Raw genomic sequence first — 72,089 nt, forward strand, 5'->3', positions numbered from 1 at the left:
TTCTGGGAGTACAAGGACATGTGAGCTCTTTCTCTGTTAGTCCTGGGCCTGGGGAAAATGGGTCCAGGAAGCCAGAGAGAGGCCAGGCTTCCATCTGAAGACAGGTCTGAGGCTGCCTCTGCTCTGGCTATGTCTCGCTGAGCCACACTGGTGAGAGCCCACCAAGAATTGATGTCAACAGCTCCCCAGCTGCCTCATGTTAATGTAATCAGCAAGAAGCCTGCACACCTGATGGTAGTTCAGAATATGAGGTGAATGATTAAAGTTTAAAAGGTCATATACCATTGCAATACTGAAAAGAAACTTCATGATTCATCATTCCTGATGTAACGTCATCTGTTTAATAAAGCCGTATTTCACTCACAGCTCATTTTTAATGGGCCTATTTAAGTAATGGCATTGGGGTTGGGTTTTTTTTGCCCTTCCCTTCCAAGCTAAGAGTGGTTTGTATGGAGTATACTTGAAAAAAAACCACAGTAGTTTAGGAGTTGGATATTTACAATATCTTTCAGCCTTCAGCTGACTGGGTGTTATTTATGACAAACCAATATACCTGAACTGAAATATCAAGCAAAGGCAAACAAACAGCTGGATATGCTAATACACAGATAAACCATGTCTCCCTTAATTGTAGAGATGTGAATTTATATCACGGACAGATATTATTACCTGTAAACAACGTTGATGAGCAGTGGTCAGAGGGCATGGCATCTAAGATGGCACCTCATTCAAGGAAGAAAATGGAGCCTATTGGACCCGCTTGTCCAATTTGTACCCCAGGAAACATTTTTCAATGTTTGGAGGTGTTTTTGGTAGTAACAATTGATGTAGAGGTTTGTTGCTACTGGAGTCTGGTGTGTATACCTGAAATCTGTTGCCGTCGAGTTGATTCCGACTCGACACATGCACAAACAAAACAAAGAATTACCCAGGCTAAAACATCAATACTGACAAGGCTGAGAAACCCTGACTTTGTCTTTGAAGGTCAGATGCAGGGGCAGGGAGGCTCAGATCCTGCAGCATAAGGCTGAGGTCTCTATTCAAGGGAAATGCATGCAGGAAGAGGGGTATATAAGGTTTCAGCTCTAAGGGTAAGAGGACTCTGGGATTGAGGGGAAAGAGGTTTTGTAATCTGTCCTGGTAGTAAGGGTAGATATGACCTCATTTTTTTGGTTCTAATTTTTGTTAATGTCATTACTATCTTTCTAATTGAAAAATTTTAAACAGTCCTTAATATATTAAAGAATTAATATATTAAGGTACACCTCTTGTAATGAGGTGAGGTTGACAAAGTGAGAATGGCTGTAATCTAGAATTTATAAAAATGTTGATGGTGGCAATGCTGTAATAAGTTACCCAAAAGAAACTGAAGCTCTCCAAAAGGAAATGACTTTCTGATACTATTTATTTTGCTATCTTTGCTCTGAATTTAAGAACAATCGATTGTAACCCATACACTCTGTTCTTTAAATGCAAATTAACTTTCTCCTTCATCTTCTTTGTGCTTTTCTTCCCCTGCCCTTAAATTTGCCCACACCAATATAGCTTCGCCAAAAACAAATTGCTCTGCTCTTTCTTACAAATTTTCTCAACAAATTTAACTTTTGGCTTTTTATTAGTAGAAGCAACGGAGTTTTTGCTCTATTGCTTGCTATTTTTTCTTTGTATTCTTAAATGTGGCATAATTTTCAATTCATGATGCCTTTTAGCATCATAAGATGGAAAACTCTGGAAGTTCTCAGAAAAATCAGGTATAAGGAAAGCTAATATGTGCATTCTTGTGGCTTATTGAATTGGTGTAAACTGAAGTCTCGATTTCTACACCCTCAACTGTCTCTTTTCCCAGTTTTCCCCATTTGAGTAAAATGGCACCTCCATCCATCTAGATGTTCAGGCCAAAAACCCTGAAGACATTGGTGACTCTTTTTTCTTACCTTCCTTATTCAAACCAACAGCAAACTCTGATGAATCTACCTTAAAAATACATCTATAATCCAACAATTGTTAGCACCTCTACTGCTTTCATTCACCCATGTCCAGGCTACCATCACCTCTCCTTTGAAATATTGTAATAACCTTTTAGCTGGTCTTTCTCCTTCTGCCTGGCCTCCTTGTAGGTTATTCTCCATAGAGCTGCCAGAGTGATTTTTTTTAAAGGTCTTAGTTCCTGTCTTAACATGGCTCCTCATCTTAATAAAAATAAAATACAAATTCTTAACAAAATCTACAAAGCAATATTAACCTTTGTACCTGGCTTCCGCTTCATTCTCAGCTTCCAGCACTTTCCTTTTTGTCTCCCCACTCCTACCATTCCTCCTTTCTTTTCCCCAAATGTCAAGTGTGCTCACATTTAAGAACATTTGCACTTGCTGTTCCCTCTGCCTGGAACACAATTCCTGTACTCAATTACTAACTCATTAAGAGACATCCCTCATTATTCCATGTGAAGTAGCATTTCCTTGTCCACCACTCCTCCATTACTCTATCAGTGCTCTAGCACTTATCATCTCCTGATGAATTAATTTTGTGTGGGTGTATATAGTGTGTGTGTGTGTGTGCGTGTGTGAATTGCCTCTCTCCCCGCATTAGAGGGTAAATATATGAGGAGGACAGGATCTGTGTCTGTTTTGTTTACTGCTGTAATCTTAGTACTTAGTGATAGGCATATGGGTGGCACCCAGAAAATAGTTTTTGAATGAATGAATACTTAAACACACGATTGACTGAATGATTCAGTGATTCTCTTTTATCGTTTAACTGCCCATCTGCTATGCTACTCACAATTCTTCAGCTTGGCAATTGGGATAGGAATGAATTAACCAAAACGTTTCATATCCAGTAGGGGTAACTCTAAATTTCAATACAATACTTTGAGTGTTCTGGGTCTCTGAAATTTGGAAGAGGTGCTTCAGTGATATGCCTTTGGCTTACTTGTTTATTTCCATGGATTGTCATTTGTGTCCTTGTCTATGTATCTACTTCCATTTAAATCTCTTTTCTTATTTGGCTGACTTTCCTTGAGATTTTATTATCTATCGGAGTATCACCCATATATTTGATGATCATGACCTTTGTTGTTGTTGTTAGTGCTGTCAAGTTGGTTCTGACTAATGATGACCCTATGTAAAACAAAATGAAACACTGCCTAGTCCTGTGCCATCTTCACAATTGTTGCTGTGTTTGAGCCCATTGTTGTAACCACTGTGTCAGTCCATCTCATTGAGGATCTTCCTTTTTTCCACCAACCACCTGCTTTACCTAGCATATTGTCCTTCTCCGGAGACTGGTTCCTCCTGATAATATGTCCAAAGTACCTGAGACAAAGTTTCACCATCCTTGCTTCTAAGAAGCATTCTGGCTGTACTTCTTCCAAAACAGGTTTGTTTGTTCGTTCTTCTGGCAGTCCACGGTATATTCAGTATTCTTCATCGACACCATAATTCAAAGGCTTCAATTCTTCTTCAGTCTTCCTTATTCATTGACCAGCTTTCACATGCATATGAGGTGATTGAAAAGACCATGGCTTGAGTCAGGTGCACCTTAATCTTCAAGGTGACATCTTTGCTTTTTAACACTTTAAAGAGGTCTTTTGCACCTGATTTGCCCATGACCTTAGTGTGCCCTATACAAGTCAATGACGATATTACTTAATAACCTTACAGGTGCCACATTCATGCACAAACTCCATGCTTTGCTATTTATCATCACTCTTTCTTCAGTCTAGATGGCAGCATTAAAGTCTGTTTGAATTGGCGAAGGCTGATATGAAATATCTTTGCCACTAACATTTTGTGAGAGATCCTGTCGCAAGTGTTTTACTAAAAGGCAGAGATATAAGATCCCTTGCCTTCCTTTCATCTGCTAATTTCAAATTACGTTGTAAAAGGCTATGAAGTTTGTCGGGTGTGATTTGTTCTTTAAATGCCCTTGCTGCTTAATCTTCATGAAATCCTTATTAGGATGCTGAATGATCCTTACACAGGACTTTTTTTTTTAAAGGCACAGAAAGAGGTTGTATAACAACAGCATATCTGATGAGCTGGTTGAGAAGTATCTGGGATAAGTGGGAGGAATGGGCCACAGAGGATTCCAATGAACTAACACAGTTCATCTCCAGTTTTTGACCTTAGTTAGTGTCCAGTTTAGGACTGGTAGACTTAGAAAAGTCTCCCGATATTGATTATGATAGCCATAGAAATAATAGAAATATCTCCAGTTCAGTCATTCCTCTTATTTGGAGGACGCTTTTTTACATAAGAAGCCTGGGTGGCACAGTGGTTAAAGTGATCAATTGCTAACTGAAAGGTCAGAGGTTTAAAACTACCCATAGCTCTGTGGGAGAAAGATGTGGCAGTCTGCTTCCATAGACATTTACAGCTTTGGAAACATTATGGGGTCACTATGAGTCAGAATTAACTTGATGGCAGTGGGTTTTGAGTTTTAAGTATTTACATGGAGTTCCAGGATTGGGCAAATGGCTAATACTCTTGGTTGCTTACTGAAAGGTTGGAGGTTCAAGTCCATCCAGAGGTGCCTCAGAAGAATGGGTTTGTGATCTACTCCTGAAAAATCAGTCATTGAAAACCTTATGGTTTTATGGTTCTACCCTGACACACATGGGGTTGTCATGAGTCAGAATCAACTCCATGACAACTGGTTTAAGCATTTACATGCATTATGTCTTTAATCCTAGCAATATTTCCTGGTACAAGAGACAGGTCACTGTACCAAGATTCAGAAGATCTTATTTCTAATCCCTGGCTTTGCTGCTAATTGGTTTTGTAGCTTGAGGTCAGGGGTCAGCAAACTTTTTCTATATAGGGCAGAACGGTAAATATTTTAGGCTTTGTGGGTCATAAAATCCCTGTCACAGCTACTTCATTCTGCTGTTGTAGCATGAAAACAACCAGAGACAATATGTAAATAAATGAGTGTGGCTGTGTTCCAATAAAACTTTATCTACAAAAGCAGGTGGTGGGCCAGATTTGGCCCATGCACTGTAGTTTGCCAGCTCCTACTTTAGATAATCCATCAATTTCTCTGGACCTTATTTTATTCATCAAATATGACAATTGAACTAGAAAATCTTCAAGCTATAAAATTACTTAATCCTACATCCAGAGTCTCTTCTACCAGAAGCTGTTCTATTGCTTGAAATTATGGTGTGCTGTGAATCCTGATAGCCTTGTCAGGGCTTACATTTCTCATTTTGGTTCAAACTGCAATCAAGGAACAAACCTTGAGCAAAGAACTTCCTTTAAAATCCAAAGACACAATGGACTCAGTCCCCTGACTAGTGTGCCAAAAGTTTTAAGAGACCAAACATGCTACTTCCACTATAATGTGAAAAATATCAAGAATCCTCAGGAATTGGGACAAAGGGATAATGCAGAAAGAACCCTGTACCCTTTCTCCCACCTCGCATCCCTTCCTTACTTGATCCTGTCCCAGCCCCCACATCGTCACTTGGCTAAGCCTCATCAATCTCCATTTAAAACAATCAACTTGAACCATGTCTCCTCATCCTCAAAGAAGAAACCCTTTGGAGGCTTCTCTAAAGTTTGGATTATGAGCACGAAACTAAAGCTCAGAATTTTCCCTTTAAGGAAAAAATGGGAGAGTATGGCAGGTGGTTTTCTCACTTGTCATTCATTTGGAACATAAATATCTTTGAAAATCAGTAGCACATAATGAGTTCAGAACTCTTAAAAACTGCACACTATTTTTCTAATATGTTGTTTTAGTTAGGGGACTGTCTTGGGTATCCAGTGCTGCTATTACAGAAATACCACAAGTGGATGGCTTTAACAAACAGAAGTTTATTCTCTCACAGTCTAGTAGGCTTGAAGTCCGAATTCAGGGTGCCAGCTTCAGGAGAAGGCTTTCTCTTTCTATCAGCTCTGGAGGAAAGTCCTTGTCATCAATCTTCCCTTGGTCTAGGAGTCTTCTGTGCGGGGACCCTGTGTCCAAATGACACACTTTGCTCCTGGCACTACTTTCTTGGTGGTATGAGGTCCCTCTGTCTCTCTGCTAGCCTCTCTCTTTCTTATATCTCAAAAGAGATTGACTCAAAACACAACCTAATTTTAAAGACTTGAGTCATGCCTCATTAACATAACTTCCTCTAATCCAGCCTCATTAACATCATAGAGGTAGGATTTACAACACATAGGAAAATCACATCAGATGACAAAATGGTGGACAATCACACGATACTGGGAATCAGGGCCCCGCCAAATCGACAAGCATATTTTTGGGGGACACAATTCAATCCACAGCAGGGACTGTCAGGAGGAAACATCTCACTGGGAACTTTGAGGAAATGAATTTCTCACAGTCCAACTCATGTTAAGCAGACAAATGCTATTATCATTCAAATTATATCACACTTTCCAGTTTTCCAGACTCTTTCAACTAGAAAAAAGTGTTAAAACCCTTTCTGTGAAGAAAGAAGCTAGCACCAATAGAATAAACATGTCTTTCAGTCATGTAAGAATTTAGTAAGGAAGGAAGAGTGTTAATGTAGATATCTAAATGTATAATATAAATTGCTACTACTCTAGCATTTTCTATGAGCCAAGTACATGATACGATGCTCATTTAATCTTATGTTTATCTTAGCTAATATTATCCCATTTTACAGATCAAGAAACTGAGCTTTAGTGGTTATCCAGGGTCGCCAAGATTTTCAATGGCAGAGTAAATCTTTAATCCTAGTTTGTCTAAACCCAACACTAATTAAACAAAAACTTATACTGCTAATGTTTCTAAAACCATTTTAACGGAGCTAAATCGGAATCTGATTTTCCAGTGGATACCTATCCCGTAGTGGACAACACTTTTTGGTGAGAGAGGTTTCGATTGCAGAAGACTTTCATCAGTTTAATAAGTGTAGGCAGTGACTTTGATCTTCAAATAAATAAAACTTTAGAGTGTGTCCACTGCACAAGCATTTGGACAGAAAACTTTTTTTCTTTTTTAATTCGATCTTGAATGGTATTAAATTTTTAAACTGAATGTGTTAGGTGAACAATCTCTAATTTGTTATGGCACCCACAAATGAAGAAACTAATAAAAGTTAAGAAGCTAGTCCAGGTTGATCTGCCAGCGTATGTTAGAGCCAGAACTGGATTCATATCTTTTGATTCAAAGTCCCAGTTATGCAGTAGCACCATAAATGCATACCTCCAGCATAAGATATGGTGGAAAAGAATGTTAGGAAAGCAAGCAAACAATGATAGGGTAATGCAACCTTCCAAAGACTGGAAGAGAGGGCAGTCTGGAATGCAAAAACAACCTTAGAGTGCAGCCAGATCATGATGCAGATTTGCCCTCAGCTGGCTCTCTATATATTATACTTCTCTATGTCTCAGTTAGTATAATTTTTTAACTTGTAAGATTCAAGGGTTAGACTATTAAGGATTATAAATGGTGAACAACAAGTGAAAATTAGGCTCCCATAGGAGTTTTGTTTAGACTATACAATGTTTTATTTCTTACTTTTTGAATGTGGAGATGTTAAGATGGGGAATGCACTCCCCTGTCCTCATCACTCCCAATTGTCCTACACCCCACTGGACACTTCACACATCTCTGTTACCTGCCTGGCCACCAGCAAGCCTTTGCATGTGAAGTCTCTACAAAAAATCAAGTTCCCAAACAACTATTATGGCCTATCATTCCCTAATTTACCTGGTTACGAAAAGAAAGATCTGGGAGCTAAACTCTGAGAATAAGCTACTAGACAGTTGGTCTAACAAAAAAATGTCCCTATTACAAAGCAAAGAAAAATCCCTTAAGGGTGTATAAAAATATAGTCAGATACTCTCCTAGCAATGGCGATTTCCAAGTATAGGACAGGAAGGGAGGGACAATGTCTCCAGTTGAAGCTAATGCTAAGATGGTGAGCTGAACGGAATTACCCAAACTGGAATTTGGCCAATACTTACGGCCACCGCCTGTGTAAGTTGGGGTCACTTGGCTGGGGAACTGGTTGTAGCTTCCCTCTGGCCTCATGACAGCTCAGCAATCTGGAGCTCACACTGGGCAGATCTGACAGAATATTTTGCTTTTTGAACAGTGCCATTTTGCAAATATTCTCTTCCAAGAAATTTCATTCTCACGAGCCAGGCCTGCTAACTTCAAGGCTGTGGATGATTCTAATTTGTACCAGATTCTGTCAGTGACCCCAAGTCTAGTTCAAAGGCCCTATATAATTCTCCGGTTAGCAGAACTTTTGGATCAGTCATGTCTTGTTTCTCATGCTTCTGTAGTTTTCAAATGCATGATCTTATTAAGCTCTCACAACAAACTCATGAGGAACATACTAGAGGGCCTTTCATCTCCAGTGTAGAGCTGTGTAAATTGGAACTCAAAGAGTTTCAGACCCAAAGTTCAAATTCAAGTTTCCAAACTTCAGCCTATGATTCTTCCATTGCACTATGGCATAGGTGAATGGACTTGTTCCAAGGTTCATGGCAACAAGGCAACCTTATCTGCTTGAAGCCAAGGCAACTTGGAAAATCTGAGCAAACAAGCACAGTTAAATTGGTATTGGGACTGGGTAAACATCGTCATGATATTATGGCCTCTAAGTGACAAATGGAGATTCGGAAGAGGATGTGGAACAAGGAATAGCATTGCTGATGCCAAATGGATCTTGGCTGAAAGCAGAGAATACCAGAAAGATGTTGGTCTGTGTTTTATTGACTATGAAAAGGGATTTAACTGTGTAGATCATAGTAAATTATGGATAGCATTGCAAAGAATGGGAATTTCAGAACACTTAATTGTGCTCCTGCAGAACATGTACATAGACCAAGAGGCAGTTATTTAAACAGAACAAGGGGATACTGCGTGGTTTAAAATCTGAAAAGATGTGCATCAGGATTGTATCTTTTCATGATACTTATTCAATCTGTATGCTGAGCAAATAATCTGAGACGCTGGACTATATGAAGAAGAATGGGGTATCAGGATTGGAGGAAGACTCATTAACAACTTGCGATATGCAGATGATACAACTTTGCTTGCTGAAAGTGAAGAGGACTCGAAGCACTTACTGATGAAGATCAAAGACTACAGCCTTCAGTATGGATTACACCTCAACATGAAGAAAACAAAAATCATCACAACTGGACCAATAAACCACATTGTGATAAACGGAGAAAATATTGAAGTTGTCAAGGATTTCATTTTACTTGTATTCACAGTGAAAGCCCATGGAAACAGCAGTCAAGAAATCAAACAATGAATTGCAATGGGCAAATATGCTGTAAGAGACCTCTTTATCTCAGGACCTCCTATACAGTTACAGTAGTCAAAACAGCCGGGTACTGGTACAATGACAGACACATAGACCAATGGAACAGAATTGAGAACCCAGATGTAAATCCATCCATTTGTGGTCAGCTGATCTTTGACAAAAGACCAAAGTCCACTAAGTGAGGAAAAGACAGTCATTTTAACAAATGGAGCTGGAAAAACTGGATGTCCATCTGTAGAAATAATGAAACAGGACCTATACCTCACACCATACACAAAAACTTACTCGAAATGGATTGAAGACCTAAATGTGAAAGCTAAAACAATAAAAGTCATAGAAGAGAAAATAGGGTCAATGCTAGGAGCTCTAATACACGGCATAAATATAATACAAACCATAACTAACAATGCACAAACACCAGAAGATAAACTAGATTACTGGGAGCCCCTGAAAATTTAATACTTAAACACTCATCAAAAGAGTAAAAAAAAAAAAATCTACAAACTGGGATAAAATTTGTTACTACAGCATATCTGACAAGGGCCTGATCTCTAAAATCTGTAGAACGCTGCAACATCTCAGTAACAAAAAGACAAATAATCCAGTTAAAAAACGGGAAAGGATATAAACAGACACTTCACCAACACAGTCATTTAGGCAGCTAACAGACACATGAGGAAGTGCAAATCAAAACTACAGTGAGATACCATTTCACTGCAACAATACTGGCATGAATTAATATAAAAAAAAAGAAAATAACAAATGTTGAAGAGGTTGTAGGGAGATTGGAACTCTTACGCACTCCTAGTGGGAATGTAAAATGGTACAACTACTATGGAAAATAATATGACTCCTTAAAAAGTTAGAAATAGAAATACCATACCCAGTAATCCCCCTCCTAGGAATATATCCTAGAGAGACAAGAGCCATCACAAGAATAGACATATGCACACCCATGTTGATAGCAGCACTATTCACAGTAGCAAAAAGATGGAAATGACCGAAGTGCCCATTAACAGATGAATAGATAAAGAAACTATGGTACATACACACAACGGAATACTATGCAGCAATAAAGAACAAAGGTGAATCTATGAAACATCTCACAACATGGATGAATCTGGAGGGCATTATGCCAAGTGAAATAAGTCAATCACAAAAGGACAAATATTGTATGAGGCCATTATTATAAAAATCCAAGAAAAGGTTTACACAGAGGGAAAAAACAATCTTTGATGATTACAAGGGAGAAGAGGAATGGGGAGAGGAAATCACCAACTAGATAGTAGACAAGTACTAACTTTGGTGAAGGGAAAGACAACACACAATACAGAGGAAGTCAGCACAACTTGACCAAAGTCATAGAAGCTTCCTAGACACATCCAAACACCTTGAGGTTACTGGGGCTGAGGACTGGGCACCGTGGTCTTGGAGGACGTCTAGGTCAATAGTTATAGCATAGTTCATAAAGAAAATGTTCTATGTCCTACTTTGGTGAGTAGAATCTGGGACCTTACAAGTTTGGCTTTACCATCTAAAATACATCTACTGCTCCCATCATGTTCAGAGCAAAGGAGAATGAAGAAAACCAAAGACACAAGGAAAATATTAACCCGAAGGGCTAACGGACCACATGAACCACAGCCTCCACTAGCCTGAGCCCAGAAGAACTAGATGGTGCCCAGATACCACCATCGACTGTTCTAACAAGGATCATAATAGAGGGTCCCAGACAGATTGGCAGAAAAATGTGGAACAAAATTCACATTCACAAAAAAAGGCTAGACTTACTAGTCCAACAGAGACTGTCAGAACCCCTGAGACTACGGACCCCAGACACGCTGCTAACCCAGAACGAAGCCACTCCCAAAGTCTACCTTTCAGCCAAAGGTTAAACAGGCGTATAAAACAAACAACAACACAGGTGAGGAATGCGCTTTTTAGTTCAATCAGGTATATGAGACTAAATGGGCAACACTTGCCCAAATCAAAGACGAGAAGGCAGGAAGGGACAGAAAACCTAGAGGAATGGACATGAGGAACCTGGATTGTAAATGGAAAGGAGAGAGTGCCGATACATTGCAGGGATTGTAACCAACGTCACAAAACAATTTGAGCATAAATTTTTGAATAAGAAACTAATCCATGCTGTAAACTATCACCTAAAACACAATAATTTTTTTTTTTTTAAAGGAAAAATACCTCTTTAAAGTGTTCAAAAACAAAGACTCATCTTAAGGACTAAGACACCTCTGACCTAAGCCATGCCATTTCTGTTTGCCTCATGTACACGCAAAAGCTGAACAATGAATAAGGAAGATGGAAGAAGAATTGATGCCTCTGAATTATATGGTATTGGTGAAGAATACTGAATAAACCATAGACTTCCAGAAGAATGAACAAATCTGTCTTGGAAGAAGTACAGCCAGAATGCTCCTTGGAAGTAAGGATGGTGAGACTTCGTCTCATGTACTTTGGACATGCTATCAGGAAGGACCAGTCCCTGGAGAAGTACATCATGCCTGATAAAGGAGAAGGTCAGCGAGAAAGAGGAAAACCCTCAATGAGATCGATTGACACAGTGGCTGCAACAATGTAAGGATGGCATGGGACTGGGCAGTGTTCCCTTCTGTTATACAGAGTCTCTGCGAGTTGGAACCAGGTTGACAGCACCTAACAACAGCAATGCGCCTGGGGATATCATCATCTTTCTTTCTTTCTGTCTTGGTAAACCATGTTATCAGTGACCCAGTCACCAATGCCAGAAACCTGGAGGTTGTCTTTGACTTCTCATTTGCCTTCCTGCCCTACATCCTGCACTCGCTGAGTTCTACGGAACCCATCTTCCTTAGCTCTCTTGACACTGTCCCCTCTACTCTGCCCTCACTGATTGTCTCCTTATTTCAGACCCTGGTCTTTCTCCAATCAACTATTGAGATAGTCCTTCAACTAGCCTGTGTGCCTCCTGGCTTGTACCTCTGCATGTTAGCTCATTTGTGATGTCTTTCTCAATCTTTTCTTTCCCTCATGTACATGCAAAAGCTGGACAATGAATAAGGAAGACTGAAGAAGAATTGATACCTCTGAATTATATGGTGTTGGTGAAGAATATTGAATAAACCATGGACCCCTGTTCATTATTTACCCATAGAGCCCTGCACATCCAGAGTAGCACCTGTAACATTTTATTGCACTTGTTACCTTTGTATGTCTATATCCCCTACCAGGCTGGGAACAAGTTGTGAAAAGAGACCCTAACCTAATCCTCAATGTATCCTCATTGGCTAGCTCTATATCTGGCAATAGTAGGTGCTTGGGCCCGTGTTTGAGAAATAAAAAAGCAAACATTTAAGATGTTCCACTGTATTCCAGGCAGCTGAGAGGTGCGATGGATAAAGTCCCCTGAGGGGTTTATATTCTAGTGCTGACATTAAGCAGATAACCTTGATAAAGTTTGGTAAGTGCTTTAACAGAAGTAGGAAGAGAGTGTTGTGGGAGCAACGGCTGGGAGTTAGAGCCTGGCTCTTTTTCCAACATTTGTCCAGTGGAAAGAAACGTAAGAGAGCATCTTTCTTGGCTGCCTTTTCTCCCCTTACTCGCCATATTTATCAAGCATGACCTGAGACATATCTCCAACAAGTTAAGCAGAAGCATTTCTCTGGAATGTCAGCATTCACTTTGCTGAAATCCATTAATTCTGAGCTTTAACACTCTTGGTCAGAAATAGCTCAAAACCTTATGGGGAAATAAGAAAAGCAGTCTGTCTGGCCACAGTCACAGGGAAGATACTAATATTTCCCTTTATGGAGAGCTCCCTTTCCCTACGTTCTTTCTCCCAACCCCCACCACCAAAATAAATGTTTTCCAAGAAAATACAAGAGGTTTGAAAGTAAATCAAAACCTGGACAGAGGGTCAACGAAAAAGGATAAAGCTACCACTTATATGGGTCCACGGCAGTAAAGGGGCAACTTGTATTATTTACGGTCTCCATAAAGATGAAACCCTTGTTGCTCAGACAAAGCCCTGAGCTTATTAATTGCCAGTGTGGTCTGCTGTTAATAGGGAAGGGAGGAAAAGGGTTAACTCTCTCTTTCCCTCTTTCTCTTTTTTCCAAGAGTACTTTTGGGGCAAGGGGAAGGTTTTGTTAAGCCTCCAGATTTCTCTGCATTATGTCCAGGTGGCATGACGTGTGAACGGACGAAAGATTAAAATCACCGAGGAAATCGCTCTGTCTGGGCCAGATCACGACGCCTTTCAGTGACCCAGCGACCCAAATGCTATCTGTCAACTTGTCCTTCCAGCGACTTTTCACCCCATGCTCCAAGGCTGCTACTCCAGGAAAAAAAAAAAAAAGAATTAGGAATTAGAAGGAGGGGGAAGGAGAGAGGGAGGGGGCTAGGATAAAATACTGCCTTATTACGAGGGATTCTGCAAAGCAGGTCAAATGCAGGGCGCGGGAGCCTTTTAACAAACCAAATACTTTTTCCAGACCCCCTTTCCCTAATATTTCCTCACTGTCCTCTGAAACTCCCAGCTCCCTCAGGAAATTCCATGTCAAGTAATAGGCCTCTGTCCTCTCAAGCAAAACCTGAGTCCTAGAGAGACCCCGGAGGATGGAGATTTTTCCAAGTTTTGAAAAACTTTCCACAAAATCTGCTTTTCCTTTGTGCGGGCCAGTAAACAAGCTCTCTTTGGCCCCCTTAGGCATTGCCAGTTTGGTTGGCTATTTGAGGGTGGGAGGTGGGGTTGGGTGAGGTGAGATTAGGGGGTCAAAATACACAATATGTGGATGTTTTTACAATGGTGACCACTCAAATGTTGAATAAAATGCAGCTTGTTAACAGCCTGCAATAAAACTGGGTTGACAGCAGGGTCCTATCAAGACTTCAGATGCCCCTAACAAAAAAGAGATGAGGCTGCCCAACCTTCAGATATATTAGACTGAACGACAGGAAATCACCTTTTTCTTTTTTAGCCAAAAAGAGTCACATTTGGGCAATTTCATACGGTTCAAACAAATTCCAAGATAAATAGTACCTAAGGATAATATGGAGCCTGGTGGTGCAATGGTTAAACATTTGGCTGCTACCTGAATGGTTGGCAGTTTGAACCCACTAGCGGCTCTGCAGGAGAAAAGACCTGGCAACCTGCTTCTGTAAAGATGATAGGCTCGGCAGCCCTCTGGGGCAGTTTTGCTCTGTGCTATAGGGTCTCGCCATGCGTTGGAATTGACTTAGTGGCAACAACAGTATCAACATAGTTAAAGAGATATCAGATATCAAATGAGTTTGGTGCCCAGCTTTCCTGGTATGCTGCATCTGCCTATGGGGTAACTCAGCCCTGGGTGATGTATTTTTACATTAAAACATAAAATAGAAACTACTTAAAGAATTGCCTTCCTTTTTTTTTTTTAAACAGATTCCCCCTTTTTTTCTGAAAGAATACGACATGTGATACTTCAAAAAATATATATTATTTTAAGTAGTGATCAGATGAAAATTCAGGCCTTTGAAAAAAAAAAAAAAGTCCCTAATTAGTTGTTTAGGAATTTGCATAGAAGTAAATGTTTCTATTCTCTTTTCTTTGGTACCTGCATCTTAAAGCCTGTTTTAAATGCTAGCGTGTGGAAAATAGGGATATTTTTTCTTCTTCAGTTAATAAAAAGTTACATATTTAGCTATTTAGTAAATACTGTTTGGGCATTGATCCAGTTGTAAAATTTCCAACAACATGACCCATGTATTTTTTTTTTCAAGCCAAAATATTCGACGCACTTAACAAATACTTTCGTCTCTCTCCACAGGTTTTGACTAAAAGATTTTGTGTTGTTTTTTTAAATTTTTTAAATACATTAGTAATACTATTTGCTATGGAAAATGTATTCAGAAACCCAGACATCCATTTTTAATTGCTATTGAAGATTTGAGTGTATCTTTTCAGATAAAGAATATTTAAAAGTCAATACTTTCCTGTTATAAGAGTGACATGATACAGTATGGAATACCTGGAGAACACTTTAAAAAAAATCTGTAAATGTCCCAGCATCCATCCAAAGATAACCACTAGCTTTAAATTTCAGGAGAACATTAGGATCTTTTGCTCACCACCACATGCCCAGCTGTTTGCACAGTGCTTGGCACATAGTAGGTGCTCGTTAAATACCCGTGCAAGGAATGATTCACTTTGGGTGTTTCTACTTTTATTTCAATGCTTGTTATTTATTTTAACAAAGCTTTTGTTATCATACATATCCTTTTTTAAATGAGTTTATTTCAGAATAGTTTTAGATTTAAAGAAAAGTTGTAAAGATAATAGGGTCCCCATATGCCCCACACCCAGTTTCTCCTGTCGTTAACGTATTGCATTAATACTGTGTATTTGTCACAATTAATGAACCAATATTGATAGATTATTACTAACTAAAGTTCATGGCTTTCCAGATAGTTCAGTTTTTACTTAATATCTTTTTCTGCTCTAGGATTCCATCCTAACCACCACATTACATTTAGTCACCCTGTCTCCTTCTTGGCTACGACTGTTTCTCCTACCTCCCTAGTTTATGATGACCTGGATAGTTTTGAGGACTACCGGTCAGGTATTTTGTAGAATCTACACGCCATTTGTACCTTTTGAATTTATTTAATGTAACAAATACTTATTTAATTCACTATTTCATTTAGACCTACTATTTTTAATGACTGCATAAAATGCCACCAATAGTTTCCCCACGGTGGGGCATTTTGACTTTTTTCTAAAGAAAAGAAAAGTTGTTTCTCACTGTGTTTCTTTATCACTGACTTGAGATGGAAGGGCGAGAACTCACTGGGAGAAAGATGCACATAATAAATATATTTGTGGGGTAATAATTTTGAAACTCCTGTTTGACTTCTGGAGACCCTGGTGGAGTAGCGGTTAAGCACTATGGCTGCTAACCAAAAGTTGGCAGTTCGAATCCACCAGTCACTCCTTGGAAACTCTACAGGGCACTATGGTGGCTATGAGTTGGAATTGACTCAACGGCAACGGGTTTGGGTTTTTTTTTTTTTGACTTGACTTCTGTTCCACTTAGTGTATACACATGAGCATACATGAACTCACAAAAAGACACACAAAAAAATGTGGACATACGTGTACACACAAAAAATAATCCCGGGACACATTATTCTTAACACAGACTCCATATACCTACTCATGACCACTGTGCTCCTTCCCTGGCCCACGTTAAGGTCTGAGTGCCAGGGCTGCAGACATCGATCCTTAGTGTTTCAGTGGAAGAAAGCTTACCGATCCTTTCCTGTGGGATTGGCATAGTCCTTTAGTCTGTACAAAAAAAAAATCACTTAGTTATTTTTGTAAAAATCATGCCTAGACCTTGGGGTGACTCTGTTGTAGGTAGGCTGCTTCACATTCATTTTCAAGGTTTGGGAACAAATGTTTGAAGAAACCCCTACCCTACTGGATTTATTTGTATTTATGTATTGTATTTATTATTTATTATTTATATTTATGATTATTTACATCATCACCACCCGCACAGTCTTCCCCCTCACTTGATGGCCGCCTTTCTCACTTCACATTATCAAGTCTGTCAAGTTTATCTCCTAAGTATATCTTCTACCACTCACCTCATCGTTTTCACCTCTGTTACATTCATTCTAACTGCCATCATCTCTTATCTGATTATAGTAGACTTCTAACTGGTTCTTCCTCCTCTCCCTAGGTCCAGACTTTCTTTTCCAAGCCCATACCTTCCCCACAGGTATAAAAACCAGTTGCCATGCCGTCAACTCTGACTCATGGCAACACCATGTATGACAGAGTAGGACTGTGCTCCATGGGGTTTTGAATGGCTGATTTTTGAGAAGTAGATCACCTGGCCTTTCTTTGGGGAGGCTCTGTGTGGACTCCGGTCCTTGGTACTTAGTGGGTGCTCAACAACAACAAAAATATGTGTGTGTGTGTGTGTGTGTGTGTGTGTGTGTGTCCCTGGGTGGTGCAAATAGTTTGCACTAGGCTACTAACCAAAAGATTGGTGGTTCAAATCCCCATTAAGGAGTGTCATGGAAGAGAGGACTGGTGATGTCTTTCTGTAAAGATTACAGCCATGAAAACCGTATGGAGCAGTTCTACTCTGTAACACATGTGGTCGCCATGATTGGAATTGACTAAACAGCAACAGAGTATTAGTGGGTACTCAACAAATTTTATATGTATATCTTACACACACACCATGTACATATACACATACAGTTCTGGCTCTTCTACTACTTTTCTTTAAGAAAGTTTTGTCAGCCTCCCATTGCCTACTACAGCTTGGATTCTCAACTTCCTATCTATGCGACTTTGGACAAATAATCTAAGCTCTCTACGTCTCAGTTTTCTCACCTATAAAATGAGAATAAGAGCACCTGCCTGATAATGTTATTGTAAAGATTAAATGTGGTAGTAAATGAAAAATCCTTACAGCAATGCCTGGTCCCTGGTAGGCACTCAATTAATGTTACATATTACGCCTACTCCGCCTACTGCCAGATAAAGCCTGAATTTCCTATCACTGCACTCAACACTCAACTACAGGGGACTACTATCCCCCTAGAGCTAGTATTTTCTCTTAGTCATGATTTTACTTCTGAATTTCCCTCTGTCTACAATGTCCACTGTCTATCTCACTCCCTTCCCAATTCCTCAACTGGTCTTTGATGACCAACTTAAAATACTCTTTTTCTGTGATCCTCCCCAGGTAGAGGGATTGTCATGTTTAATTCTTACTCTCAGCTTTTCCACAAGGTAAGGATTATTACCTAGACTTTATAGACGAGAAGACTGAAGCTCAATGTAGGCAAGGGACTTTTTCCCACAATCGTACAGCTCAAAATAGCTAATGAAAGTGGGTTTCAAACACAGGTCTTTCTGTACTCTGTGCTCTTTCCTATCCGCCCTGTGCTTCCCTCTTCAGGGTAACCCACAAAGAGCTGCAGCGGAAAGAAGAAATGGCCTCCAGGTAGGTTAAGAGTCTAGTTTCAATTCTATCATGGCTCAAAGGTCTTATCTTTTTAGGGGTAAGAGTGGCAGGCATTGAGAAGGGCAAATTTTCAGTTTTCTCCTCTTTAAAATGAAAATGCAAGAATCCTTTTTCTCTGAGGCCTTCCTGCTCTAATCTATGATATTGCCATGCACCTAGATGCAAAGTTGGGAGATTATTGAGATTTCCTTGGACTTCAAGCTGAACATCTTTGTTGTTGTTGTTCCTTGGTTCTCCTTTCTTATTCTCAATTGTAAATTAGCAGTTTAACTCAGGAATATCATCTCTGGAGAGTTGAAGAGACACTTCTGAAGCCAGGTCCTGTCAGTAATCTCACCTAATTCCGTCAGAACCACTTCCCCTCCCCTGCTGCTCTGGTATTTATAAACCTCTGCTGTTCTCATAACAGATTTGTCCCTAGGTCACTTCATGACCACTTCACACCCTGCTGGGGTTTACCTGGCACTGAGAATCAGCACAGACCTTCTTTGTTCCTAGGTGAATTCAAACTCCAGCCCTCATGATCAGATAACAGGCAATCTGTAACTTGTCACTCTCTATTCCTGCCCTCTTAATCAAGCTCCCCTCTCAGGGCCCAGTGATAATATTAACTACAATCTCTAATTTAAAAGGCGCTCCTGCTGAAGGTCTCTGTACAAAGAAAAGTTTTCTTTTTTTTAGAGGAGGAACCACTCCAGATTACGTCACAGAGCAAAGGCGTGAGAAGCTAAGCATCCTCTTCTACAACTGGTACAGCTGGGCGACAAGTGGGGTACATAGGCATTCAGGATGCAGACTGAACCCTACACTGGAGGGGAATCTGTCAAATCCAACGTTTTCTGAAAAGTTTTCTCCGATCATTCTACCATAAGCACCATCTCCTTCATCGAAGCATCAAGAACGTGTCTGTCACTCTTAATGATTATAATAGAGAATGGGTGAGATTTAAGCAAAGGAACCTTTGAGTCAAATCTTCACAGCCCAGTCCCTTTCAGTTGTATGACTTACAACCACTCACTCAACCTCTCCAAATCTTAGTTTTTTTTCTTATGTTTCAAAAGACGATGATAAAAATTAAAAGTCTGTGCTGTTGTGAACATAAAGACAATCACGTATCTTTGTTTCTCAGAGTCCAAGTGCAGTGCCTTCTTCATGTTGTTGTGTGCCGTCAAGTCAATTCCAACTCATAGCAACCCTATAGGACAGAGTAGAACTGCCCCATAGGGTTTCCAAGGAGCACCTGGTGGATTCGAACTGCCAAACTTTTGGTTAGCAGCTGTAGCATTTAACCACTAAGCCACCAGGGTTTCTGCCTTCTTCATAGCAGATACGATGTTAAATAAATATAACGATTGTGCAGTAGGATCTCCAGAGTTTTCATTTATTACCTAAGCTGATTGGTGTGTTGAAAATCATAGGAATATTCAGCCTCCTCTCCAGCCTGGGACAAACCTAAGTAGAAAAATACAGGAGAACTAAGGACTTGTCTCCTTCCTATTTTCCTTTCACCAGTCCCTCCTCTCCTTTGGTGCCTTCTTCAGCCCCTCCATTTCATCCTGCTTTCCGGGGAAACCCACTGAGATGTCACCCTCCTTCCAGCTTCCCAGGCCTTTCTACTTATCAAAACAGGAGGTTGTTGAGACTTGTCACTTAGAGCCTGTTAGGAAGCTGAAGGGGACAAAATACTTCACACAAAAGGATTAATGGACAGTAGTTAGAAAAATGTGTTATTCCTAAATACAAGAAAACAAATTACTAGAGTCTTTCCACCAAAGAGTAACCAGCAATCTTTATTTTCACATAGATTAGCTCATTTAATTCTCATAAAAAGCTATGAGAAGCTTCCAGGTCCACAGGATAATGGCAGCAGCTTAAATTAGAATTTCCCCATGCAGCCTCAAAAAAAAAAAAAAAAAAAAAAAAACAACAAGCAGAGCAAATAAAACCACCTATATCTTGCCTTACCACATAACACAGAGAAAAATAACTCTACAAATGCAAATTTAAATTTAATTGGGAAAATAAGCAACCTATACCATCAGAGTTGGCTCTTAAACCTACTCCAGAGCAGAGGGTTAGGTGGGGAGTGCAGGGATGAGAGGAGAATGAGGCAGAGTACAGTCAGAGAATATCTGTTAAAGCTGATGAGCAGAGTAGTTAGAACTAAGTAAGGAAAAAAGGAGACTGGCCATTATATAAAGGCATAAGTATGAGGTAACAGCGTGGCCACAAATACCAAGCCTGTTGTTGTGGAGTATATTCTGATTCATGAGAACACCATGTGTTAAAGAATAAAATTTCTCCATTGGGTTTTCTTGGCAATAATCTTTATGGAAGCAGATCACCAGGCCCTTCTTCCGTGGTACTGCTAGGAAGGTTTTGAACGCCAACCTTTCGAACAGTAGTCAAGGGCAAATTGTTTGCACCACCACCCAGGGACCTAGGCCACATGTACAAACCTTCCCAAAGAACACAAAATAAAATAAACAAAAAAAAGATCACAGAGCCAAACTACGTAGTTACATATGGATCATATAGTGAGACTTTATAATGCACACCATGAAATAGCTAACTGCTGAAATGAAATACGGTCATCCTTTGGTATCCATAGGGGATTGCTTCCAAGGCCCCCAGGGATACTGAAACTTGTGGATGCTCAAGTCCCTTATATTAAATGGCGTGAAGTATTTGCATATAACCTAGGCACATCCTTCCACATACTTTAAATCATCTCTAGATTACTTATAATACTTAATACTATCTAAATGCTATGTAAACAGTTGTAAGGTGCTATGTAATTAGCACTCTGCTCTCCTTTTTTAGTCTTTGCTTTTTAGGAGCCATTTTTTTCACAGAAACAAAAGGTACACACAACACAAATACCAAAGGAGTGCTAGAGAGACTGAGGGTCTGTGCAATGGCAGGAGGCTACAGCATGCCAAAATATCATTTCATTCCCATGGATTAGCACGCAGTGAATATTTCAAGTTTTGCCTTTTGGAATTTTTTTGTTCCCCAAGTATTTTCGATCTATGGGTGGTTGAATCCACAGATGCGTAAACTGTGGATACAGAGGGCTAAGAGTATATCAGTCATATTGATAACCGAAACTAAGCTTAACACACGTTAAAATAATTTTTTTTTTTTTTTTTAGATTGCTCACCAAGCAAAACTATGCCATGTAAAACAAAAAGCACATCTAAAACAAGGTAGTGCAGAAAGCCTGGAAAAAAGAGATGAGCAAAATATATCAGGGAAATACAAAGAAAATGAAAGTAGGGCTTCTGATCGGACAGGGTAGGATTCAAGACAAAAGGAGATAAACAAGACAATGAAAAAAACTTTGTAAAGGCAGAGCCCACAATTCACAACAAAGATAAGCTAGAAACTTTTTGCACATCAACCATATTTCTAAAGCAGAAAGTACAGGAAGTATGAAAAGACAGAAACATACAACATTAGGAGACCTTGACACGACGTGCTCACTCAGACTGAGGAAAGTGCAGTGGACAGAACAGTAAGTAAGGATACAGACGACACAAACAATATAACAAATAAGGTGGACCTATTTGCTCCTTGGCCATAGAGAATAAATCTTTCCTAATCTACATTGAACATTTATGAAAATTCACCATGTAATAGATCACACACATATAAAAAACAGAAACAAAAAACTCAATAAATTACAAAATGTAGTAATAATACAAAAAATTATCTCATTTTATGCAACATAACCAAACCCATTGCTGTCGAATTTGTTCCAACTCATGGCAACCCTGTAGTCACAGTTCAAATGAGGAAATACCACCCAATATCACAGACATTGTAAAAAATTAAGACAGTAACAGTGCTGTGTATCAGAGATTACCAGATACAGTTAAAGCATTGATCAGAGGAAAGTTTATAGTCTTAAATAGATATGTCAATAAAAATGAAAATAAGTGAATTAAACATCCAATCCCAACATTTGGAAAGAAGAACGAAGCAGTTATAAAGACAGCAAAAGAGAGGAAATGATAAAAGACAGACAGTAATGGATTAGAAAAGAGAACAATAGCCATACCAATAAAAATAGTCGTTTTTACCTATTATACCACCACAGTAGTCAAAAGAGACTGGTACTGGTACAACACCAGATATATAGTCCAGTGGAACAGCATTGAGAATCCAGACATAAATCCAAACACATATGAGCAGCTGATATTTGACAAAGGCCCAAAGTCAGTTAAATGGGGAAAAGACAGTCTTTTTAACAAATGGTGATGGCATAACTGGATATCCATCTGCAAAAAAATGAAACAAGACCCATACCTCACTCCATGCACAAAAACCAACTCAAAATGGATCAAAGGCCTAAATATAAAATCTAAAATGATAAAGATCATGGAAGAAAAAATAAGGACAATATTAGGAGCCATAATACATGGCATAAACAGTATACAAAACATTATTAAGAATGCAGAAGAAAAATTAGATAACTGGGAGCTCCTAAAAATCAAACACCTATGCTCATCCAAAGACTTCACCAAAAGAGTAAAAAGATTACCTACAGACTGGGAAAGTTTTTAGCTATGACATTTCCGATCAGCACCTGATCTGTAAAATCTACATCATACTGCAAAAACTCAACTACAAAAAGACAAACAACCCAATTGAAAAATGGGTAAAGGATATGAACAGACACTTTATTAAAGAAGACATTCAGGTAGCTAACATATACATGAGGAAATGCTCACGATTATTAGCCATTAGAGAAATGCAAATGAAAACTACAATGAGATTCCATCTCACTCCAACAAGGCTGGCATTAAGTCAAAAAACACAAAATAATAAATGTTGGAGAGGATGTGGAGAGACTGGAACACTTACATATTGCTGGTGGGAATGTTAAATGGTAAAACCACTTTGGAAATTGTTTTGGTGCTTCCTTAAAAAGCTAGAAATAGAACTAGCATATGATCCAGCAATCCCACTCCTTGGAATATATCCTAGAGAGACCAGGGCCTTCACGCGAACAGATATATGCACACCCATGTTCATTGCAGCACTGTTTACAATAGCAAAAAGATGGAAGCTACCAAGATGCCCATCAACAGATAAATGAATAAATGATGCTATATTCACACATTGGAATACTATGCATCGATAAAGAACAGTGATGAATCTGGAGGAATCTGGAAGGCATTATGATGAGTGAAATTAGTCAGTTGCAAAAGGACAAATATTGTATAAGACCACTATTATAAGAACTCAAGAAATAGTTTAAACAGAGAAGAAAATATTCTTGATGGTTACGAGAGGGGAGAGGGAGGGAGAGGGTCATTCACTAATTAGATAGCAGGTAAGAACTACTTTAGGTGACGAGAAAGACAACACACAATAGTCGAGGTCAGCACAACTGGACTAAACCAAAAGCAAAGAAGTTTCCTGAATAAATTGCTTCAAAGCCCAGAGTAGCAGGGGCAGGGGTTTGGGGACCATGGTTTCAGGGGACATCTAAGTCAACTGGCATAATAAAATCTATTAAGAAAACAGTCTGCATCCCACTTTGGAGAGTGGAGTCTGGGGTCTTAAATGCTAGCAAGCAGCCATGTAAGATGCATCAATTTGTCTCAAACCACGTGGAGCAAAGGAGAATGAAGAACACCAAGGACACAAGGTAATTATGAACCCAAGAGACAGAAAAGGCCACATAAACCAGAGACTACATCAGGCTGAGACCAGAAGAACTAGATGGTGCTCAGCTACAAATGATGACTGCCCTGACAGGGAACACAACAGAGAACCTCCAAGGGAGCAGGAGAGCAGTGGGATGCAGACCCCAAATTCTGGTAAAAAGGCCAGACTTAATGGTTTGACTGAGACTAGAGAGACCCTGGTGGTCATGGCCCCCAGACCTTCTGTTAGCTCAAGACAGGAACCATTCCCAAAGCCAACTCTTCCGACATGGATTTGACTGGACAATGGGATAGAAAAAGATGCTGGTGACGAATGAGCTTCTTGGATCAAGGAGACACTTGACAGTACGTTGGCATCTCCTATCTGGAGGAGAGATGAGAGGGCAGATGGGGTCAGAAGCTGGCAGAATGGACAGGAAAAGAGAGAGCGGAGGGAAGGAGGGTGCTGTTTCATTGGGGGAGAGCAATTAGGAGTATATAGGAAGGTGTATATAAAATTTTGTATGAGAGACTGACTTGATTTGTAAACTTTCACTTAGAGCACAATAAAAATTTTTTTTTTAAATATTTGTTTTTTAAAAATCTATAAAACAGGTAATTTCTAACTAATCTAATCAAGGGGAAAAATTATAAGGTTGTATATGGGAATGGGCAGTAGAAGAGGGAAGAAAGCAAATAAGAAAGAAGATAAGAAATGACTGAGGAAAATAATCAGAGAGAGGAGAGTGAACTCATGCAAAAATGGATAATTTTCTAGGAAAACATAATTTACCAAAACTGACTTCATAAAGAAAACGGAGAAAATTACACAAGAGTTACTTCCTGCCCCATGTCTCAATAATCAGTAGTCAAGATGATTTCATAGGGAACTTCCTCAGAAATTCCAAAGTCCATGTAATCCTATTTGTACAAGAACACAGAAAAAGAAAAAAAAAATTTCAAAATCCTTCCGACAAAAAGAACATAACATCGATAACAAATCTTGATTTAAAAAAAAAAATGCCCTCCTCATATTCATAGACAATCTCACTTATATTGATGCAGTAGTCCAAAATGAATGTTAACAGGCAGAACCCAACAACACATTAGGAACATAACACATCAGGGCCAGGTAGAGTTTATACCGGAAACACAAAGTGGATCAGTATGAGGAAGTCCATTAAGATAGCTCACCATATTCATAGGTCTATGGAGGAAAGTCACGTGTTCATCTTCATACATGCTAAAAAAGCATTTGCCAAAATTTAACTCATATCCCCAATAAAAACACATAAAAAAAGTAATCACTGGATATATTCTTACCATGGTAAACTATATATATATAATCTCATCCAAAAGCTGACAGCTATTTAATAGGGAAATAGTGAACCCACTCTTTCTAAAGCCTGGCACAAGGCAAGGATTACCACTTCTCTGCTATCACAAAATATTGTGTTGGTGCTTTCAGTCCACAATTCTGACAATAGTACAAAATTAGAGGCATAATAAGTGGAAAGTAAGAATTAAAATTACCTCTCTTTGCAGAGGCTGTATATTTTAAAAACCCAAGATAATTCATACAAATAAAATATAAATAATAATTTAGTATTTTTGGTGGATATTAAATTAACATATAAAACCCAACAGTCTTCATATATAAGCATATTAACTAATTAGAAGATATAATGGAGGAACAAGAAAAATAGATAAAATACCCAGGACTAAATGTAATAAGAATTATTCAAAATCTATAAAAGGAGAAGTTTAAAACACTCCTGATGGACACAAACCAGAACTGAACACATGGAGTTATCCAATGTTTTTTGATAGGAAAATTCAACTTCACAAAGGTGATACTCCCTCCAACTTATACATGAAAGTGAGCTCACAAAAATAGTTACAAGCTTTTTTTTTTCTGAAGTGAAACAAGTTGACTTTACATTTAATATGGAAAAATAAATAAGCAATAACAAAAAGACAGCGTTAAAAGGTAAAGACTGGGGGCTGATCCTATAATATACTATAAAGTATTCTGTATTTTATGAAGTATATTGAATATAGCATAAAGTATTTACTCTAAAAAAAAACAGCAGGGCAAATGGATTGACAGAGCAAAGGAACAATAAAGTTCAGAAATAGATCCTGGAAATTCTGGCAAAATGCAAAGGTAGTGTATCAAATCATTGGGGAAAAAGGAACTATTAATAAATGTTGAGATGACTGTATAGTTATTTACAAAAAGGTGAAGTTGGCGAACCTCACGTTATTCATCGGAATCAGTTCAAAATCAATCAGAGATCTAAACTGAAAAAAAAAAAAATAAAAGTATTAGAAAGCAGGTAAATTTCTTTATAAACTAGGAATAGAAGGAGCCTTTCTCAAGATGACTAAAATTTCAGTTAAAATAAAAATGGAGAAATCATAGCCCACACCAATGAAGCAATAAGAGCACTCAGTGTCCAGATATTAGTTTATAGATATCATTCCCACTCAATGGAACAGGGCTTCTTGGAGAAAAGGATTGATTTCAGGGGTCTAGATCAGGAAAAGGAGCCCTGGTGGTGCAGTGGTTAAGCATTCAGCTGCTAACTGAAAGGTCAGCAGTTCGAATCTACCAGCCACTCCGAGGGAGAAAGGTATGGCAGTAGGCTTCAGTAAAAATTACAGCCTGGGAAGCCCTACAGGGCAGTTCTAGTCTGTCCTACGGGGTCACTGTGAGTCAGAATCGACTCGATGGCAGCGGGTTTGGTTTTTTTGCTTTGGGTCAGGGACAAAGTGGACTTTTTTAAAAAAAAAAAAAAAAGCAAAGAAGTTATGCCCAAAGTCACAGCAGCCACCTTGAAGCCACTGCCAACCCTAAGTCAAATTTGGGAAAGCTTGATATAATTGGAAACCCTGGTGGCATAGTTGTTAAGTGCTAGGGCTGCTAACCAAAGGGTCGGCACTTCGAATCTGCCAGGCACTCCTTGGAAACTCTATGGGGCAGTTCTACTTTGTCCTATAGGGACACTTTGAGTCGGAATCGACTCGACGGCACTGGGTGATATAACTGCAAATAGTCATAAAATATTTAATAAATAAAAATCTGCAAGTCCATAGCAATTCTTTCTGCTCTGTCCACCATTCCTTTTCTTTCTCTATACAAAGCCAGAAGATTGATTTAAAATGTGTAGAAGATGCCAGTTGCCTCCTTAAAACCTTCAGCAATTTTCCTTTGCACTGAAAATAATACCTAAAATCCTTACTGTGCCCTCCAAGGCTTGGGGTGAGCTGCCTCTTGTTTAATTACAACTTTATCTGATCTTTTCTCCCTCCTGCTCAGAGCTGCTTTTCTAAAACTCAAACATACCACCCCCTTTGCTACTTGGAATTCTGGGCCTTATTTATGTCCTCTGTGACATTTATGACAATCTTCAATTATCTTGTTTATTTATTTGTTTATTTGTTACCTGTCTCTCCTAAAACCTAGTGCCGTTGGAGAATATAAATTCGAAAATGGCAGGAAAGTCTATCGTTTTCACTGTAGTGATCCAGCCCCTAATATGGTGGCTGGCAAATGTTTGGTTCTTAATGACCCTTTCTTGAATAAATGGAGTATGAATGAATGAACTGGTTCTTCTGACTCCCAGTTCCAGCTGGATGACAGTTCTGTATTTTTCCTTTTTCCTGTTTAGCTCATCTTTATATGCACATGGGCTGTAGTGCATAAATTATGTAGCCTATGGTCTTACACATTAAAGTCTTCCATGTAACTATCAATGAAATCATCACATATTGTTACTGTCTTTCTTTGTAGAAGGCTAACACTGAGTCTTGGTCATTTAGTGCTGCTGTAACAGAAATACCACAAGTGGATGGCTTTAACAAAGAGAAGTTTATTTTCTCAGGGTAAAGTTTTTTTTTAAAGTAGGCTAAAAGTCCAAATTCAGGGTATCAGCTCCAGGGGAAGGCTTTCTCTCTCTGCCAGCTCTGGAGGAAGGTCTTTCTTGTCAATCTTCCCCTGGACTAGGAGGTTCTCTGCACAGGAACCCCAGGGTTTAAAGGATGTGCTCTGCTCCCAGTGCTTCTTTCTGGGTGGTATGAGATCCCCAACTCTCTGCTTGCTTCCCTTATTTTTATCTCTTGAGAGATAAAAGGCAGTGAAGGCCACACCCCAGGGAAACTCCCTTTGTATTGGATCAGGGAGATGACCTGAACAAGGGTGGTGTTACAATCCTACCCTAATCCTCTTAACATAAAATTATAATCACAAAATGGAGGACAGCACAGAATACTGGGAACCATAGCCCAGCCAAGTTAATACACATTTTTGGGGGGTCATAATTTAATCTATGACATACTGGAAAGGCCTTAGGAATCCCGTCTAATCCTCTCATTTCACAGGTAAGGAAACAAGGGCTACAATGCTGTGTAACTTGCCTAAGGTCACTGCTAATTAGTCTTATATCTGAAATTAGAACCCAGCTAGATCTCCAAATTTTCTAGCTCAATGGTCTTTTCAGTACCCTTTCCTTCCTTTTATTGCTATACTCCTTAACCCTCAGCTCCCTAGTTCTCCCTAACACACACTCCGGAATAGGAGGAAATTATATGAGTTTGGAATGAAATCCTGGTGGTGTCTTAGTAACATTAGATGTCCCCAGGAGAGAGAGTTTCATTGAGCTTCTAAGCATCCCTGTGCTCCTTGGCAGCATTTTTCAAATCACCAGTGTGCCCTCCAAGTAAGATCTGCCTCAAATGACATTACGTCTTAGGGGGCTAGGAGCCAAGACATCCCCGGTGTCTGCATTTATGGAGCCTTCTGTTCCCTAAGAACCACTTTGCCAACTGTGGGGATGGAAAATTATTCCCGGATTTCCATAGCAATTATTTCTGAATTTCCCATATTTGTTCAAATGATAAATGGAAGACCATCATCTATTTTTAAGCTCTTTGAGCCTTACTGACTCAACACAACAGGAAAGCCCTGTCAGGACAATTCTGTTTTATGAAAAAGTAAGGGTGGGGACTTTGGCTTTTCTTTAAATAGTCTAAAAGTTTAAGGTTGTTTTTTATACATCACTGTGCAGTTAATTGGAATTGAATGGCCCTGCCTTCCGAGTAAATGAAGCCCATTCCCAAGATTGAGATGCTAAATCTTCATCATGGCAAGTCCCCGAGGCAAGGATGTGCCTTGAAGTATAAGTAAAGGCTTAGCAAAAGCTACCATCCCAATGGGCGTGAGGCCCACAGAGGAGCAAGGCCCTCTCTCCGGAAGGACATTCACTATGATATTCATAAAGGCTCTATCTTCCATTTTTTCAATCCTCCCTCTACCCTACACCGAAGCTCAGCATTTCATTTACCCAACTGCTTTGTCTGTCGTATCAGTTATCCATATGGCACAGTGCTGTGGGTTATGAAAAACACAAAGGTGGGTAAAACTCTGTTCCTGCCCCAGGAAGCAATTTAATAAAAGTATGTTGTTCTTTGCTATTGAGTTGGCTCTGACTCATGGAATAAAATTTTAACCACCTTATATTATGTAAAATTTGTTTGCATCTTTATTCAAGCCATGTGGTGGTGAGAAACTGATTTCAATCACTTCAGAGTGCCAGGGTTAGAAAGAAGTTCAGGACTCACCTTGTCCACTGATTATCACTGATAATCAGTCGATCAGTAGCATAGCATCACCTGGAAGTTCGTAGGCGTGTAGACTCCTTGGCACTACCCCAGATCCGCTGAATCAGAATCTCATAATGAGACTTGCAGGTGACACTAAACGTGAAAGCTGCTGACGCAGTCCACTGATATACTGACTTTCTGCATTTGTTGTATGTTTATAGACACACAAAAAGTTGCTGTCGTGTCAACTCCGATTCATGGCAACTATATGTGTGTCAGAGTAGAACTGTGCTCCACAGAGTTTTCAATGGCTGGTTTTTCCAAAATAGATCAACAGGACTTTTTTCCAAGTCACCTCTGAGTGAACACAGTTAGCAACAGAGTGCCTTATATTTGTACCACCCAGGGACTCCTGTGTAAATAAAAGATATATTCAAACCCGTGACCTGTCCCTGACTCCCAGTCTATATTCACTGCTTTATTCAAGTCCGGCTAGTCTGAAACAAACCAAAATACCAAAACCAAACCCACTGCCATCAAGTCGACTCCAACTCATAATGACCCTATAAGAGAGAGTAGAACTCCCCCACAGGGTTTCTAAGGAGCGGCTGGCGAATTCCAACTGCCAAAATTTTGTTAGTAGCCGAGCTCTTAACCACTGCACCACCAGGGCTCCCACTCTGAAACAAGCACAGCTTAATCTGGATTTTCCAACAAATGTTTGGGGGCAATACCTAGGTACTGGGTCATTGAGAAAGAGAGGAAGAAAAAAAAAAGAAGAGTAAAAGAGGCAGGATCCCAGGAAAAAGAAAACTGCCATGTTTCACAGCCCACAATTCCACAGATTTGGTAATGCACAGCCAATTATGGTCTCTCCCATACCAAGGGATACATATCTTTCTAAAAATAAATAAATAAATAATGAGAAGTGGTGTGGAGGGCTGCATTATTGTTTCCACTTATTCCCTCCCCTACGGAAGGCGTATGGATTCTCATCTTTTACATTGTAATTTAGCGCCTTTCTGGAGGCTTTTACTCCTCACTGACATCAGGTTTGTCCAAATGGTCTGTTTTGGCCAATTAAATGTGAATTCCAAATGGTCCTTAAAGCTTTTGATCAGCCTTCTTGCTCGTTTCCATCGTCTTGAATAGAAAAGGGTTCCCTATGTTTTCTAGGCTGTAATCTTTACAGAAGCAGATCGATCGCCTGGTCTTTCTCCTTCGGAGCCAGCACGTGGGTTTGAGCTGCCAACCTTTCAGTTAGCAGTCAAGCACTCAACCGAGATCCTGTAATAAAGAAGACACATGGAGCAGGAGCAAAGCCGTCACGAACATGTAATGTCAATGAGAAATAAACCTTTGCTGTAAGCCACTGAAATTTGGGGGATGTTTGTTACTGTAGCTTAACTTAAGGAAAGCTGACTTAACACACGCGGAAATCTGTGTCTTCTAGCATCAAGAGTCATCCTAAAACATATAATTGAGAAGAAATGATGTTAAATGTAAAAAAGTCTCCACACTATCAACATTTATCATATAGATAAATTATAAGAAAAACAGAATACAAGTAATTTTATCTTGAGGGCCCGTAGAGACTAATGAAGGACCAATGCATCCACCCAAACCCGGGCATCTAGGAGACGTGTATTAAATTCAGAATGCAGGTGCTTGCTTGCCTGCAATATACGTGGGTATCTGAAATGTTGTTCATATTTTAGCCTCTTGTATGCATCAGTCATTTCAGTGCTTTTTTCACTCCCCAAATTAAATGGTTTTATTTTTAACACATTTCTTCCCAATTAAATATGTTAGGATTACACTGGAAATAAAGTTGAAAATGTTTACTCATTTAGTGTGGGGGCATAAGCAGAATATTAGCATAAAAGGACATTTTTTAAGTAAAATTGAATAAATCATTTGTAAATGCCTTTAACAAAAATTAAATGCATTGTATCTGCTTTATATTAAGCTGGAATTTCTGAGGGTAAGCTTATAAACAAATGGATTCTTTAATGGGATTCCAAATTCCAGGATCAACTTCCAGTGCTGATAGTGATAATTGCTCATATTTTACATCCTTTTTATTGAATTAACATACTTACACATAAATAATACATGATTTATTTTATTTATCCTGGGATAGGACTTTTTATTAGCCTTCTTATCCAGAGGAGAGTTCGGACACTTGATACAGAAAAATAACATAACCACAGCCACACAGCTAATGGAGGAGAACAATTTATGAGTTCATTCTGGCAGCCTTTCCATACACAAGAGATTTGCCAAAGCTACCTACTAGTTTGCTTCATGTGTTGAAACAAACTAGTAAGATTGAAGACATTTTGTACAGCTTGGAATTTGTTGCTTTGTTTTTGGTTTTTCTCTACTCATCCCTCTCTCTCCTATGCCTGTATGTCATAGCTCACAAATATCTAAAGCCTTTGATATATTAAACATTCTTATAAAATGAAATCCCTGTACAATGTAACCAACCAATAATGGAAAAGATCCTTGGCACTAGTTTGTCTTAGCTGTACTGTTCTCTCAGGTCTTGTCTCAACTTCCAGAATCCTTCCTCACCCAAAGACATTACAAGGAAATGCGTAGACATCTGGAATCCATTGACTGAGGCTCACCCCATGACCTCACAAAGCCTCATTTGTAGACTCCGGCAGTTTTCATTTTTCACATGCACACACCCCGCTTCCATACAAAGAGCCCTGAATTTTGTCCTTTGTAACTAGAGAAGTATGAATGAATGAATGAACGAGTGAATCAGTTGACTGATTGAATATAATTACTGGCTGCCCAGGACTGGTGCAGTACAAGTAGGCTCTATTTAAGTCTCTGTTTTCAGTCTACAATGTTGCTTCCAACCTTTTATTCTCTACCAGCCTCTGTTAAGGACAAGGTATGCTGCCTGATTAAAGCATTTTGCTAATTCAGTGATGGTTGAATTATTTGGAGTCCTAACACCTGCAAAGTAATAGTCCTTGAATACATTAAGCACAAGCATTAATCTAATTTTTGCGTTCTTCCAAGTTGGGGATGAGATGATAAGGACATATAATTTTTAGATGATAGAGGTGATTTTTCCTTTCCCCAAATTCCAGCGATTTCATAGCCATAGATTGGCCTTTATGCCAGATATTTTACAAATAAGAAACTGAAGCTTAGAAAGTAAGTTAGTCTCAGAATAATAACGAGGATGCAAATATCCTGATTCTTCATCTGCTCCATCTTGTTCTGATTAAAGTAATAGTCCTGATTCTAAGGTATTAAATTTTGGCTAGTTAAAAAAAATGCTGAGTTTCTACTACGTGTAAAACACTTTATGAGGTGTTATGGATGCTTCAAGGGTGTTCAACACTGAGTCCTTCTTTGAAGAATCTTACCAGCTAATTAGAGAGACCATACCAGGCATGGAAAATACAGTAATAACGGAAGTCAGTACTAGATGAGAGCTAATTAGTACACAGATAAGGTGAACCAGAGGTGCTCAGATGGGGGAAGACTCTCGAGCTCTGAGATTGCCATGGTAAGCTTCAGAGAAAAAATGGCCTTGGTCTCACTGGGATTCGTCAAGGCCAGAGGGACTGGGTAGAGAAGTCCAGGCAATGGAAGCAGCAGAACACAAAAATCCAGGGGGAAGAGTGTATCCACAATGGGCCAGGGAGCAGTAAGCACCGCAGATTGTTTAGTCTGCTATTCCCTGCCCCTGCCAGCTCTGGGTCAAAAGCCTCAGTTTTGGCATCAAAAGAACTGCATTTGAATCCTGGCACTGCTGCTTAAGGGCTATATGAGCTTTGTTAAATCCCTTAAGCTTTCTAAACTTCAGCTTCATCATCTGCAACGTGGGAAAATAATACATACAGGACTGCAGAAAGCAGGGCTTCCAATCTGTTCGGAATGGTTCAGTAATTGCCGATGTAAAGGAGAGTAAGGTACACATTGCATATCAATCCAATCTGTTGCTCATGCGATTTTGGCCCAAGTAGGTGTGCCGCTCAAGGCTGGCCGCCCACCGTGCTGCTTTGAATGTGTGTCACTGTTCACAGTCCTGCCAGTAATCCAATCTCCTGCATTAGGCTCCTGAAACTTTCGGGATCCATGTGAGAGACTGGATCATTGGCAGGGCTGTGGATAGCTACACATACTCAAAGCTGTCTGATCAGCCGCCATCTTTGAGTAGGTCACTATTGTCTGTTTCCTACTCAGGTCAAAATCCCACGGGCAACAGATCTGGTTGCTATGCAACTCGTATGCTTCCTTCATTTACACTGGCAGTTACTGAACCATTCCCAACAGGTTCAAAGCCCTGGCAGAAAGGCTCAAATGAGACAAGACAATGTATGTGAAATTTCTTTGTGAATTCTGAACAGATACATTAGGGGAGACCTGGTTGGGGAGACCTGGTGGTGCAGACCTGGCAATCTGCGCACATAAAGATTGTTGTTGTTAAATTCCGTCCAGTCTGTTCCAACTCAGAGGAAACCATTGTATATCGGAATGAAATATTGTCCAGCCCTGCACCAGCCTCACAATAGCAGGTATATTTGAACCCATTGTTGCAGCCACGGTGACAATCCATCTTGTAGAGGGTCTTCTGCTTTTTCGTTGACCCTCTACTTTACCAAGAATGACGTCCTCCAGGGATTAGTTTCTCCTGATGACATGTCTGAAGTAAGTGAGATGAAATCTCGTTATCCTTGTTTCTAAGGAGCATTCTGGCAGTACCTCCTCCAAGACAGATTTGTCCATTCTTCTAGCAGTCCATGGGATATTCAATATTCTTTGCCAACACTATAATTCATAAATATGCCAGCCTAGAAAACCCTATGGCGCAGTTCTACTCTGTCACATGGGGTTGCTATGAGTCAAAATCAACTCGACAGCACCTAACAACAACAAAACATTAGTTGTTACAGGCAGTCCCTGGATTACGAATGTCCATCTTATGCACAACCCGTAGTTAGGAATCAACCACCGTAAAGCCTACTATATTAAAAACTTGAGGTATATACAGTGGCTCGAAATAACAAACTGGTGCTACTTTACAATGCACATCGACACATTATTATTATTACTACTGTATTTTTGTTAAAGACTTAAGTACAAATTCGACTTAAAGACAGATTTAGGAATGGAACTCGTTCGTAATACTGTATTGTCGTAAAGAAGAAACTTCCCTTCTGTGGTTATGGTGACCCTCTCTTGACAACTAGTTGTCACGTAGCAGAGCAGATCCTTCTCTTTGGAATGGAGTTGCCTAAGTCTACATCTATTTTATCTGTCTTAACCTGAGGTTTCTCCTAACCACTTCTTTACTAACTCACTGCCATCAAATTAATTCCAACTCATTGTGACCCTATAGGACAGAGTAGAGCTGCCCCATAAGTTTTCTAGGGAGCGGCTGGTAGCTTTGAACTGCCGACCTTTTGAGTAGCAGCCAAATGCTTAACCACTGCACCGCCAGAGCTCCAGACTTCTTTACCAGCCTCTTGCTGAAACACCACATTCTGGATGGTACCAGACATTTCAAGAACAAATTTTGTGTTATCAAATGCTGGAAATTTGGGATGCCTGAATAGTATCTGGAGGAAATCAGGTCTGGCACTACCGTCTGAGAACGTGATAATTTTCCTCAGTTTACCTCACAGTTCCTTCACTAGTACTCTTCACCCCAATCTCCCCACCATAGTTATTTCCTGATGTCTTCTGCTGAAAATCTCTATTGAAGAGAGAATTGGGTTACAAGGCAGCTAGAGATGGCTCAGGGACAGTTTTTACAGGTCATCTACTCTTGTGATTGAGGGGTATTGCATCAGGCAAAAGAGTTAAATTAATCCACAATCTACTGCAAAAAATGTAGCATACCCATTATGTGAAAAACTAGGTAATGTGTAGCCATTCCAAAGGGGGAAATAAAGTTGTAGAGCTGCTTTTCACCTATTATCTCATTTAATCTTCACAAATCTTCTGTGAAGTGTGCTTTATTGCAAATCATATTTTATAGATATTGAGACAGGTTCAGAGATTTTAAGTGATTTGTCCCAAGCCTAGATTCATTCCTGAGGCAAAACCCTTAGCTGACGCTATGCCCAATAGCTCTTCTGCTCTAGTTATTCTTTGCCATTTCCCTCCCAATTTGTAGGCGTTGTGATGTTATGGTTGTGACAGTCACTTAAGAATAAAAATCCACCCAATCAAATGTCAAGTTTGTGCCCATGGAGTCAGAAGTCCATGGGTATTTTCATTCAACAATACAATAGTCCTTCAATAAGATCTAGTGAGTACCCAGAGTCCCTGGGTGGTGAAGATGATTAGTGTACTCCACTGCTAACCAAAAGGTTGGAGGTTTGAGCCCACACAGAAGCACCTTGGAGAAAAGCCTGGTGATCTACTTCCACAAAATCAGTCACTGAAAACCCTATGGAGCACAGTTCTACTCTGACACACGTGAACTTGCCATGAGTTGGAATCGACTTGGTGGTAACTAGTAGTGTGTACCAAGCCCATGGCAGGCATTTGCATTTTAATGATAAATAAAGCATCTTCCATGCTATCAAGATAGTTTTGATCTCATGAGAGAGACAAACGTGTCTCTCAGAAGGTCACTAAAGAGTCCCAGGCTTTGTGATGGAGGTATCCAAAGACTACAGAGGAACAAGGATAAATTGGAAATGGATAGAAATGCTTATCTACAGAATGTAGGGGGAATGGAGTTGAGAGGGCGAGGATAGATAGTCTGAGTATATGTTTATGTAGGTGTGACTTTTAAACTGTGTAGGCGTTTTAGATATTAAAAACTTAAAGCTAATTAAGAAAAGACTATATTGGAGGCATATAGGAGTGAGAGACTTGTTTCTCCTCGGTGATAGTGCTGGAGGTCATAAAAGACATCATACAGAAGTAAGCTTTTAAAAAAAATTTTATTGTGTTTTAGGTGAAATGAGTTTGGGAGTATTCTCTCTTTTTCTATGCTTTGAAATACCTTTAGTTATAGTGGAGTTAACTCTTCTCTGAAAGTTTGGTAGAACTCTGCAGTGAAGCTGTCCAGGAAAAAGTTTTTTTGTCATTGGGAGTTTTACATATATATATATAGTTTTTATTCAACTTTAAGTGAAAGTTTATAAATCAAGTCAGTCTCTCATACACTCTCAATTACTCTCCCCCTAATGAGACAGCCCGCTCTCTCCCTCCACTCTCTCTTTTCGTGTCCATTCTGCCAGCTTCTAACCCCCTCCACCCTCTCATCTCCCCTCCAGGCAGGAGATGCCAACATAGCCTCAAGTGTCCACCTGATCCAAGAAGCTCACTCCTCACCAGCATCCCTCTCCAACCCATTGTCCAGTCCAATCCATGTGTGAAGAGTTGGCTTCGGGAATGGTTCCCGTCCTGGGCCAACAGAAGGTCTGGGGGCCATGACCACTGGGGTCCTTCTAGTCTCAATCAGACCATTAAGTCTGGTCTTAGGAGAATTTGGTGTCTGCATCCCACTGCTCTCCTGCTCCCTCAGGGGTTCTCTGTTGTGTTCTTGTTGGGAGTTTTTTGATTAGCATTTCAATCTCTTCTTTTGTAATGGGTCTACTTAGTTGTTCTAGCTCTGTTTGTGTTAGTTTAGGTAGGCAGTGTTTTTCTAAGAATTCATCCATTTCTTCTAGGTTTTTGAATTTGGTAGAATACAGCTTTTCGCAGTAATCATAAGATTCTTTTAATTTCAGTTGGGTCTGTTGTAATATCATCCATCTCATTTCTTATTTGGGTTATTTACTTCCTCTCCTGTTTTTCTTTTGTCAGTTTTGGCCAATGGTTTATCAATTTTTGTTAATTTTTCAAAGAACCAGCTTTTGGTCTTGTTAACTCTTTCAATTGTTTTTCTGTTTTCTACTTAATTCTGCTCTAATTTTTATTATTTCCTTTCTTCTAGTGCCTGAAGGTTTCTTTTGTTGCTCTCTTTCTATGTGCTCAAGTCGTAGGGGTAATTCTTGGATTTTTGCTCTTTCTTTTTTTTGTATGTGTGCATTTATTGATATAAATTGACCTCTGGGCACTGCTTTTGCTGTGTCCCAAAGGTTCTGATAGGAAGTGTTTTCATTCTCATCGCATTCTATGAATTTCTTTATTCCATCCTTAATGTCTTCTATAAGCTAGTCTTTTTTGAGCAGGGTATTGTTCAGTTTCCAAGCGTTTGATTTCTTTTCCCTACTTTTTCTGTTATTGATTTCCACTTTCATGGCCTCATGGTCAAAGAAGATGTTTTGTATTATTTCAATGTTTTGGATTCAGCTAAGGTTTGCCTTAGGACCTAATATGTGATCTATTCTAGAGAATGTTCCATGTGCACTAGAAAAGAAAGTATACTTGGTTGCTGTTGAGTGGAGTGTTATGTACATGTCTATGAGGTCAAGTTGGTTGATTGTGGCATTTAGATCTTTGGTGTCTTTATTGAGCTTCTTTCTGGATGTCCTGCCCTTCACCGAAAATGGTGTGTTAAAGTCTCCTGCTATTATTGTGGAGCTGTCTATCTCACTTTTCAATGCTGTTAGAGTTTGTTTTGTGTATCTTGAAGCCCTGTCATTGGGTGTATAAATATTTAATATGGTTATATCCTCCTGGTATAACCCACCCAGTCCAGTGGTATATTGTCCCTTTAATCATTATATAGTGTCCTCCTTTATCCTTTGTGATGGATTTAACTTTAAAGTCTATATTGTTGGTAATTAATATTGCCACGCCTGCTCTTTTTTGATTGTTGTTTGCTTGATATATTTTTTCCATCCTTTGTATTTTAGTTTGTTTGTGTCTCTAAGTCTAAGGTGTGTCTATTGTAGGCAGCAAGCGTATAGATGGATCATGTTTTTTTTTTTTTCATCCATTCTGTCACTCTCTGTCTCTTTATTGGTGCATTTAGGTGACTTACATTCAGTGTAATTATGGGTAGGTATGAACTTTTTTTTTTTTATGAACTTTTAGTGCTGTCATTTTGATGTCTTTTTTTGTGTGTTCTTGACAGTTTCTTTTTTCCACTTAATTTTTTTTGTGCTGAGTTGTTTATCTTTATATATTGTCTTTTACTGTTATTCATTGTTGTTGATTTTGTTTCTGCTGAGTCTCTATTTTTTTCTTGTATTTTATTTTGATGTGTGGGATAGTTTGTCTCCTTTGTGGTTACCTTAATTTTTACCCCTATTTTTCTAGATTTAAACCTAGCTTTTATTTCTTTATATTGTCTTGTCTTCCTCTCCATATGAAAGGTCTATGACTACATTTCTTAGTCGCTTGTTATTGTTTTAATGTTGTCTTCTTTTATATAATAACATCACTGTTATTTTACCTTGATTTATTTTTGTGATTTCCCTGTCTGGGTTGACATCTGATTGCTCTGTCCAGTGTTCTAGTCTTGGGTTGATACCTGATATTATTGATTTTCTAACCAAAGAAGTCCCTTTAGTATTTCTTGTAGTTTTGGTCTGATTTTTACAAATTCCCTAAACTTCTGTTTATCTGGAAATGTCCTAATTTCACCTTCATATTTGAGAGATGGTTTTCCTGGATATGATTCTTGGCTGGCAACTTTTTTACCTTCAATGTTTTATATAAGTCATCCCATTGCCTTCTTGCCTGCATGGTTTCTGCTGAGTAATCTGAGCTTATTCTTATTGACTGTCCTTTGTATATGACTTTTCATTTATCCCTCGCTGCTCTTAAAATTCTCTCTTTATCTTTGGTTTTGGCAAGTTTGATTATAATATGTCTTGGTGACTTTCTTTTAAAATCTACCTTATGTGGAGTTCAATGAGCATCTTAGATAGATATCTTCTCATCTTTCATGATATCAATGAAGTTTTCTGCCAACAAATCTTCAACAATTCTCTCTGTATTTTCTGTTATCTCTCCCTGTTCTGCACTCCAGTCACTCATAGATTATTACTCTTGATAGAGTCTCACGTGATTCTTAAGGTTTCTTCATTTTTTTAAATTCTTTTATCTGATTTTTCTTCAAATATGTTGGTGCCAAGTGCTTTATCTTCAGTTTCACCAATCCTGCCTTCCACTTGCTCAATCCTGCCTCCCTGACTTTCTACTGAGTTGTCTACTCCTGTAGTTTTATAGTTAATCTTCTGAATTTCTGATTGGTGTCTCTCTATGGTTTCTTGCAGCTTATTAAATTTTTCATTATGTTCCTGAATGATATATTTAATTTCTTCAACTGCTTTATCTGTGTGTTCCTTGGCTTGTTCTACATATTGCCTCATTTCCTCCTGATGTCTTGAAGGTTTCTGTATATTAATCTTTTGTATTCTGTATCCAGTAATTCCAGGAAGGCACTTTCATCTACAGGATCCCTTGATTCTTTGTTTTGAAAGTCTGTTGAAGCAATCATGGTCTGTTTGTTTTCGTGGTTTGATATTGACTGTTTTCTCTGAGCCATCTATAAGTTATTGTATTAGTTTATTTTATGTTTGCTTACTGTACCCTAGCTTCTTGCTTTGTTTTGTTTTGATATGTCCACATGGGTTGCTTGAGTGAGCTAGCTTAATTATTTTCACTTTCGAAGCTCTGTTGCCCTGTCACCAGATGGCTAGAGCTGTTATCAGGTATATCAGCCTAGGAGTCCTTTGAATTTTCTGGTATGGATTCAGCTCAGGTGTCCAGGTAGCTGGTCATTGAGTGTGTGGTACAGGCTCCGTCCTAGAGTCTTAGAGGGGCAGGGGTGGTTGGTGTAGGTACTGGTATCTGATTGCAGCAGGGAGTCACACTCTGAACAAGGCAGGGGGCTGAGAATCGTCTCCCAAGTGACTCTGATGAAAGCACGTCCCTCTTCCCTAGAGCATGCAGCTGGGTGGGTTCTGCAGAGGTACCATGGGCACCCAAAGCTTTTGGTTATAAGGACTAGGAGGTACCAGTTATCCTTGGAACACTGTCATGGGTGGCTGGGTGACCTGAGAGGAGCCACCAGTCCTTAGGCTCCTGATGTGGGTGAGTGAGGACCCTGTTTAATAGGCAAAGTGGTGTCAAACATCAAACACCCATCTCTTCACCACACAGCTGAAACAGTTGTAGTCTGCCAACAAGGGCCTATTCTCCTGAAATAGGCCCACACAGGTCCATGCAGGGGGAAAAGGTACTCAACTTCCACAGACCGTTTATTCTTGGACAGGAGCTGCTTCTGTCCTGAGCTCCCCAGGTTATTGGAGCTGGCAAATTATCTTTTCCCCGAATTGTGAATTTATTCCTTCTCCAAGGCCAGGGGGATGGCTTGTGACACTCAAAGGGGCCTAGCTTAGGCCCAGGTAAATCAGTGGTTGCTGAAGTCGGCTTGGGGGCGGGAGGTATGGTAAAATATATGCAAGTTTGCTTTTGCCAAGAGCACTGTTCTTCTCTGGTTCCAGAGATGTGAGTAGGCTGTGTGGCTGGTTGCTTCTCCCTGAGGAAACTGTGACTGAATGGTACCAGCCCACTGCAGCCACTCCAGGAATGGTGCCTGAGGGCTCCTGACAATTCAGGTCCTGTAACTCTTCTCTGCTTCTGAACTGTCTCTTCCTCCCCCTGGCACTCAGTCCATTTTCTAATTTTGCCTTTCATGTCCAGGGCTCCTAGGTTGTCATAAATGTAATCGTTTCACTTGTTTTTTCAGTCTTTGTTGTTAAGAGGGCTCGCCAGAAGTGTCTGCTTATTCTGCCATCTTGGCCCCACCTCCCCGTAAATTAGTTTTTCATTCAAAATTTATACACAAACTGTTTTGTGACAAGGAAGTAGATTTGAAGTGATTGTTTTTGTTGTTTGTGTGTGTATTTTAGCTTAGTTTGAAAAGATGAGTGATTAGATGAATGCTTAAACTACGAACATCATGAACCTATCTCCCTAGTCATAATGCCATGAACTGTCTGTACAACCCATCAAAATAGAGACTGCAGGAGAAGGGGCAGAAATGGGAGTAAGGAAGATGGGGAGGGCAAGTTGCTTTGGCAGTGATTAATAGTGTAACCACTGACAAAACACTGTGCCTCTCTAAGCATCATTCATTAATTGAGAAAAACTTCCTGGGTGTACTTCAAAGTCATTTCCCACTCTAGTATTCTACACAGAATTGCCAATAGCCTATTTCCCATGCAGTGACTGAATTTTCTTGTGCTATCATTTTAAAGAGTCTCTCTTAAGCCAACAAGTGATTATCCTTCACAATTTGAATGTAAACTTAGATTTTGGAATTTACTAATTGTTCTTCACTGTTGTGGTCACTTAACCATAAAATATTCACAACCTAAGTCTTGTAACCCCTGGCCTTTCTTTCTCACGGGAAAGTGAGAGAATTGCTGAGAAAGATGACCTTCTCACTTGGGTCAACAAGAGCTAAAACTGGTTCTGAGGAGGATGTCTTATTGCTGTCAAATTGACCGGGGTTGTCGCACATGAAGCCTGCTGTCACTGCATCTTGCTCACAACCAGCCCCTTAGCTTGCTGAGTCAAGCTGTGCTGACTCCTGGTGATAGAATTTTAATGCGAGGGATGACAGAGGCCTTGGAGTTAATATGTGCATGGAGGTGACAGTTTTGAATGTCAGCCAAAGCATAAAGGTCTGCCTGAAATTAATTTTGGGTGGTGGCAGAAAGTCGGGAGAAGATGGAGAGAAATGGTCTGATAGAGAATTGAGATTGGCTGAGTCAAATCCACTACCTTCTGCTGCAAAGGAAAGCATTGCTCTGAGAACATACATGGACTATTTGAGGAGGTAAAAAAGATATTTGGCCTTATCAAGTAATTCTATTGGTTTAGTTTTTAATCAAATAGGTGCAATTTTAAGTAACTCTGATGGCACAATAGTAAAGCAGTTAGCTGCTAATCAGAAGGTCTGTCATTCAAACCCAATGACCCAGGAGAAAAGACTTGGAAATTTGCTCCCCTAAGGATTAAAAAAAAAAAAAAATTACAGCTTAGGAATTCCAATGGGGCAATTCTACTCTGTCATATTGGGTTGCTATTTGTCAGAATCAACCCAATGAAACACAACAGGTGCAGTTTACCACTTTTACACCTCTATGATCCCATTTCACTTTGTTAAAATAGAGTTGGAAAATGTGCCACATATCTCCTAGTGATATGATTTAGAACTTTATCATTTAAGAAGGGGAGTGCTCTATTTTCTAATGATAAATGAGTCAAAGTCTATGGCACTTACCTGTGGGGAGTCCCTAGGTGGCACTAACAGTTAAACGCTCAACTACTAACCAAGAGGTTGGTGGTTCGAACCCATCCAGAGATGTCTTGGAAGGTCACAGCCTTGAAAACCCTGTGGAGCAGTTCTACTCAGCACACATTGAGTCACCATGAATTGGAATCTTGATGGCAACTAACAACAGCAACTTTCCTTTTACATCAAATCGCTTATTAAATACTTTAAGAAGTTCCATATTATGTAGACAACAACATTAAAATCTTTAGTCTGAATATGGTAGGCAGAATTAGGACACTCGCCAAGATGTCCACATCCTAGTCCCTATAGTATATAAATATGGTATATTACATCACAAAGAAAAAAATAAGGTATCAGATGGAATTAAGGTTTCTAATAAGTTCACCTTAAATAGGGAGATTATCCTGGATTATACAGGTGGGCCCAATGTAATCACAAAACAAAAAAAAAGTCAGAGCCAACATGGTACTATAGACAGAAGCACCAAGCCATCCCTCTTCAGCCAAGCCAAGCCAAGCCATTGCCGTAGAGTAGATTCCAACTCATAGTAACCATATAGGACAGAGTAGAACTGCCCTGTAGAGTATCCAAGGAGCAGCTGGTGGATTTGAACTGCCAATCTTTTGGTTTGAAGCCATGATTCTTAACCACAGTGCCACCAGGGCTCCCCCTCCTCTACAGCAAAGACCCAAAATATTAAGTAAAACATTCAGTCATTAATCCTGGAACCCTAAGTGTCAAATTAATGAATAAAGAGCTCAGCCTAGCACCAAACAGAATAATAAACTTACAGAGAACAGAGAATGAAGAGAGCTATGGAGTGGAGGCCCCCGACCAGCAAATGTGGCATGGACACACCATCCTGGACCCCTTAGCCACCAAGAACAGTGGACAGGGAGTTTGGGAAGGCAATATCATGAAATTTCCAGCAGGAGACAGAGCAACTGGTATCCAGGGATACACGCTTTCCCACTCCACCCCCCAACCCTTCTTCCCCCTGCATGGCCTCTGCCACTTTCTGGCAGGCTGAAATCACTTGGCTGGAGACACACTGGCTCTTTGCCACTGGAATTACCCCAACCCCACCAGCTAGTTCCTTCAGTGCCTTTTTTTTTTTTGCTGTTTTTTTTTTTTTTGGCTTCTTTTTGTTTCTTCTCTCTCTTTCACCTCCTTCCTTTCCTTTCTCCCACCTAGCTGGTGCCATTTTCCATCTCCATTCCTTCTTGATGAGCTTGGCTGTGCTGCTTGGCTAGGGAGCCACTTCCCTGGTCCATGCCACCATACCAGTGGGCTCCCTCAGGGCATTTTTTTTCTCAGTTTCATCACACTCTCTACTTTCCTTCCCTTCCTTTCTCCCGGTGCTATCTCTGCCACTTTCTGATGGGCTGTGCCACTTCACTCGCTGGGGAACTGCCAGCACGCAGCTTCCCCAGCCTGTGTCACTACATCAGTGGGCATCCTTGGGGCATTTTTTCTTGTGGTTTCTTGTCTCTCTCTACCTTCCTTCCTTTCCTTTTTCCTGACCACCTGGCTACATGGACCATCCCTGCCACCTTTTGATGGGCTGTGCCACACTGCTCAGTTGGGGAGCTGCCAGCACACAGCTTCCCCGGTCCACGCTGCCACATCAGTAGGTTTCCTTGGGGCATTTTTTTTTTTCTTTTTTTGGTTGCTTTACTCTGTCTAGATTCCTTCCTTTTCTTTCTTCAGGTGCTATCTCCACTGCTTTCTGTCAGGCTGTGCCACATCATTTGGCTAGGGAACTGCTGGCAAATGGCTTCCCCAGCTTGCACCACCAGCCAGTGGGCACCCCCAGGTCAATTGTTTTTCTTGGTTTCTTGCCTCTCTCTACCTTTCTTCCTTTCCTTTCTCCTGCACACCTAGCCTCATGTGCCATCTCCACCCCTTCTTGATGGTCTGTGTTACACCACCCAGCTAGAAAGCCACTGGCATACAGCTTCCCTGGTCCCATGCCACCCCACCGGCAGTCTCCCCCAACACTTAGTTTTCTTTTGTTTTTGGCTTCTGCTTCTCTCCCTTTTTTCCCAGATTCACTTACCTTCACATATCAGATCACATATCACATATCCCCCTTTCCTCCTACCTACCTGAATGCTGCACCCCTGAGTGGCACAGGTGTGGATCACTGGACCCTGCCCTGCACTGGCTCTTGCACCACGCTGTTGTCCTCAGGACATGCTACAGACAACCCATACCCATCTCTCCTCTTCAACTGAACCTGCTCTGCTGCACCATAGCTGAGCAACTGGCCCTGCCCACCTGGAAAATGTAGTGAGAAGTATCGAGTGCACAGATGAGCAAATAACAAAGAATGCCCAGCCCACATGCGTAGACATAAACAAATAAAACAAAAACAAACAAAAAACGAGGACAAAACAAATAAGCCTACAATCAGTAAACGAAGAAAATAATTCCTGAATGTCCCAAAAACAGCAGATGATATAAAAAGATTAAAAAAAAAAAAAGGGACAGGATGGCTCCAGAAAGCATCCCAAATAAAACACCAGATAACCTTCAAGTAGAAGAAAAGGCACTACCTGTTAGGGAATTAAAAACTCTACCATTCATGGCTCTCCAAGAGATGCAGGAAAATGCAGACAAAAATAATGAAAAAGGAAGTGGGGCCAAGACGGCAGAATAGCCAAATGCTTCTGGCGATCCCTCTCACAACAAAGACCCCCCAAAATCAAGTGAAACAATTATATTTGTGACATGCTAGGAGCTCTGAACATCAAAGGCAAAGTTAGAAAACAGACTAAGTGACAGCGGGAGAGTGAGACTGTTACAGAAGCAGAGAAGAATTGCCGGACCTGAATTACTGAGATCCCTCAGGCACCGTTCCCGGGAGCAGCTTCTGGCGGGCTGGTGGTAGCATTTGGCTGCAGTTTTCTCAGGGAGAGGCAGCCAGCTGCACAGCCTACTTACACCTATGGAACCAGAGATGAATGGAGCTCTCAGCAAAAGTAAGGACTTGCATGTGTTTTACTCCACCCCCTGTCCCCAAGCTGGCTGCAGTGGCTGTTGATCTCCCTGAGCCTGGGATAGGCTTCTTGAGCACCTGAGCCATGCTCCCAGACTTTGAGAAGGAATAAATTGACAACAGGGGAAAAGATTATTTGCCAGTTCCACTAAACTGGGGAGCTCAGGACAAAACCACTCCCGTCCAGGCATAAACGGTCCATGGACTTTGAATACCTTTCCCCACTGCCTGGACCTGTGTTGGCCTATTCCAGGAGAATAGGCCTTTGCTGGCAAACTGCAACTGTTTAAGCTGTGAGGTGGAGAGGTGTGTGTTTGATATATGACATGGCTTTGCCTATTAAACAGGGTCCTCACCTACCCACATCAGGGGCCTAAGGACTCCTCTTGGGTCACCCAGCCACTGCTACGGGGGTCTAAGGATAACTGGTACCTCCCAGTCCTTACAATCAAAAACTTTGGGTGCCCATGATCATCTACAGAACCTACTGACCTACATGCTCTAGGGAAGAGGGACATACTTTCCTCAGAGATGCTTGAGGGATGGTTCTCAGGACCCTGCCTTGTTCAGAGCATGACACCCTGCTGTAACCAGATACCAGTACCTATACCAGACACCCCTCCCCTCTAAGACTGTAGGGCAGAGCCTGTACCACACACTTGATGACCAGCTACCTAGACACCTGAGCTGAATCCACACAAGAATAGTAAATGGACTCAAAAGCTCATATACCTGATAAAAGCTCTAGCCATCTGGTGACAGGACGTCAGAGCCCCAAAGGTGAAAATAATCAAGCTAGCTCACTCAAGCAACCCATTTGGGCATATCGAAACAAAACAAAGCAAGAAGCTCTGACATAGTAAACAAACATAAAATAAACTAATACAATAACTTATAGATGGTTCAGAGATAACAGTCAATATCAAACCACATAAAGAAACAGACCATGGTCACCTCAACAAACTCTCAAAACTGAGAATCAAAGAATCTTCTGGATGAAGGTGACTTCCTGGAATTGCCAGATGCAGAATTCAAAAATTAATACGCAGAACTGTTCAAGACATAAGGAAGGAGATCAGGCAATACACAGAACAAGCCAAGGAACACACAGATAAAGCAGTTGAAGACATTAAAAAGGTTCTTGAAGAACATGATGAAAAATTTAATAAGCTGCAAGAAACCATAGAGAGACACCAATCAGAAATTCAGAAGATTAACTATAAAACTACAGAAGTGGACAACTCAATAGAAAGTCAGAGGAGCAGAATTGAGCAAGTGGAAGGCAGAACTGGAGACCTTGAAGTTAAAGTACTTGGCACCAACATATTTGAAGAAAAATCAGATAAAATAATTTAAAAAATGAAGAAACCTTAAGAATCATGTAGCACCCTATCAAGAGAAATAACCTACAAGTGATTGGAGTACCAGAACAGGGAGGGATAACAGAAAATACAGAGGGAATCGTTGAAGATTCATTGACAGAAAACTTCCCTGATATCATGAAAGATGAGAAGATATCAATCCAACATGCTCATTGAACTCCACATAAGGTAGATTTTAAAAGAAAGTCACCAAGACATATAATCAAACTTGCCAAAACCAAAGATGAAGACCGAATTTTAAGAGCAGCGAGGGATAAATGAAAAGACACCTACAAAGGACAGTCAATAAGAATAAGTTCGGACTACTCGGCAGAAACCACGCAGACAAGAACGCAGTGGGATGGCTTATATAAAGTTTTTTTTTTTATTAATTTTTTTTGAGCTTCAAGTGAACGTTTACAAATCAAGTCAAACTGTCACATATAAGTTTATATACACCTTACTCCATACTCCCACTTGCTCTCCCCCAATGAGTCAGCCCTTCCAGTCTCTCGTGACACTTTTGCCAGCTTCCAACTCTCTCTATCCTCCCATCCCCCCTCCAGACAGGAGATGCCAACACAGTCTCAAGTGTCCACCTGATACAAATAGCTCACTCTTCATCAGCATCTCTCTCCTACCCACTGTCCAGTCCCTTTCACGTCTGATGAATTATCTTCGGGAACGCTTCCTGTCCTGGGCCAACAGAAGGTTTGGGGACCATGCCTGCCGGGATTCCTCTAGTCTCAGTCAGATCATTCAGTATGGTCTTTTTGTGAGAATTTGGGGTCTGCATCCCGCTGATCTCCTGCTCCCTCAGGGGTTCTCTGTTGTGTTCCCTGTCAGGGCATTCATCAGTTGTGGCCGGGCACCAACTAGTTCTTCTGGTCTCAGGATGATGTAGGTCTCTGGTTCATGTGGCCCTTTCTGTCTCTTGGGCTCTTAGTTATCGTGTGACATTGGTGTTCTTCATTCTCCTTTGCTCCAGGTGGGTTGAGACCAATTGATGCATCTTAGATGGCCGCTTGTCAGCATTTAAGACCCCAGACGCCATATTTCAAAGTGGGATGCAGAATGTTTTCATAATAGAATTATTTTGCCAATTGACTTAGAAGTCCCCTTAAACCATGGTCCCCAAACCCTCACCCTTGCTCCGCTGACCTTTGAAGCATGCAGTTTATCCCGGAAACTTCTTTGCTTTTGGTCCAGTCCAGTTGAGCTGACCTTCCATGTATTGAGTATTGTCCTTCCCTTCACCTAAAGGAGTTCTTATCTACTAATCAGTAAGAAACCCTCTCCCACCCTCCTTCCCTCCCCACCTCGTAACCACAAAAGTATGTGTCCTTCTCAGTTTATACTATTTCTCAAGAACTTATAATAGTGGTCTTATACAATATTTGTCCTTTTGCCTCTGACTCATTTCGCTCAGCATAATGCCTTCCAGGTTCCTCCATGTTATGAAATGTTTCACAGATTCGTCACTGTTCTTTATCGATGTGTAGTATTCCATTGTGTGAATCTACCACAATTTATTTAACCATTCATCCATTGATGGACACCTTGGTTGCTTCCAGCTTTTTGCTATTGTAAACAGAGCTGCAATAAACATGGGTGTGCATATATCTGTTTGTGTGAAGGCTCTTATTTCTCTAGGGTATATTCCGAGGAGTGGGATTTCTGGGTTGTATGGTATTTCTATTTCTAACTGTTTAAGATAACGCCAGATAGATTTCCAAAGTGGTTGTACCATTTTACATTCCCACCAGCAGTGTATAAGAGTTCCAATCTCTCTGCAGCCTCTCCGACATTTATTATTTTGTGTTTTTTGGATTAATGGCAGCCTTGTTGGAGTGAGATGGAATCTCATCATAGTTTTAATTTGCATTTCTCTAATGGCTAATGATCGAGAGCATTTTCTCATGTATCTGTTAGCTGCCTGAATATCTTCTTTAGTGAAATGTGTGTTCATATCCTTTTCCCACTTCTTGATTGGGTTGTTTGTCTTTTTGTGGTTGAGTTTTGACAGAAGCATATACATTTTAGAGATCAGGCGCTGGTCAGAGATGTCATAGCTGAAAATTCTTTCCCAGTCTGTAGGTGGTCTTTTTACTCTTTTGGTAAAGTCTTTGGATGAGCATAGATGTTTGATTTTTAGGAACTCCCAGTTATCTGGTTTCTCTTTGTCATTTTTGGTAATGTTTTGTATTCTGTTTATGCCTTGTATTAGGGCTCCTAATGTTGTCCCTATTTTTTCTTCCATGGTCTTTATCGTTTTAGTCTTTATGTTTAGGTCTTTGATCCACTTGGAGTTAGTTTTTGTGCATGGTGTGAGGTATGGGTTCTGTTTCATTTTTTTGCAAATGGATATCCAGTTATGCCAGCATCATTTGTTAAAAAGACTATCTTTTCCCCAATTAACTGACACTGGGCCTTTGTCAAATATCAGCTGCTCATATGTGAATGGATTTATATCTGGGTTCTCAATTCTGTTCCATTGGTCTATGTGTCTGTTGTACCAGTACCAGGTTGTTTTGACTACTGTGGCTGTATAATAGGTTCTGAAATCAGGTAGAGTGAGGCCTCCCACTTTCTTCTTCTTTTTCAGTAATGCTTTGCTTATCTGAGGCTTCTTTCCCTTCCATATGAAGTTGGTGATTTGTTTCTCCATCACATTAAAAAATGACATTGGAATTTGGATTGGAAGTGCATTGTATGTATAGATGGCTTTTGGTAGAATAGACATTTTTACTATGTTAAATCTTCCTATCCATGAGCAAGGTATGTTTTTCCACTTAAGTAAGTCCTTTTTAGTTTCTTGTAGTAGTACTTTGTAGTTTTCTTTGTATAGGTCTTTTACATCTTTGGTAAGAGTTATTCCTAAGTATTTTATCTTCTTGGGGGCTACTGTGAATGGTATTGATTTGGTAATTTCCTCTTCGATGTTCTTTTTGTTGATGTAGAGGAATCCAAGTGATTTTTGTATGCTTATCTTATAACCTGAGACTCTGCCAAACTCTTCTATTAGTTTCAATAGTTTTCTGGAGGATTCCTTAGGGTTTTCTGTGTATAAGATCATGTCATCTGCAAATAGAGATAATTTTACTTCCTCCTTGCCAATCCGGATACCCTTTATTTCTTTGTCTAGCCTAATTGCTCTGGCTAGGACCTCTAGCACAATGTTGAATAAGAGCAGTGATAAAGGGCGTCTTTGTCTGGTTCCCGTTCTCAAGGGAAATGCTTTCAGGCTCTCTCCATTTAGAGTGATGTTGGCTGTTGGCTTTGCATAGATGCCCTTTATTATGTTGAAGAATTTTCCTTCAATTCCTATTTTGGTGAGAGTTTTTATCATAAATGGGTGTTGGACTTTGTCAAATGCCTTTTCTGCATCAATTGGTAAGATCATGTGGTTTTTGTCTTTTGTTTTATTTATATGGTGGATTACATTAATGGTTTTTCTAATATTAAACCAGCCTTGCATACCTGGTATAAATTCCACTTGGTCATGGTGGATTAATTTTTTGATATGTTGTTGAATTCTATTGGCTAGAATTTTGTTGAGGATTTTTGCATCTATGTTCATGAGGGATATAGGTCTGTAATTTTCTTTTTTTGTGATGTCTTTACCTGGTTTTCGTATCAGGGAAATGGTGGCTTCATAGAATGAGTTAAGTAGTATTCCGTCATTTTCTATGCTTTGAAATACCTTTAGTAGTAGTGGTGTTAACTCTTCTCTCATAGTTTGGTAAAACTCTGCAGTAATGCCATCCGGGCCAGGGATTTTTTTTTTGGGGAGTTTTTCGATTACTGTTTCAGTCTCTTTTTTTGTTATGGGTCTATTTAGTTGTTCTACTTCTGATTGTGTTAGTTTAGGTAGGTAGTGATTTTCCAGGAATTCATCCATTTCTTCTAGGTTTGCAAATTTGTTAGAGTATAATTTTTCGTAATAATCTGATATGATTCATTTAATTTCAGTTGGGTCTGTTGTGATGTGGCCCTTCTCATTTCTTATTCGGGTTATTTGTTTCCTTTCCTGTATTTCTTTAGTCAGTCTGGCCAATGGTTTATCAATTTTGTTAATTTTTTGGAAGAACCAGCTTTTGGCTTTGTTAATTCTTTCAATTGTTTTTCTGTTCTCTAATTCATTTAGTTCAGCTCTAATTTTTATTATTTGTTTTCTTCTGGTGCCTGATGGGTTCTTTTGTTGCTCACTTTCTATTTGTTCAAGTTGTAGGGACAGTTCTCTGATTTTGGCTCTTTCTTCTTTTTGTATGTGTACATTTATCAATATAAATTGGCCTCTGAGCACTGCTTTTGCTGTGTCCCAGAGGTTTTGATAGGAAGTATTTTCATTCTCGTTGCATTCTATGAATTTCCTTATTCCCTCCTTAATGTCTTCTATAACCCAGTCTTTTTTCAGGAGGGTATTGTTCAGTTTCCAAGTATTTGATTTCTTTTCCCTAATTTTTCTGTTATTGATTTCCACTTTTATGGCCTTGTGGTCTGAGAAGATGCTTTGTAATATTTCGATGTTTTGGATTCTGCAAAGGTTTGTTTTATGACCTAATATGTGGTGTATTCTAGAGAATGTTCCATGTGCGCTAGAAAAAAAAGTATACTTTGCAGCAGTTGGGTGGAGAGTTCTGTATAAGGCAATGAGGTCAAGTTGGTTGATTGTTGTAATTAGGTCTTCCGTGGCTCTATTGAGCGTCTTACTGGATGTCCTGTCCTTCTCCAAAAGTGGTGTGTTGAAGTCTCCTACTATAATTGTGGAGGTGTCTATCTCATTTTTCAGTTCAGTTAAAATTTAATTTATGTATCTTGCAGCCCTGTCATTGGGTGCATAAATATTTAATATGGTTATATCTTCCTGGTCCATTGTCCCTTTTATCATTATGTAGTGTCCTTCTTTATCCTTTGCGGTGGATTTAAGTTTGAAGTGTATTTTGTCAGAAATTAATATTGCTACTCCTGCTCTTTTTGGCTTATTGTTTGCTTGATATATTTTTTTCCATCCTTTGAGTTTTAGTTTGTTTGTGTCTCTAAGTCTAAGGTGTGTCTCTTGTAGGCAGCATATAGACGGATCGTGTTTCTTTATCCAGTCTGAGACTCTCTGTCTCTTTATTGGTGCATTTAGTCCATTTACTTTCAGCGTAATTATAGATAAGTATGTGTTTAGTGTTGTCATTTTGATGCCTTTTTATGTGTGTTGTTGACAATATCAATTTTCCACTTACTTTTTTGTGCTGAGACTTTTTCTTTGTAAATTGTGTGTTCCTCATTTTCATAGTCTTTGACTCCACGTTTGCTGAGTCATTACGTTTTTCTTGGTTTTTATTTTGAGTTGTGGAGTTGTTATACCTCTTTGTGGTTACCTTAATATTTACCCCTATTTTTCTAAGTAAAAACCTAACTTGTATCGTTCTATATCGCCTTGTATCCCTCTCCATATGGCAGTTCTCTGCCACCTGTATTTAGTACCTCTTTTTGATTATTGTGATCTTTTACATATTGACTTCAATGATTCCCTGTTTTGAGCATTTTTTTTTAATTAATCTTAGTTTGTTTTTGTGATTTCCCTATTTGAGTTGATATCAGGATGTTCTGTTCTGTGACCTTGTGTTGTGCTGGTATCTGATATTATTGGTTTTCTGACCAAACAATTTCCTTTAGTATTTCTTGTAGCTTTGGTTTGGTTTTTGCAAATTCTCTAAACTTGTGTTTGTCTGTAAATATCTTAATTTCTCCTTCATATTTCAGAGAGAGTTTTGCTGGATATATGATCCTTGGCTGGCAGTTTTTCTCCTTCAGTGCTCTGTATATGTCATCCCATTGCCTTCTTGCCTGCATGGTTTCTGCTGAGTAGTCTGAACTTATTATTGTTGATTCTCCCTTGTAGGAGACCTTTCTTTTATCCCTGGCTGCTTTTAAAATTTTCTGTTTATCTTTGGTTTTGGCAAGTTTGATGATAATATGTCTTGGTGTTTTTCTTTTTGGATCAATCTTAAATGGGGTTCGATGAGCATCTTGGATAGATATCCTTTCGTCTTTCATGATGTCAGGGAAGTTTTCTGTCAGCAGATCTTCAACTATTCCGTCTGTGTTTTCTGTCCTCCCTCCCTGTTCTGGGACTCCAATCACACGCAAGTTATCCTTCTCGATAGAGTCCCACATGATTCTTAGGGTTTCTTCATTTTTTAAAATTCTTTTATCTGATTTTTTTTCAGCTATGTTGGTGTTAATTTCCTGGTCCTCCAGATTTCCCACTCTGCATTCTAGTTGCTCGAGTCTGCTCCTCTGACTTCCTATTGCGTTGTCTAATTCTGTAATTTTATTGTTAATCTTTTGGATTTCTGAATGCTGTCTTTCTATGGATTCTTGCAACTTATTAATTTTTCCACTATGTTCTTGAATAATCTTTTTGAGTTCTTCAACTGTTTTATCAGTGTGTTCCTTGGCTTTTTCTGCAGTTTGCCTTATTTCATTTCTGAGGTCATCCCTGATGTCTTGAAGCATTCTGTAAATTAGTTTTTTATATTCTGTATCTGATAGTTCCAGGATTGTATCTTCATTTGGAAAAGATTTTGATTCTTTTGTTTGGGGGATTGTAGAAGCAGTCATGGTGTGCTTCTTTATGTGGTTTGATATCGACTGCTGTCTCCGAGCCATCATTAAGATATTGTAGTGGTTTATTCTATATTTGCTCACTGAGTCTTATCTTGTTTGTTTTCTTTCAATATACGTGGATGGGCTACTAGATTGTGCTGTCTTGATTGTTGTAGCCCTTGACTTACTTATGACCTATTACCAGCTGGTTTGGGCTGTTACCAGATATATATGCCTGAGTCCATTCACTATTCTTGAGTAGAATCTGATTTTGGGTCATCAAGTGTGTGATGCACCCTATCACCTATCCACCTTGAGAAGTAGTGGTGATAGTTGTGTGCACCAGATTCTATTATCAGCTTGGGTTCACACTCCAGGGGGCGCAGGATGCTGACAGGCTTCCCCCAAGTGTCAGTGAGGTAGGTGTGTCTCTATTCCTAAAGCACCTTGGTGGGTGGGCTCTGCAGCTGTACCTTAGGCCCCCAATGCAAGTACCTCTACAGATTGGTAGGTGTCACCCTCCTTAGACCCCTAAGGTAGGAGGCTAAGTGGTCCGGGGGGAGCTTCAGCCCTCAGTTCCCTGTTGTGGGTCAGTGAGGGCTCTGTTGAATACGCAGAGATAGCAGACCTGGGAAACTTGTCTTTCCAGTAAATCCGCTAAAAAAAAATGCAGTCAGATCCCTATCAGAAATGCCTTTGCATTATAATAGCCACCTTGTTCCCTATATTGTTGAAAGCCGGAGACTGTGGATCACATATGCTTGGCTGGAGCTGGTTCTGTGTTTTTAGTCCGATTAGGGAAGGATATTTGGTCCCTGGGTTTTTTGTGGTTGCTTCTCTCGGAAGAATGGGTTAGGAAAAGACCAAAAAAAAAAAAAAAGGGGGGGGGGAAGAAACACCGTGGAGCAGTTCTCCCTCTGGCTCAGGAAATTCCAATGTTAATGAAGCTGCCTGGGAAGGGGAGGGGAGGATTCAGAAAAACAGGAGAGAGTAGCACCCCGGAATGTAGACAAAGTTACTTATCTTGCTTGGGATGACTATTTTATCTGAGATTCCAGAGGGGCGTGTTGCCTATGTGTGCTGGCTGGGTAGAGATTGCCCCCGAGGGTCAGGTCCACAGAAGCCGCAGTCAGTTCCTCCGCTGCCAGTCCAAAGCCCAGCGTCAAGGTTCCCCGCCTGGGATGCTGCACTCCCGGCTCCAAAACCAGTCGCTTCCTCCCGGCGACTTCTCCTCCTGCCAGCCGCGTCGCCGTGCTGACCGGCTGGGCCCCCTCCCAAGGTCAGTTTGGGGGGTAAGGCTGCGCCCCGTGTTTGCGCCATCACAGGATGTTGTGTTCAGCTCCCCTGTGCCCAGTCCTAAGCCCGGCGCCAAGGTTACCTGACTGGGATGCTGGCTCCAGGCTCTGAAAACAGTCTCTGCTTACCCGTGGTTGTTCATTCTCTGTCTCTGTCACTCAGGTCAACTCTTTAAATCTGTGTTTGTTGGTCAGGGTTCGTAGATTGTCATGTATGTGATTGATTCACTTGTTTTTCAGAGTCTTTGTTGCAAGAGGGATCCGAGGTAGCATTTACCTAGTCAGCCATCTTGGCCCCCCTCTTGTATAAAGTTTTTGAAGGAAAAAAATTGCCAGCCAAGAATCATATATCCAGCAAAACTGTCTCTCAGATATGAAGGTGAAATTAGGACATTTCCAGAGAAACAGAAGTTTAGGGATTTCGTAAAAACCAAACCAAAACTACAAGAAATACTAAAGAGAGTTCTTCGGTTAGAAAGTCAATAATATCAGGTACCAACCCAAGACTAGAACAGTGGACAGAACAATCACATGTTAACCCAGACATGGCAATCACAAAAATAAATCAAGATTAAAATAACACTCAAAATGGGGAAATAATGATGTCATTATGTAAAAGAAGACAACATAAAAATATTAAAGAAGGACTAAGAAATGTAGTCATAGATCTTTCATATGGAGAGGAAGACGAGGTGATATAAAGAAATAAAACTTAGGCTTAAACTTAGGAAAATAGGGGTAAATATTAAGGTAACCAAAAAGGAGACTAACTATCCTTCTCATCAAAATAAAAAACAAGAAAGAAATAGAGACTCAGCTGAAACAAAATCAACAACAACGAATATGAGGGAAAGACAATATATAAAGATAAACTACTCAGCAAAAAAAAATAAGTGGGAAAAATAAACTGTCAAGAACACAAAAAAGGACACCAAAATGACAGCACTAAACTCACACACACACAAAAAAAACTCATACCTATCTATAATTATGCTGAATGTTAATGGACTAAATGCAATGATAAAGAGATAGAGAATGTAAGAATGGATAAAAAAAAAAGACGATCTGTCTATATGCTTCCTATAAGAGACACACCTTAGACTTAGAGACACAAATAAACTAAAACTCAAAGGATGGAAAAAAAGATATCAAGCAAACAGCAATCAAAAAAGAGCAGGACTGGCAATATTAATTTCTGACGAAATAGACTTCAAAGTTAAATCCACCACAAAGGATAAAGAAGGACAGTATATATTGATTAAAGGGACAATATACCAGGAGGATATAAACGTATTAAATATTTATGCACCCAATGACAGGGCTGCAAGACACATAAAACAAACTCTAAAAGCATTGAAAAGTGAGATAGACAGCTCCACAATAATAGTAGGAGGCTTCAACACACCACTTTCGGTGAAGGACAGGACATCCAGAACGAAGCTCAACAAAGACATGGAACACCTAAATACCACAATCAACCAACTTCAACTTACAGACATATATACAGAACACTCCACCCACAGCAGTCAAGTATGCTTTCTTTTCTAGTGCACATGGAACATTCTCTAGAATAGACCACATATTAAGTCCTAAAGCAAGCCTCAGCAGAATCCAAAACATCGAAATATTACAAACATCTTTTCAGACCATAAGGCCATTAAAGTAGAAATCAACAACAGAAAATGTAGGGAAAAGAAATCAAACAGTAAGAAACTGCACAATACCCTGCTTATAAAAGACTGGATTATAGATGACATTAAGGATGGAATAAAGAAATACATAGAATCCAATGAGAATGAAAACACTTTCTATTAGAACTTTGGGACACACCAAGCGCAGTGCTCAGAGGTCAATTTATATCAATAAATGCACACATACAAAAAGAAGAAAGGGCAAAAATCCAAGAATTACCCGTACAACTTGAAGAGATAGAGAGCAACCAAAGAAACCTTCAGGCGCCAGAAAAAAGGAAATAATAAAGATTAGAGCAGAACTAAGTGAAATAGAAAACAGAAAAACAATTGAAAGAGTTATCAAGGTCAAAAGCTGTTTCTTTGAAAAAATTAACAAAATTGATAAACCATTGGCCACAACTGACAAAAGAAAAATAGAAAAGGAAGAAAATAACTTGAATAAGAAATGAGATGGGCGATATTACAACAAACCCAACAGAAACTAAAAGAATCATATCAGATTACTATGAAAAATTGAACTCCAACAAATTTCAAAAACCTAGAAGAAATGGATGAATTCCCAGAAAACGTACTACCTACCTAAACTAACACATGCAGAGGTAGAACGACTAAATAGACCCATAACAAAAGAATAGATTGAAAAAGTAATCAAAAAACTCCCAACCAAAAAAAAAAAAAAAAAAAGCCCTGGCCAGATGGCTTCACTGCAGAGTTCTACCAAACTTTCAGAGAAGAGTTAACACCACCGCTACTAAAGGTATTTCAGAGGATAGAAGCGGACAGAGTAGTCACAAACTCATTTTATGAAGCCAGCATATCCCTGATACCAAAACTGGGTAAAGACATCACAAAAAAAAAAATTACAAACCTATATCCCTTATGAATTTAGATGCAAAAATTCTCAACAAAATTCTAGCCAATAGAATTCAACAACATAACAAAAAAATAATTCACCATGACCAAGTGGGATTCATACCAGGTATTCAGGGAGGGTTCAACATTAGAAAAAAATGAATGTAATCCATCATGTAAATAAAACAAAAGACAATCACATAATTTTATCGATTGATGTAGAGAAGGCACTTGACAAAGTTCAACACCCATTCTCAGCAAAATAGGAATAGAAGGAAAATTCCTCAACATAATATAGGGCATTTATACAAAGCCAACAGCCTACATCATGCTAAATGGAGAGAGTCTGAAACCATTCCTCTTGAGAGCAGGAACCAGACAAGGATACCCTTTATCACCACTCTTATTCAACATTGCACTTGAGGTCCTAGCCAGAGCAATTAGGTTAGATAAAGAAATAAGGGGCATCCAGCTTGGCAAGGAAGAAGTAAAAGTTTCTCTATTTGCAGACGACATGATCTTATACACAGAAAACCCTAAAGAATCCCCAAGAAAACTACTTAAACTAATAGGAGAGCTCAGCAGAGTATTGGGATACAAGATAAACATACAAAAATCAGTTGGATTCCTCTACACCAACAAAAAGAATATCGAAGAGGAAACCACCAAATCAATACCATTTACAGTAGCCCCCAAGAGGATAAAATACTTAGGAATAATTCTTACCAGAGATGTGAAAGACTTATACAAAAAAAAAAATCTACAAAATACTTCTGCAAGAAACCAAAAGAGACCTACGTAAGTGGAAAAACATACCTTGCTCATGGATAGGGAGATTTAACATTATAAAAATGGCTATTCTACCAGAAATGATCTATAGATTTAATGCAATTCCAATCCAAATTTCAATGACATTTTTTAATGAGATGGAGAAATAAATCACCAACTTCATATGGAAGGGGAAGAGGCCTCGGATAAGTAAAGCATTACTGAAAAAGAAGAACAAAGTGAGAGTACTCACTCTACCTGATTTTAGAACCTATTATACTGCCACAGTAGTCAAAACAGCCTGGTACTGGTACAACAGCAGATACATAGACCAATGGAACAGAATTGAGAACCCAGACATAAATCCATCTACATATGAGCAGTTGATATTTGACAAAGGCCCCAAAGCAGTGAAATGTGGAAAAGACAGTGCTTTTAACAAATGGTGCTGGCATAACTGGATACCCGTCTGCAAAAAATTGAAAAAAAAAAAATAAATAAACCCATACCTCACACGGTGCACAAAAGTGAGCTCAAAATGGATCAAAGACCTAAATATAAAATCTAAAACTGTAAAGATCATGGAAGAAAAAATAGGGACAATGTTAGGAGCCCTAATACATGGCATAAACAGTATATAAAACAGTATTAACAATGCAGAAGAAAAACTAGATTAACTGGGAGCCCCTAAAAATCAAACACCTATGCTCATCCAAAGACTTCACCAAAAGAGTAGAAGACTACATAGAGACTGGGAAAAATTTTTAGCTGTGACACTTCTGATCAGTGCCTGATCTCTAAAATCTAGATAATACTGTAAAAACTCAACTACAAAAAGACAAAAAACTGAATTCAAAATGGGCAAAAGATATGAACAGACACTTCACTAAAGAAGACATTCAGGTAGCTAACAGATACATGAGGAAGGGCTCAGGATCAGCCATTAGAGAAATGTAAATCAAAACTACAATGAGATTCCATATCACTACAACAAAGCTGGCATTGAGCCAAAAAAACACAAAATAATAAATGTTGGAGAGGCTGTAGAGAAATTGGAACACGTATAGACTGCTGGTGGGAACGTAAAATGGTACAAACAGTTTGGAAATCGATTTGGCACTTCCTTGTTTTTTTATAAACCTAGAAATAGAACTACCATATGATCCAGCAATCCCACTCCTTGGAATATATCCTAGAGAAATAAGAGCCTTTACACGAACAGATATATGCACACCCATGTTCATTGCAGCACTGTTTACAATAGCAAAAATATGGAAGCAACCAAGATGCACATCAATGGATGAATGGAGAAATAAATTATGACATATTCACATAATGGAATACTACAGATTGATAAAGAACAGTGATGAATCTGTGAAACATTTCATAACATGGAGGAATCTGGAAGGCATTATGCTGAGTGAAATTAGTCAGCGGCAAAAGGACAAATATTGTATAAGACCACTATTTTAAGAACTTGAGAAATAGTTTAATCAGAGAAGAAAATATTCTTTGATGGTTATGAGAGGGTGAAGGGAGGGAGGGTGGGAGAGGGGTATTACCTAATTAGATAGTAGATAAGAACTACTTTAGGTGACGGGAAAGACAACACACAATACAGGAGAAGCCAGCACAACTGGACTAAACCAAAAGCAAAGAGGTTTCCTAAATAAACTGACTGCTTCGAAGGGCAGCATAGCAGGAGTGGGGGTTTGGGGACCATTGTCTCAGGGGACATCCAAGTCAATTGGCATAATAAAATCTGTTAAGAAAACATTCTGCATCCCACTTTGGAGAGTGGCGCCTGGGGTCTTAAACAATAGCAAGCGGCCATCTAAGATGCATCAATTTTTCTCAAACCACCTGGAGCAAAGGAGAATGAAGAACACCAAGGACACAAGGTAATTAGGAGCCCAAGAGACAGAAAGGGCCACATAAACCAGAGACTACATCAGCCTGAGACCAGAAGAACTAGATGATGCCCGGCTACAAGCGATGACCGCCCTGACCAGGAATACAACAGAGAACTCCTGAAGGAGCAGGAAAGCAGTGGGATCCAGACCCCAAATTCTCATAAAAAGACCAAACTTAATGGTCTGACTGAGACTAGAAGGACCCCTGTGGTCATTGCCCCCAGACCTTCTTTTGGCCAAGGACAGGAACCATTCCCGAAGCCAAGTCTTCAGACATGGTTTAGACTGGACAATGGGTTGGAGAGGGATGCTGGTGAGGAGTGAGCTTCTTGGATCAGGTGGACACTTGAGGCTATGTTGGCATCTTCTCCCTGGAGGGGAGATGAGAGGGTGGAGGGGGTTAGAAGATGGCAAAATGGACATGAAAAGAGAGAGTGGAGGGAGGGAGTGGGCTGTCTCCTTAGGGGGAGAGCAATTGGGAGTATGTAGCAAGGTGTATGGAAACCCTGGTGGCGTAGTGGTTAAGTGCTAGGGCTGCTAACATAAAGGTCAGCTGTTCAAATCCGCCAGGTGCTCCTTGGAAACCCTATGGGGCAGTTCTACTCTGTCCTTTAGGGTTGCTATGAGTAGGAATTGACTAGACAGCAACGGGTTTGGGTTAGCAAGGTGTATATAAGTATTTGTGTGAGAGACAACTTGATTTGTAAACTTTCACTTAAAGCACAATAGAAATTAAAAAAAAAAAATCATCCATAACCTTACCATTCAAGGTTATATTTTCTATTTATCTTTCTGTGCTGATACGCTTTGTTTCTCACAATTTTATATGTGTATATATATATGTATGTATGTATATACACATATTCCTCTAAATGAAATGTATTCTGTGAAAGCATACGTAACAAAAATTATATCGAATTTATTATGCATTAATATAAACATAAATTATTTGACAATAATGATACCTATAATGCTGTGTAGATTCATTGAATCTCCTACCTACGTATATCTTCTCAACACAATCAGGCTGTAAATATCTTAAGGTAAAAACCCACTCTTCAAGTCAATGTTGATTCGTGGTGACCCCATGTATTTTAGGGTAGAACTATGTTCCATAGCGTTTTCCAATGCTGGGAACTTTCAGAAGCAGATCACCAGGTTTTTCTTTGGAGGCACCTCTGGGTGAATTCAAACCACCAAACTTTAGACTAGTAGCCAAGTGCTTAACTGTTTGCATTACCCTAGTCTAAGAGGCCAAAATTTTATATAGAAATATTTATTTATTCCCACTGGTGCCTAGCATAGTGCATTGTACTTTTTAGAGGCTAAGTAAATAAACAGAGAGAGAGATTGATTGATTAGAACATTGTGCCCTAAAGACCCCAGAAAACCTGTCTACCTGAAGATGGATAGTCTTTGTTATTGATATGCTTTCAATTTTTACAGAGGAATTCTAATAATTATTTCTGTACCTCTGTAAAAAGTTGTACCATACTGCTGTTTCCACTGTGGTCAGGTTATTATAAATCCAGAGATTTGTCAATTAGCAGCAGAATTACTTGTTAAAATGGGAAAGGAGATAAACAGAGATAGGGTCCTTGTTAACTCATTAATATTCCCTATAATGAAAAATGTTGCAGAAAAGAAATAGCCTCGGTAATGCGTGTAATCAATCTACCCCGGGAAAAGTGATGCAATTTGTTATCTTTACAGAGTTGCTCTGCTAGCTAGTCAGTTAGCCAGCATATTTATCAAATGGCCAGTTGGTGCATGATAGTGTACTCTTTCTTTGGGCTTCATGTTACTTGAGATTCATTCATTTATTCATTCTTTAATAAGCAATTTTGGCATGCCTAATATGTGCAAGTCACTATCCTAGGTGCTGAAATAATAAAGGGGGGCAAGACAGGTTTTACCCTCAAGACAGTGTTGGTGCAGGGGAATATCACAAAAACAGGCAATTGTAACATGAAAGTGGAAGTGAATTTTAATGACACATGCACAAGGGAAAAACAAAACAAAACAAACCCGTTTGGTTTTTGGTATCATAGGAAGGAAGGAAGGAAGGGAGGGAGGGAGGGGGGAAAAAAAAAACTTAGAATTTCCTCAGCATACTCTTATAGAATGAATTGTGTCCCCCCAAAATTTGTGTTGAAGTTCTAACCCCTGGTATCTGTGAATGTGACCTTGTTTGGAAATATGGTCTCTGAAGACAGTATCAGTTAACATGAGGACATTCCAGAGTAGTGTGGGTCCTAGTACAACCTGAGTTGTATCCTATGAAAGAGGAAAAGAGACACACGGAGAGACAGATAAAGGGAAAACAACCACGTGCTGATGGAGTTATGCTGCACCTGCAAGCCACGGAATGCCTGGGGCTACCAGAAACTGAGAGATCAAAAGATTTAAAAAACCCAACCCCCTTGCTGCTGAGTCCATTGCAACTCATAGTAACCCTACAGGCAGGGTAGAACTGCCCCCACAGGGTTCCCAAGGCCTTAATCTTTACAGAGTAGTCTCTGATGGCACAGTGGTTAAAGCACTCGGTTGCTAACTGTAAGGTTGATGATTCGAACCCACCAGCCATTCTGCAGGAGAAAAATGTTGGCAACCTGCTTCTGCAAAGATTTACAGCCTAGGAAACCCTATGGGGCAGTTCTACTTTTTCTTATAGGGTCGCTATGAGTCAAAATTGACTTGATGGCAGTGGTGGAATCTTTATGGAAGCAGACTGCAATGTCTTCCTCCTGCAGAGCTGCTGGTAGATTTGAACCACCGACCTTTGAGTTAGCAGCCAAGTTCTTAACTACTGCGTGCCACCAGGGCTTCAGAAAGGATCTTCCCCTAGAGCCTTCATGGCCTAACTGAAACCCCGAATTTAAACTACTAGCCTCCAGAATTGTGAGATGGTAAATTTCTGTTCTTATAAGCCATCCTATTTGTGGTACAGTACCTTGTTATAGGCAGCCCTAGGCAACTCATATACATACCTCCCCTCCTGGGTCACTGCAGAACTGCAGCACGTGCCCACCTTTAAACATTGGAAAATGGAGTTACCATGTTTGGCTTTGATTATTCAGAATTTACCATCGAGGTAATAGGAGTTCAATATTTCTTAGCATTGTGGCTTCACAGAGGTGGAAGGACATTCAAATCACAAGAAAGAATCACAGAACACTAAGTGGGTAAACAAGGGTGTCAGCTATAAGTACGTACAGGTGAATACAATCATCTTACCAGTCAAGGTAAAATTAGAATGAGCTAATTAGGGTTGGTAGGAAAATAATAATGAAAGCAATTAATTAATGTTTATTAGTTAATAAGCACTGTGTTCTAGAGCTTTACATGGATTAAAATATTTAAGCTTCACAACATACCTATCATGCAAGTGCTGTTATTATTCTCACTTTACAGATGAAGAAGCCAAAGCCCAAGGATGTTAATTTATCTAAGATCATGCAGTTATTAAAATGGCTGAGCTAGGATTTGAACCTTGGCATTCTGGGATCCACAAGTACCCTCTAACTTATGCTATTCAGCATGAACAGGTAACAAAGATGGACCCTAGAAATACAAATAGTGGTTGTGTAGAAATTGATGAAGATGGCTTGGTGCCTGATTTTATTTTGGACTCTGTTCCTTAGTCAACAAGCACAAATTTAAGCACATTCTACCTGCAAAGGGAAAACCCTGGAGGCATAGTGGTTAAGAGTTCAGCTGCCAACCAAAAGGTTGGCAGTTCAAATCTACCAGGTGCTTCTTGGAAAACCTATGGGCACTTGTACTCTGTCCTACAGGGTCTCAATGAGTTGGAACCAACTCAAAGGCAGTGGGTTACCTGCAAAGGGAGGAGCCCTGGTGGTGAAGTGGTTAAGCTTTTGGCTGCTAACTGAAAGATCAGTAGTTCAAACCCACCAGTTGCTTCACGGGAGAAAGATGTGGCAGGCTGGTTCAGTAAAGATTACAGTCTTGGAATCTCATGAGGGCAGTTCTACTCTGTCCTATACGGTCACTATGAGTTGGAGTTGACTGGATGGCAATGGGTTATCTGCAAAGGACTATACAAGGAGCAAGTAAATTTCAAGAATGAACAAAAAATAAGATGATTTTTTGCAAAGAGAGTAAGATCTAGTGAAGGAAACAGACATAAAATCAATTGATTCTAATATAATGCAAGATTGTTGCTGTTGAGTGCTATCAAGTCAATTTTGACTCATAGCAACCCCAGGTGACAGAGTAGAACTGCCCCATAGGATTTTCTAGGCAGGAGCAGAATACCAGGTCTTTCTCCTGTAGAGCCACTCGGTAAGTTTGAACCACCAACCTTTTGGTTAGCAGCTGAGCGCTTAGACATTATGCCCCCAGGGCTTCTTTAATACAAGGTAGAAAGTAGCAAATACTAAACATAAGACAAGGACATGTTGTTTTGTTTGAAGATAAAAGAGCAATTAATTCCTATTGTATGGATCAGAGAAGATATATGGAGAAGAAAGATTTCACTAGGAGTGTGTTTGTGGGGTGGAGGGGCAGAATAGGGGAGAGGGTAGGGAGGGCATTCCAGACTAAGAAGAGAGAAGGAATCAAGGAATTGAATTCCTGTGTTGTATTCTGTGAGTAGACGGCGTGGCTGGAAGGTAGGGAACTTGGAGATATACTAGAAAGTGAGATTGTGAAGGTACTAGAATTTAAATGAGATACCATATCATATGTGAAATTCACCTATAAATTCAGATATCCAAGAATCTAGGGACATAAGATAATTAGGCAGTGTTGTTATTAGCACAACGGGTGGTTTTTGACTCTCAGTTCCTGTCTTTTGATAATACTCAAGATACGATGTTCTCTTCCCTCATTCTTAAATAATCCATCTCCCATCTTTAAGGCCTATTTTATCATTTCCCTTGTTCATTTGGCTTTTATGAAAATCTGTCTTTCGCTCTTAATTATATTATGAACGAGTGGCTAGTTTATCATTCTAGCTAGATTGGGATCTCGCAGAAGACAGAGATCATATTTTCAAATAATTTTAGAATCATCTGCAACCCCTGACCTGATTTTGTTTATATGGTATTACCTAATCAGAACATGATCCAACCAAATGTGGAAATTATAGAACAATATCATTAATATCACACGCAATCAAAATTTTGCTGAAGAGCATTCGCAAATGGCTGCAGGAGTATATCAACAGGGAACTGCCAGAAATTCAGGCCAGTTTCGGAAGAGGATGTGGAACCAGGGATATCATTGCTGATGCCAGATGGATCCTGGCTAAAAGCAGAGAATACCAGAAGGATGTTTGCCTGTGTTTTATTGACTACAAAGGCATTCGACTGTGTGGATCATAACAAATTATGGATAACATTGCAAAGAATGGGAATTCCAGAACACTTAATTATGCTCATGGGGAACCTTTACATAGATCAAGAGGCAGTAGTTCGGACAGATCAAGGGGATACTGATTGGTTTAAAGTCAGGAAAGGTGTGCATCAGGGTTGTATTCTTTCACCATACTTATTCAATCTGTATGCTGAGCAAAAAATACGAGAAGCTGGACTATATGAAGAAGAACAGGGCATCAGGATTGGAGGAAGACTCATGAACAACCTGCGTTATGTGGATGACACAGCCTTGCTTGCTGAAAGTGAAGAGGACTTGAAGCACTTACTAATGAAGTTCAGAGACAACAGCCTTCAGTATGGATTGCACCTCAACATGAAGAAAACAAAAACCCTCACAACTGGACCAATGAGCAACAGCATGATAAACGGAGAAAAGATTGAAGTTGTCAAGGATTTCATTTTACATGGACCCACAATCAACAGCCGTGGAAGTAGCAGTCAAGAAATCAAAAGACACATTGCATTGGGTAAATCTGCTGCAAAAGACCTCTTTAAAGTGTTGAAGAACAAAGATGTCACCTTGAAGACTAAGTTCACCTGACCCAAGCCATGCTATTTTCAATCACATCATATGCATGTGAAAGTTGGACGATGAATAAGGAAGACCGAAGAAGAATTGATGCATTTGAATTGTGGTGTTGGTGAAGAATATTGAATATACTATGGACTGCCAAAAGAACGAACGAATCTGTCTTAGAAGTACAACCAGAATGCTCCTTAGAAGCAAGGATGGTGAGACTGCGTCTTACATACTTTGGACATGTTGTCAGGAGGGATCAGTCCCTGGAGAAGGACATCATGCTTGTCAGAGTACAGGGTCAGCGGAAAAGAGAAAGACACTCAACGAGGTGGATTGACACAGTGTCTGCAGCAATGAGCTCAAGCATAACAACAATTATAAGGATGGCGCAGGACCGGGCAGTGTTTCATTCTGTTGTACGTAGGGTCACTATGACTTGGAACTGACTCGATGGCATCTAACAACAACAACAATCAGAACATGTGGAATAATGGCCAACATTAGAGTGACACAGAAGTTTGCTGACCTTTAGGCAGCACTGTTACAGGTGGTTAGAGAGTGGAGAGCTACATGTGTGGGAGTCCCACTTCTTATGAAAAGATTTGTCGGCCATTTTTTCCATTCTCCTATAAACTCCAGTAAGAAGAGGGCCGGGAAGACTTTCCAGCCTCTCCCTGATATTCTAGGTAATCTTATCAATGACCCAGACATCTTCTTCTGACACCTGTTGCCTTAATAACTTTCCTTTGGGGACTCCATTGCATGAGCAGGCCTGGTTGTGCTTCTCTTCCCAGCTCAGAGTGGTAGCTTCTTTGCCGGCCTGCCTGGTTGTTTGCATGCCAGGTGGCTCAGCTCCCTCATCAAGACTTCTGTATTCAGCTGGTGCTTTCTCATCAGCCCTCTCTTTAAATTAATAAGGAATATTTTCTCTCAGATACTTTATACCATTATTTCTTACTTCATGACTTTGATTTGTTGTAGTTTTTCCTTTTAGAAAAAAAAAAAATCTTCTCTGGATGTCTGTTGCTAACCTACTAATCACGGACCAGGAAAGACATCCCAGGATCTAGGCATTCACTCATTGGGTGCACCTTGTCTGTTGAGCCTTACCTGGGTCTTCACTGACATTCAGGAAGTAAATTACTTTGCAAAGTTCTTGAGTGAGCACACAGAAATTTTCTGTGCTTTTAATAAACATTCTTGCTCACTTATTGCATACTTGGAAACTTTATTTCAAATTAGCCCCACACTGCAAACTTAAAAAAAAAAAAAGATTGCCACCTAGTCAATTCCAACTCATGGTGATGCCATGTGTTTCAGAGCAGAAATGTGCTCCATAGGGTTTCTGATGGTTATGCCCTCTTGGAAGCAGACCACCAGACATTTCTTCCAAGATTCCTCAGGTGGATTTGAATCATCACTCTTTTGGTTAGTAGCCAAGGACTTAATCACTTGCACCACCCAGGGACTCTTGGAGAGCTATTATGACAGAAACGTTTAAATGTAATCCTAGAAACACCTAACTGGTAGAAATTCTTAGAGGTTGGGTTATTTTCCTGCATCACCATTAGTCTATATATTTCATGAAACCAAAGGCTATCCTTCTGCTGTTTACTGGTGTATTCTCAGTATCTCACAGGGCCTTGAAACAGGTAAGCCAGGAATAAAGCAATCTAGATTTTCACCAAATTCTACAGTCTGAAATCGATCAAACATGCAATCAAGATCCATTGATAATTACAGGTGATTGGAATGAGAAAGTTGGAAATAAAGAAGAAGGATCAGTAGTTGGAAAACACAGACTTAGAAATGATGCCAGAGATGGCATGATAGAGTTTTGCAAGACCAACTACCTATTCGATAGAAATACCTTTTTTCAACAATATAAATGGCAACTGCACATATAGACCTCGCCAGATAGAATGTTGTTGTTAGGTGCCGTCAAGTCGGTTCTGACTCATAGCAACCCTATGCACAACGGAATAAAACACTGCCTGGTCCTGCACCATCCTTACAATCGTTGTTATGCTTGAGCTCATTGTTGCAGCCACTGTGTCAATCCACCTCTTTGAGGGAAGAAGGACCCGGCAGTCTACTTCTGAAAAGCATTAGCGAGTGAAAACCAGATAGGATACACAGGAATAAAATTGATTACTTCTGTGGAAAGAGATGATAGAAAAACTCAATATCATCAGTCAGAACCAGGCCAGGGACCAACTGTGGAACAGACCATCAATTGCATATCTACAAGTTCAAGTTGAAGATGAAGAAAATTAAAACAAGTCCATAAGAGCCTAATATGTCCTTGAGTATATCCCACCTGAATTTAGAAATCATCTCCAGAATAGATTCTATATATTGAACATTAATGACCAAAGACCAGACCAGTTGTGGAATGACATTAAGGATATCATACATGAAGAAAGCAAAAGGCCATTAAAAAGTCAGGAAAGAAAGAAAAGACCAAAATGGATATCAGAAGAGACTCTGAAACTTTCTCTTGAACATTGAGTAGCTAAAGCCAAAGGAAGAAATGATGAAGTAAAAGAGCTGAACAGAAGATTTCAAACGGTGGCTGGAGAAGACAAAATAAAGTATAATGAAATGTGCAAAAAAATGTAGTTAGAAAGCCAAAAGAGAAGAATACATTTGGCATTTCTCAAGCTGAAAGAACTGAAATAAAAATTGAAGTCTAAAACTGCAATATTGAAGGATTCTGTGGACAAAATATTGAACAACACAGGAAGCATCGAAAGAAGATAGAAGGAAGACACAGAGTCACTGTACAAAATAGAATTGGCTGGTGTTCAACCATGTTAGGAGGTAGCATATGATCAAGAACCAATGGTACTAAAGAAGTCCAACAGGCATTGAAGGTGTTGGCTCCAGGAATAGACAGGATACCAAATGAGCTGTTTCAACAAACTGATGCAATGTTGGAAGCGCTTACTCATAGATGCCAAAAAATTTGGAAGACAGGTACCTGGCTGGGAGAGATCCATATTTGCACCCATTGCAAAGAAAGGTGATCCAGCAGAATGTGGGAATTATTGGATAATATCATTAATATCACACACAAGTAAAATTTTGCTGAAGATAATTAAAAATGGTTGCAGTAGTACATCAACAGGGATCTTCCATAAATTCAAGCCAGATTCAGAAGTGGACCTGGAATGAGGGCTCTCATCGCTGATGTCAGATGGATCTTGGCTGAAAGCAGAGAATACCAGGGAGATATTTACCTGTGTTTTATCCATGCAAAGGTGTTCGACTGTGTGGATCATAACAAATTATGGACAACATTGCAAAGAATGGAAATTCCAGAACAATTAACTGTACTCATGTGGAACGTGTACATAGACCAAGAGGCAGTCATTTGAACAGAACAAGGGAATACTTGTTCAGAAAAGGTGTGTGTCAGGTTTGTATCCTTTTGCCATAATTATTCAATCTGTATGCTGAGCAAATAATTCAAAAAGTTGGACCGTATCAAGAAGAACATAGCTTCAGAATTGGAGGTAGACTCATTAACAGCCTGCAATATGCAAATGACACAACCTTGTTTGCTGTAAGTAAAAAGGACTTGAAGCTCTTACTAAGATAAAAGACTACAGCCTTTGTTTTGAATAACACCTCAAGAAAAGCGAATAAAAATCCTCACAACTGGACCAATAAGCAACATCATGATAAATGGAGAAAATTTTGAAGTTGTCAAGGATTTCATTTTACTAGGATTCACAATAAATACCCATGGAAGCATCAGTGAAGAAATCAAAGGAAATATTTTATTGTGCAAATCTGCTGTAAAAGATCTCTTTAAAAGCAATGATCTCATCCTGAGGACTAAGTTGTGCCTGACTCAAGCTATGGTATTTTCAATCATCTCATATGCATGCAAAAACTGGACAAAAAATAAGGATGACCAAAGAACTGACGCTTTTGAATCATGGTGTTGGTGAGAAATATTGAATATACCATGGGCTGCCAGAAGAAGAAACGAATCTGTCTTGAAAGAAGTATAGCCAAAATGCTCCTTAGAATCAAGGATGGCAAGACTTTGTCTCATGTGCTTTGGACTTGTGATTCAGAGGGTCCAGTCCCTGGAGAAGGACATCATGCTTTGTAAAGCAGAGGATTGGCACAAAAGAGGAAGATGCTCAGTGAGATGGACTGATGCAGTGGCTGTAACAATGGGCTCAAACACAGCAATGATTGTGAGCATAGCACAAGGCCAGGCAGTGTTTCGTTCTGTTGTACATAGGGTCTCTATGAGTCAGAATGGACTCGACAACACCTAACAACAACAACAGAATTTAATTAACTTCTCCCCACTCCTGATTCTATGGCAGACATTACTAATCTATTATAGCAGTTTTTTTCTATAGTGTTGATTCTAGCCTCTCAACATTGCCTCAGGAAGCTTCTTCACATTGACTGGAGTTGGTGTTCAGCATGAAGTATTTTATCATCCTCATAGTTTTCGCTCAATAAATACTTCTTGAATGATCAAAGAAATATTCGCCTTTATGCATGACCCCTCCAGTAGCATCTCTAACAAATTACCAATTATCATTCTGCTTCTACTTGAACACCTGCACATGATGAAGAATATGTTACTATAAGACAGGCTCTCCCACTTTTATATAAATTAAACAGAAAGTTTTTCCTTATATTGAGCCAAATCCTACCTTTGTTAATTTATTAATCCATTTCTACTAATTCTAAGAAAAATCGTTGCAAATGGTTAATGCTTTTGTAAGAACGGGCCTCTATTCAGACACCATTCTGTAACGGGTAGGCTTATCTGCTCTTCTTGGTCAGCCATTCAGTGATGACCATGCTCTCCTTAATAATCTCTAAATTAAAATGTTTTAAAGACCAGACTTACTGATCTGACAGAGACTAGAGAAACCCCAAAAGTATGACCTGTAGACACTGTTTTAATTCAATACTAAATTGACTCCTGAGGCTCACTATTGAGCCAAAGATTAAGCAGGCCCATAAAAGAAAATGAGACTAAATGGGCACACCAGTCCAGAGGCAAGGACGAGAAGGCAGGAGGGGACAGGAAAGCTGGTAATGGGGAACCCAAGTCAAGAAGAGGAGAGTGTGGACATGTTGTGGGATTGCCAACCAATGTCACAAAACAATATGTGTATTAACTGTTTAATGAGAAATTAATTTCCTCTATAAAGCTTCATCTAAAGCACAATTAAAAAAAAAACTAAGAAAATTAAAATGTTTTAATGGCAACCTCAAACACACACACAAACACACACACTTGCTATGAAAAATGGAAACACTATGGAATAAAACACATAGCTATTAAAAAATAATAATACACAGAAACAAATGCCATGTAGATCCAGGATTAACTATCCAAATAAATGTCTTCAAGCTAGGTTTTGGCCAAGTTCTCAGCCAAGGGTGCTTGGTGTCATGTCTTGAAACAGGTCCTGATCTTGAGTCTCTTCTTTTGTCAGCCAGGTTGTTAGTGTCACCTAGAATCACTAACATTAGACACGGCACTTTGTGTTTCAGAGATGCTAAGTATGAAAATATTTAGTCTGTCAAGCAATTGCTCCAAGTTTTATCCTTACACACCATCTTCCCTGACTACATGGAATTCATGAGAGCATTCCAAGGATCATATATTCTCCATTTGCATTTCTAATTGCTGTCACACAGCTCTTTACAGCTGTTTTTGGGCTGTGAGAATGCTGGTGTGCACCCTCTGCTGAAGCAAACAGAGGTGTTTTGCAGAACTTCCCATCTTCACATGGGGAAAAGAAATACTTCTCTGCTGAAAACTGCCTGGAAGACTCCCCCATTAATCAAAAAGCATTTCTCTTTGTTTTCTATCTCTTAGTAAAAATGACCCTACTGAAAATAACTGCCTACCTTGGGAACGGTGGTAATGAATATAGCTAGAG

Source organism: Elephas maximus, chromosome 3, assembly GCF_024166365.1.
Source record: "Elephas maximus indicus isolate mEleMax1 chromosome 3, mEleMax1 primary haplotype, whole genome shotgun sequence".
NCBI classification, from domain to species: domain Eukaryota; kingdom Metazoa; phylum Chordata; class Mammalia; order Proboscidea; family Elephantidae; genus Elephas; species Elephas maximus.